At 34.6% G+C, this 72,089-nt stretch overlaps 1 protein-coding gene across 1 annotated transcript; it reads left to right on the forward strand.

Annotated features, from left to right (window-relative positions):
- Positions 1–22,626: 22,626 nt before the first annotated feature.
- Positions 22,627–32,274, forward strand: CHX20 (cation/H+ exchanger 20). Its single transcript, XM_016352127.3, has 4 exons — positions 22,627–22,971; positions 23,070–24,098; positions 30,340–31,290; positions 31,645–32,274. Exons 1-4 carry the CDS (start codon positions 22,789–22,791, stop codon positions 32,053–32,055), a joined length of 2,574 nt encoding a protein of 857 aa, XP_016207613.1. The 5' UTR covers positions 22,627–22,788; the 3' UTR covers positions 32,056–32,274.
- Positions 32,275–72,089: the final 39,815 nt, after the last annotated feature.

Consider the following 72,089-nt stretch of genomic DNA (forward strand, 5'->3'; position numbering starts at 1 on the left):
GAAAGCAATCATAAACATGGAAACATAAATTGCATTAACATGGATCATAGAAAACATAAGAGTTCATAAACTAAATTGGCCACATAAAAGAATCAATGATAGAAGTAGATAAATCAAGGTACTAGAACAAATGAAAGTAGAAGAAAACTAAATAAAAGCAAGGTAGAAATCTGAATTTGAGAATAGCTAAACCTAAAAACCCTAAAACCTAGAGAGAGGAGAGAGCCTTTCTCTCTCTCTAGAAACCTACATCTAAACCTAAGATTGTATAAATAAAAGTGTGAATTAATTCCCTCCATCCAGCTCTACTCTGAAACTGGGTCTAAATCAGCCTAGAAATCGCCCCCAGCGTTTTCTGTTTAATGTAGCATGTGACGCTCTGTCACGTGTACGCGTCGCCCACGCATACGCGTCGCTCGGAGTATGGTGCGATCACGCGCACACGTCGTCCATGCGTGCGCATTGGCATCAGCTTCTCAAATCTTCATTTTCTTGTGTTTCTTCCACTTTTGCATGCTTCCTTTCCATCCTCTAAGCCATTCCTGCCCTATGATCTCTAAAATCACTTAACAAACACATCACGGCATCGAATGGTAATAAGAGAGGATTAAAAATTAGTGATTTTAAGGCTTTGGAAGCATATTTTCATTTATAACACAAAATTAGGAAGGAATCTTAAAACCATGCAAATTGCATGAATAAGTGTGAGAATAGTTGATAAAATCCACTAAATTTAGCACAAGATAAACCACAAAATTGGGGTTTATCACAGTAGTAAGTTCAATGAAATGTACTTGATCATTTTGATCGGCAATGAGACAGGTTTGGGATTTAGTTTCAGATTCATCCTCATCTTCAAAGTCATTCTCCAAGTCTTCCCAAGATTCCATGAGTCCCTTCTTCTTTTTCCTTTTCGGCTTGTCCTCTTTCTTCAGTTTTGGACTGTCAAACTTGTAGTGTCCAACTTCTCTGCAGTTGTGGCAAATGACCTTGCTTAAATCCCTTTTTGGTTTCCTTGAATTACCTCCTTTGTTTCGTTCCTTTTGCTTCATCATTATCCTGAATTTCTTAGCAAACAAAACAAAATCATCGTCAGATAAATTATCGCTGGATTCATCATCCAGAGATTCAGTGACAGATTTGAGAGCAACTCCTTTCTTTTTTGTATCTTTTTTTCGAATAAGTATTTTCAAAAGCAAGTAAGTTTCCTCTCAGATAATCATAGGTCATTTCATCAATGCCACTACTCTCAGCTATTACTATAGCATTGGTTTTCCACTCTTTAGTGAGACATCTCAATATTTTTCTCACAAGCACAGATTCTGATTGTTTGGTTCCCATAGCATCCAAGCCAGTGATGATAATGCTAAATCTTTCAAACATTTCATCAATTGTTTCTCCTTCCTTCAATGAGAATATTTCGTACTCTCTGTTTAACATGTCTATTCTGGTTCTTTTGACTTGGGTTATGGCTTCATGAGTAACTTGAAGCTTGTCCCAAATTTCCTTTGCTATTGTTCATCTTGATACCCATTGGTATTCCTCGAAGCTGACAGCACAATTAAGAAGGTTGACAGCTTTGGTATTGAGCTCAATTTTCTTCCTGTCATCATCATTCCAATCACTCTCAGCTTTGGGAACAACAACATCACCAGCTCCTGTTGTAATTGGGAATTGTGAGCCTTCCAGAATTATCTTCCAAAATCTGTAATCTACAAACTGAACAAAAATATTCATTCTTTCCTTCCTAAAGCTGTAGTTCTTCCAGTCTCCATCACAACAATGATGGAATTTCACTATCTTTTTCAAGATTACAAACACCAATATTTTCCTAGGATCTACCCAATCCTATCTGGGACAAATCCAGATTCTAAACCCAATCTGAATTTGACTAGGATTCAAAACCTATACTTCATTGAATGAGAAGAACTCATACAGCTTTAGGGTAGCTATGAGAACTCTGTGCTTTTTCACTTACTCTCCTTGATCTCAAACCTTGGCTATTCACCCTTAATATAGAAGGATGAAGCTTCTAAGGTTGAAACTGGTTCAACCAACCCAGCAACTTCTTCTCCAACCTTAGAGTAACAGCGGCTTGAATAGAGAAGAGAGAGAGGGAAAACAAATATATTTGCATGCACCTCTCTCATCCTTTTTTATCCATCTTCTTCAATCTTGGCCATTGAACTTGACTTTGGCCCCAAGAATTGATTCTGGACATTGATATGGTTCTGACCTTTGAAGTCTTTACGTTCTCCATGGTTACCTCTTCCATGCATGAGAGCTTGAAACTTTCTTCTTTGATCCTTGGTGAAGCACAAATGAAGAAACAAACTTTTTTTTTTGTGTTTTAACCGAGAGAGTAGCTAGGGTTTGTAGCCTTCTTTTTTTTATTTTGATTTGGCAAAAACCTTTTTATCTTTCTTTAAAATCTAGCCTCTGATCTTTCTATTTTTTTTCTTTTTTCTTCTTGGATAATTTCATGATTTGACCGAAGCATGAGAGGGGAGAGAGAAGAGAGAAAAATCTTTTGGTGGAAGCTATCAGGGAAATTAAACTCAATTGAATTCCAAGTCCCAATAACCAAGAAATGAAGACTTTTCAATGTGAGTTGGAACTTGAAAAATGTGCCACTTTAACCAAGGGGTAGATAACCAAATGAAACTTTGGTTCTATACTAATTGGACTTGGTTTCTTTCTTTGGTTCCTCATACTTGACTTTTGGGCTTGTGATTTGGGCTTAACTTTTCTTCCTTTACTTCAAGATTCAGCCACTATTAATTTTGCACAAGACTTAATTAATTTAATGATCAAATTGGGCTTGTTTAGCTTTTAACCCATTATGAAAAATGAGTTATTTTCCTACACACTCACCAAATTTATCAAACAATCAATTGGATATAATTAAATAAATATTCAATAATATTTTTAATAATGTTTATTCATCATATTAATTTTAACTTAAATTTTTCAAACTCAACAAATCTCTTTTTTATTCATCAATTTCTCTCAATCAGATACTCTCTAATATTCAAAAGTTGTTACAAACGAGCAAATAAAACTTTAAACAAACTGAATTTTACAAGAAAAATGGAAAAAATAGAAAACACAAAGAAAACATGATGAAAAAAAGAAGAAAAAAGAAAAAAAATATAACTAACCACTAGAAAAACAAAATTATCACAATTTTACTCTTTATCATTGTCTTCTTCATCCTTATTTTTGCCTGGCTTTCTTCTTGTTATGTTCTTCTATCATTCCAAAATCCTTGTTTTTCCTTTAACTACTAACACAAAACTTAGAGATTTGTTAAAATTCTAAGTGTAAATGTTTTAAATAATATGAGAATGCATGTGTATGTAGAGAGGTTGCATGATGATTCCTGGAAAAACAAACAATTATGGTGGTAGTTATAAAGGAAAAACAAAGATAATTAAGTATGCAAAACAAATATTATGAGCAAGAATTAAAGGCACTAGGAGGAAGTAAATCTTCATAAGCAAGGAAGTAATTCTCAAAAGCATCAAACTTAGACCACTGGGCATCAAACTTGAGCCCCTGGCGCCTAACGTGACCCTTGGGTACCTAGTTGGTCCCCTGGGTGCCAATTAATACATGAGCACTGGGCACTAGCTTCCTTGCCTCCTTCAAAGGCGCCAAACTTTAACTATTGAAATTAGGCACCAGCTCCCTTTTTTTCTCAAAAAACTAATTAGAAAGAAGAAAAATACTTTAATGGAAAAGAGAAGATAAAAAGGGATGCTAACTATGGTTGGGTTGCCTCCCAACAAGCGCTCTTTTAACGTCGTTAGCTTGACTCATAGTATTACTAAAGTGGAAGTCGGATCGCTTCACAACACCTTCTTCTAGTACTTTCCTTCATTGAATGCGCTTCTTCTAGTTGTTTTTCTTTTTAGAGCTTGGGTGCTGTAGAGAGTCCTCAAGAGCTCTTTTATGAACAATTTCTTAGACTAACAAATCAATTAGATCAACTTCTATACGACTTTCTGATTCACTAGGGTGTTGCATGGCTTTAAAGACATTAAAAACTATTTGTTTATCATGCACTCTTAGTGTTAGCTCACTATTTTGGAGGTCTAGGAGAGCTCGTTTGGTGGCTAAGAAAGGTCTTCCTAAGATATTGAAAGATGAACAGGGAAGATCACAAAATCAACAGGGAAGATGAACTTTTTAACTTTAACCAATGCAATTTTCACTATCCCATGTAAAAATTTTGTTGATCTATCAGTCAGTTGCAATGATATTCTTGTTGGCTTTACTTCTTCAATTTGTAGCTTCCTCGTCATAGAAAAAGGCATCAAATTAAATGCTTGCTCCTAAATCAAAGAGCATTCCCAATGGTGACATCCCCAATGGTATAAGAAATTTGGAAACTTCCTGAATTTTTTAGCTTCTGTGGTAGTTTTCTTTGAATAAGAGCACTGTATTTCTTGGTGAGTATTATTGTTTCATCCTCCTTGAGGGTTCCTTTCTTGGATAGCAGTTTCTTTATGAACTTGGCGTAGAACAACATTTGTTCTATGTCTTCCGTGAAAGGAATATTGATTTATAGTTTCTTAAACACCTTTAAAAATGTGGAGAATTTCTTCTTCTAATTTTGCTCGCTTCTATAGCCTTTGAGGGTATGCGATCCTTGATGCATAAGCTTTCACATTCTCTTTTTTTATTTCTGTAGGAGCATTCTCCTTCTTTGATTTCTCGTCCTTTTTCTCCTATAAAGGCTCCTCAGCTTGTCCTTCATTCTCCTTGGGAATCTCTTCGTTAACTACTATTCTACTCCTCAAGTTGATAGCCTTACTCGAAAAGAAATTTGCTAGCTTCTTTGTCAATAGCTTGGCAATCTGTCCTATTTGCACTTCAAGATTTTTGATAGAAGCTTCTTGATTTTTTAAAGCTTGTTCTTATTTTTTTCATGAAACCTTGTGTTTGTTGTACAAATACAACAATGGATTGGGACAATTTCTCTATAACAATCTCAAGAGGTGATAGTTTCTGAGGGTTTGCTTGTTGTTGGTATAGAACATTAAAGTTTCTTTGTCCTTGATTTTTCCAACTAAAATTAAGGTTATTCCTCCAGCTAGGGTTGTAAGTTTTTAAGAACGGGTCATTCTCTGGCTTTAAGAAATATCACATGAAATTTAATTTCTCATTAGATGAATGGACTTCTTTGTTTATACCTTACCTTCCACACAAGTCATATGTAGCTTGTGTTTCATTGGCTGAAACTTGGCTCTATCTAGTTGTTTTATGAGTGAAGAGATTTGTTGAGACATAATTCTATTTTGTGCTAAGATTGTATCCATCACTTTCTTTTTGTGGTTCTTTCGGATGAGTGCATGAAATTGATGGCTACCACTATTTTGATCAACTCCAATGCTTCTTTAGGTGTCTTTTTGTGTAATAAATCTCCTGTTGATTATTCAATCATGATTTTTGAGGCTTGAGAGACTCCATCATAAAAAATTTAGATTTGGAGCCACTTAAAAAAGACATGGTGTAGGTACTTTCTCAACATCTCTTTGTATCTTTTTCAAACTTTATAAAGTAACTCACCTTCTTTCTTGGAGAAGGAATTTATGTCATCCCTCAACCGAGTCAATTTCTGAGGTGAAAAATATTTAATTAAAAATTTGTTAACTAAATCATCCAATGTTACTATTCTCTCTAGAGGTTGAGCTTGGAGTCACTTCTTGGCTCTATTTCTCACAGAAAAAGAAATAGCCATAACCAGATGACTTCAGGGCTAACTCCATTATTCTTTACTGTGTCATATAGCTGTAGAAAACTAGCTATGTGGACATTAGGATCTTCTTGAGGGCTACCAGTAAATTGGTCTTGCTGTACTAATTGGATTAGTGAGGATTTTAACTCAAAATTGTTTGCTTGAACAGTGGGTCTCACGATTTTGCTTCCATAGCTATCAGTGAAAGGTGTGGTATAAAGAAGAGTATCCAATCTTCTCTCCCTTGCATGCACAACAACAAACAATTAAATAAAACGCACTGTGTGGAATAAAAAGAGAAAAAGAAGAATTAAAAAAAATTAAAAACAAAGATTTAATTTAGTGATTCAATTAAATGTATGTTGCCAATCTCAGTTAATCCCCGACAACAAGACCAAAAACTTGATAGGCCGAATCTTGAATGGCACTAATCTTGGCAAGTGCACCAAGTCGCTTCAAGTAATACCACGGCGAGTGAATATCGTTTCCACGATGATTAAAGAATTGAGCAAGCAACTTCTAATCGGATCTTCTAATTAGATCAACCGAACCTTTCACTACAAGAAAAAATAGTATTTGTAACAAAAAAATTATTACAAAAAATCTTAATTTTGAAACGAAATAAAAAGAATTTGTAACAAAAAAATTTGTTACAGGGTTGTTGCAATATGTCTCATTATAAAAAATTTTTGTAACAATTTTTTTAATACAAAAATAAAAATTTGTTACAAAAATGGTAACAATTTTTTATCTTTAAAATATTTTTGGTAACAATATAATTTTTGCTGTCATACAATTTTGATACAAAATATAACTTGATTTTGTAACATTTTTTATTCTATTAGTTACAAAAGCACAACATTTATTTTGTAATAAGTTTTTTGACACAAATTAGACACATAATTTACTAAATTATATTATTTTTTTAATTGATTAATATATTAACTAATTTGCTGAGAAAGTCAATATTTATATAATATATAACAACATAGATAATTTAAACATCTTTCATTTAACTAAGATTATTTTTAAACAAAATAGCATTAGTGTCTACATAAATTAGCTCTACAAGTTCAACCAAAAATTAAAAGTTCTACATAAATTAGTGTCTCCATGAATCAAAATATTTTTGAGTCCTTTAGCTAGCATGTTATCATCATTTCAGCACTCCTATAAATGTGAAAAACCAAAACAAAATTTAGAAATTAAGATTAACAAAAATTAACCAAATTTAACTAAGATTAACAAAGTTTTCAAACATAATTTTAATAAGATCAGCACAATGATTAACATATTTAAACAAAAATTAACAAAGTTTTCAATTCAATTTTAACAAGCTTCGGCACAATAATTAACAATAGAAAAAAACATTGAATGAGCAGTGAATCAATAACATAGACAATGCAAAATAAAAAAAAATTAACAGAATTTAACTAATGAAAAAAAAAAAAGAAAGAATGAGTAGTGAATCAGAGTGATAAAAAAATAAAAGGACAACAAAAAGATAAGGATTCAAACTAAATAAAAAAGATACATTGAAATTGAATAGAAATAACAAGGATAGATTGAAATTGAGTACAACGAGAATCACTCTACTTTCTACCCAATTTCTTGACGCAACAAGAAAGAGACTCCTCAACCTAACTTGTCAACGCCATAGTTTGGAAATTGAATCGAAGGGACTCCTCAACTTTCTACCCAATTCCCCGATGCAACAAGAGAGGGACTCCTCAACCTCAATTGTCCACACCATACCATGGTTTCATCACGAAACCAAAAAAGGGGTTTTCAAACTTCTAAATCATTCTGTACTATGACTACAACAGCTAAGAAAGTATTTATAACCTCTTATTAGGTTAAAACAAGGAAAATTCTAAAGCCCATAAACATGAGGCCTAATATAGTAATTAAATCAACAAAATCAAAATATATCAAATTAAATTAAAACATTCTTAAAATGTAAACTAATATCTTCTAAATAACACTTAAACTCTTCATATCACGAATATTTGAAGCACGTATCATTCTCCTCCTCTTCAAAACAGATTCGTCCTCTTATCTTGTAAGTAAAAAAATAGTATATGAAAAGGACAATAATTACAAAGATAATTTCTTTTTTTTTTGTTTTTTTCTTTTCTTTCTTGTATATATTTTTTTCTCCTTTTTTTTCATTGTATGCTTTTTTCTTTTAAACAATAAAATCAGCAATAATAAGATGTAAACAGAAAATAAGAATATAAGAACTTAAAGAAAGACGCGACAAACACTGGACTCTTTTTTTATGATAAAAGAAGAACAAATATAGATTAGTAAGAATTAATCTAATATCTGAGCTCTGATACCAAATAATAAAGAAATAAAAGGACAACAAGAAGATAAGGATTCAAACTGAATAAAAAAAAACATTGAAATTGAATAGAAATAAAAAGGATATATTGAAATTGAGTACAACGAGAATCACTCTACTTTCTACCCAATTTATTGACGTAACAAGAAAGGGACTCCTCAACCTAACTTGTCAACGCCATAGTTTAGAAATTGAATCGAAGGGACTCATCAATCTTCTACCCAATTTTCCAATACAACAAGAGATGGACTCCTCAACCTCAATTGTCCACACCATACCATGGTTTCATCACGAAATCAAAAAAGGGGTTTTCAAACCTCTAAATCATTCTTTACTACGACTACAATAGCTAAGGAGGTATTTATAACCTCTTATTAGGTTAAAACAAGGAAAACCCTAAAGCCCATAAACATAAGGCCCAATCTAGTAATTAAATAAACAAAATAAAAATATATCAAATTAAATTAAAATATTCTAAAAATGTAAACTAATATCTTCTAAACAACACTTGAACTCTTCATATCACGAACATTTGAAGCACGTATCACAGAGTTATCAATTTTTTATCAAGCAGTAAGCTGGTAACAGAGTTATCAATTTAAAATTTATCATCAAGAACAAACAATAAGCAAAGTCAATCAACTAAGAAGAAAGTACTGACATGATACTTATATGCTCAAAGAATTAAAGGCTAAGCTTCTATATACATAGTGATAGCTACTATCACTGGGAAAGTGAAGAACGCCCAAACAAGGAAACCTTCAATCACAACTTAAACTAAAATTCACAATCCACTCAAATTGAAGCAGCAAGCAACTTGAAAAGGAAAACACCAAAAAATAATTTTCAAATAAAAGATTCAAATCACCAATTCTAACCTTAAATAAAACTAAATTCCAAGAAAAAAATCCAAAACAGTGATGATTGAAGAGAAAAGCCCAAAAATCACCTTCCACTAAGGCTGGAACTCAAACATAGATGATAGAAAAGGGAGCACAAATGAAGAACTCAAACTAGAAGACACAGATGACGGAACTAGAAGATACGACCGTTGGAGCCGGTGGAACAGAGGCGGCGCGATAGAAGTGGAACAGAGGTGATACAGTTGAGACGATTTGATGAGTTGCGACGATAATGGAGCAGCAGAGACGACGACTGAAGCAGATTCGAAGGCAGCGTTGAAACAGCAACTAACACTAGGACAGCGGCATCAACATAGCTTGAAGAAGAGAGAAGAGATAGAGGCTTAGGACTTTCTGGGTCTGGGAATGAATATCTCACGAGGAGGAGCTAAGGAAGACGAAGACAACAGTAGCCAAACTTGAGGAAGAATCTACGCGCCTGCAACTAGTGAGATTGTGAGAGCGAACATGGATCTTTCTTTGGAGAATGCCGGCGGATGGACAGCGACAATGACTCACTCCTTGCTACTTGCGGTGGTAGTAGAATCTAAGTTTTTATTTTTCTTTAAAAGAGAGAAGCTTCAAGCTTGTTCTTCTTTCTGTGGGGATAAAAAAGGAGATGAGAGACAGGAATCTAAAGTTGGGAGAAGCGGAAACACGTGCTTTTTTTATTTTTTATTTTTTTTGATAATTAAAACGGTGTCGTTTTATTTTAAGAACATAATATTTATTTGTCAACTTATTAATTAGTTTTAAGTAATTACTCTAAATCAAAATTAGAAATATTCGTCTTAATTTTTTCATAAAAATTAAATTTTATAAATTTTTTTATTATTTTTCAAATAATAAAAAAATGTTAATTGGTACATTAATAAGATTATTTAAATTATATTTAAATTTATTGTTAATCATTAAATATTTTTTTAGATAACACGCGGAGCTAATGGATTATAGATAACAAAATTTGAAGACTCTTTGCCCTTTGTCCTTGGATCGGTTTTTAAATATAAAAAATTGATAGATAGATTTTTTTTTAATTTTTTAGGAATTATCTTCTAGTTGAAAATTTTTATTTTTATTTTTAACATTTTTCCTACTTACCAACCCTACTAAAATTAATTATATAAATAGTATTACTAATTAATATTTAATAATAATAATAGGAAGAGAATATGGAAACGAAAATAAATAGAATTAGAACTAGAATTTATAGTCTAAAATTGTGATTCACATGATGATGATGATGATGATGATGATGATGATGATGATGATGATGATGATGATGATGATGATGATGATGATGATGATGATGATGATGATGATGATGATGAAAAGTAAATATCTTTGTTAGTAATTTAATTTAGTTAACTACTTTTTTTTGTTAGGTTAATTTAGAGTAAAATTAGAATTTTTTTTATTAGGATTTCCTGGTTCATAGGTAATTAGCATACTATTGTTATTCTTGGGTTTGTAATTTGAATTGTTTGAATTTATTGACGGCTGAAGACTGCAACATAACACAATTTTGTGTAATTGATCTTGAATTTTATGATTTAATATTAAAAGAATGCTTGTTAGTTAAACTACTTTTTGCTGTTAGGTTGATTTAGAGTAAAATTAGAATTTTTTTTATTAGGATTATTTCTCTTGGTTCATAGGAAATTAAGCATGCTATTGTGATTCTTGAATTTATAATTTGAGTTTGTTTGAATTTATTGACTAATATTCTGCTGAACACTGTAATGTAATACTAAATTTTGAGCAATTGATGCTAAATTTTGTGACTCGATGTTGAAAGAATGCTTGTTAGTTAAAGGGATAAGTACTGTTTTGGTCCTTAAGGTTTATGGTCAAAATCAAATTCTTCTCCAACGTTATTTTGGATTTAAAATCATCCCCTAATGTTTTATTTGGTATTAAAATCATCCTTTTTAATAAAATTTTTTATTTTATTACTAAATTACCCCTAATTAAAAAATTATAAAATTAAAAAAAAAGGAAAAAGTGCGGGGGGTGGGGGAAGGAAGAGGGGGAAGTGGGGAAGGGAAGATGAGGGAAAAGAAGAAGAGGCGGACGGTAATGGCGAAGCTTGGAGCCGCCGTCTTCGTCGAAAATCAGAACTAGAGGGAGAGAGCTCATGAGGAAAAGAGGAGATGCGAGCCAGGGAGAGAGAAAACGCGAGCTCCGCCACTTCGAGTCCTCGCTGTCGCGCTCTGCCACTGCTACTGACTTCACCGCTCCACCCCGCCAATTCTGCTTCTGCTTCTGCTTCCGATTCCACTTCTACTTCTGCTTCTGCTTCTACGTCTACTTCTACTTCTGATTCTGATTTTGATTTGTTATTTTTCTGATTTCATTGTTGTTGTGCTTCTGATTCTAATTGTGCTTTCGTGTTGATTTTTTTATTGAATTTGATGTTGTTATTTTTGAATTTGAATAATGTGTTATTATTGGTGTTGAATATTGTGTTCTTGAATCTGATTATTGGTATTTAGTGGGAGTAAGGGAGGTGGTAGTGGTGGTAAAAGTGGTGGTGGTGGAGGGTGTTTTTATCTGTAAAAAATCAAAAGGACGAATTTAATACCAAATAAAACATTGAGGATGATTTTAAATCCAAAATAACGTTGGGGACAAATTTTATTTTGAACCTAAACCTTATAGACCAAAACAGTACTTATGCCTTAGTTAAACTACTTTTTGTTGTTAGGTTGATTTAGAGTAAAATTAGAATTTTCTTATTAGGATTTTTCTTGGTAATTAAGCATGCTATTGTGATCCTTGGGTTTGTAATTTGAATTTGTTTGAATTTGTTGACTGATATTCTTCTGAACACTACAATATAATGCTGAATTTTGTGACTTGATGTTGAAAGAATGCATGTTAGCGCTATTTTGTGTTATTTATGCTTTTGCATGCCAAGTGTTCGATGATATGAATTTCTGTATTGGTATTATTATAATTTATTTTTTATTTATTTTTCTGAATTTCCGTTAATTGGTATGCTATTTGCAGACATGACGACGGTAGAGGTCTGGAGAATCAGACTGCTGGTTATGGTCGTAGTCGTGGTCAGGTTAAAGGGAAGGTTTCTTCCGGTACCCCCAAAAATTTTGGATCATCTCCTTCTACTCCAACTACCCTGGTGACGTCACAGGTTGCAGGTTTAGCGGACCAGATGTTCATCATGGTCCTTAACCCCAACTACATGCCTCTGTCCACGGCGACGACAATGCTTCCTACCGATCAACAGCCCGCTACCATGGCGATGCCACCTTTAGCGATGAAAGCTGCAGCCCCGGAGTCGTCTCACAGAAGTGAGGTAGCTGATGCCCCTCCATTGCTTTCCATCGTACGGTTGACCATTTAGTCTAATGGCGGCACGGGGTAATTATCACTTTGAGTCTTATATATTTTCTAATTATTATTATTACTGAAAGTACCTGAAAATTAATTCTAGTTTAGTGGATTTAGGTTTGACTGCCTGAATGTGTTTCCTATTTCTTGATCATTGTTATTGCTGAAAGTGTCTTATTATTAATTCTTATTTAGTGGATTTAGGTTTGATTGTCTGAAAGTGTTTCTTGTTTTCTAATTATGGAATTGCTAAAAGTGTCTGGTTATTGATTCTTGCTTAGTGGATGATGAATCCATATTTGAGAATAAATTTTGGATTGATATGAGTGGATTTCATCATATAAACCCACATTTATTCATCCAAATAGCATACTTTTATGTTTCTCTCCCTAAATTGAGCTTAATTATAAAAATATGCTATTTTGTGCTTAATATAACTAATTTTATTCCACTTTCATTCCATTCGATGCCTTGATATTTTTTATAAGTGATTTCAGATATAATAGGTTGGAATGGCTTGATGAGAGTGGAGGAGAAGCATGCAATAGGGAGAAAACATGAAGAAATCAAAGGAGGAACACACAGTCATATGTGCGTACGCACAACATCCTGTGCATACGCACAAGAGAAAAATTAAGCACATGTGCGTACGCACGAATTAGCGCACGTGACTCATTTAAAGAAAAATGCTAAGGGCGATTTTTGGGCCTCCAGAGCCCAGTTTTGGACTTTCTGAAGCTGATTGAGTGCTATATCAAAGGGGCATCATTCCATATTAAGGGGGAGAGCAATTAGGGTAGATTAGAAACATGCTTTAGGTCATATTCTAGAGAGAGAAGCTCTCCCTTCTCTCTAGAATTAGGATAGATTTCTCTTAGATTTGGTTTTATTTCTTGTTTTAATGTAGTTCCTTTTACTTTTCCTTGTTCTATTGCTTTGATTCTCCTATTTCTCCTTGTTATTTCTTGTATTTGGTTATGTTATTGTTGATTCACAATTGTTAATTTCAATTTCCTTTAATACTATTTATGTTTTTATGTTCTTATTATTTAATTGAGTTGTTATTATTATTTTCTTGCAATTGGTAGTTGTAGATCTTATTATCTCTTGTTATTTTACCATGCTTCTCTTTTATGCCTTCCAAGTGTTTGATAAAATGTTTGGTTGGATTTTTGCCTAGTTTTTGACACTCTTGGTTGAAAAATTGGATAATTAGGTGAACTTGAGTGGTGGATGTCTATTCTACATTGTGTGAGGATTGTTAGTTGATTTGGTTTCCAATAACTCTAAGCCTTCCATTAATAGAGTTGGCTAGGACTTGTGAATTGAGATCAATTATACCCTTTTGACTAGTTCTCGATGTTAGGATTGACTAATTAGGATTAATTCTACATAATTACCATGTTTGTGGTCCATAACTAGGATAGGAATCCTTAATTTCCCAATTCTTGCCAAGAGCCCTTCTTGCCATTTAATTTACATTTTCATTGCTTTCACTTGCTTTCCATTTAATTACTTGCCATTTTAATTTTTTGCCTCTTGTAATCAAAACCCTCAAATCCCCCATAGCCAATAAAAGAGCATTTCATTGTAACTCCTACGGAAGACGACCCGAGGTTTAATTACTCTCGGTTATTTTAATTTGAAAATTAAACTTTGATGTTTGGGATTGAATTGCCAGTTTGGACTATGCTATCAACGAACACTTAATTTCAATTGAGAAATTCTAAACCAGCATAAATCTACTTCATCAGTGGACTTAGGGGTTGATTTCTTAAAAGTGTTTCCTATTTCTTAATTATTGTTATTACTGAAAGTGTCTGGTTATTGATTCTTGTTTAGTAGATTTAGTTTTGATTGCCTGAAAGTGTTTCGTGTTTTCTGATTATTGTTATTGCTAAAAGTGTCGTGTTATTGATTCTTATTTAGTGGATTTAGGTTTGATTGCCTGGAAGTATTTTTTGTTTCCTAATTATGTAATTGCTAAAAGTGTTTGGTTATTGATTCTTGTTTAGTAGATTTAGGGTTGATTACTGAAAGTGTTTTGTGTTTTTTGATCATAGAATTGCTAAAAAGTGCTTGATTATTGATACTCATTTAGGAAATTTAGGTTTGATTGCCTGAAAGTGTTTTCTGATTATTATTATTATTATTATTGTTGTTGTTGTTGTTGTTGTTGTTGTTGTTGTTGTTGTTGTTGTTGTTGTTGTTGTTGTTGTTGTTGTTGAAAGTGCCTGGTTATTAATTCTATTTTAATGATTTAGGTTTGATTGCCTGAAAGTATTTTCTATTTCCTGATTATTGTTATTACTGAAAATGACTGATTATTGATTCTTATTTAGTGTTTGATTGCCAAAAAGTATTTCATGTTTTCTTATTATTGTTAATGCTGAAAGTGCCTGGTTATTGATTATTGTTTATGAAATTGCCATATTGTTTTATTTGTGGATTGTTGATAAGTTTGTACCGAACAACAATGCATGTACTTAGGAGATGACTAATATCATTAAGGTGATGTACGACTATCCTTGGCCCAACTACAAGAAGATTCCCATTGAAACAAAAGAGCGATGGCTTCAGAAATGGGCGGTAATTACTTTTTTTTTTAGTTTCAAATTTTTTTAACTATTTTATATCTTCTATTTTGATTAACTAATTTTAAATCTTCTTTGTGCAGTTGCACTTTATATGGGACACTGAGCACAATCTTATCATCAGAAAGATATTCGACCATAGAATGGGTGGGATCACCTGACGACCTGGCTCTGACCGAAAATAAAGAAGGCTCTGTTAGTTCATTGGAAGACCAATAAGGGGTTTAGACATTGGCGACTCACTAACAGAGCAACAAGGTATCGCCCAAGTCGTCCAAGTATACTGGTGGCTCAGCGACCTTCATGAAGACTAAGAACAGGTTGGTATGTAGTGACTTTAATTTTTTTAATAACTTAGTTATATTCTTTTACATACCATTACTAAGCATCCTAATCATATTATTTCAATACAACATGTGTATTCGAAGTCATTGGATCGCAAAGCAACATTAGCAGAGACGTTCAAGTATACCTACACGCTGAAGGAGAACAAAGCGAGATTCGCTGATCAGCGGTCTGAGGATCATTATGTGACTAAACATACATTTGATCTTCTGGTAATGAATTAGTAGAGATTAACTGTATAACTATCGTACTAATCACAATAACATGTGTTACATAGGAGTCTTACATGTAGAGACTAGAGGCCGCGATTCAGAAATCTCAACAAAGTGGGGAGGACGGCGTCGATGGCTCTGCTACTTCAGTCATCGATCCCGATAAGGTTTAGCACGAGATTGCCTCACCGCCATACAAGAACCGCATATACGAGGTGGGATCGTTCTTCACCAACAGCCTCCGCACCTCCACGTTGAGGCTGTCGTCATGCTCTACCACCAGTCGAGCCGTCGAGCCGATGAAGGCATGGATTTGAGGCTACATGTGCAGGAGCTCCAATGCAACCTTCACCAGTAAGCTCATGAGCTGAATGATTTCGGAAGAGGTATTAGGAGATCCTCACACGCATGACGGATATAGATGACTTTAGGTTGGAGTAGAGGTGTACCAGGCTTAGATGCCCGCTGACATCATCCCTGCTCGCACAGACATCACCGTTCTGCGCCACATCCTCAAAGCCACGGAACCGACGACGACGACGAGGACTACATGGATCATTAGTTATTAGGGTATCGTTTTATTATTTCATTGTATTTATTTGATATACTTAATTTTTAATTTATTTGAACATGGTTTTATTTATTTTAAAGAATAGGTTCTCATTATTTATCAATTAATATTTATTTCAATTCTTTTAAAAATCTTGATATTACCGTTGAATTTATCAAGGGAATAATCTGACAGTAATAGTATGAAAAACAACATATTTTAACGCCAACAATACTGCTAAAAAAATTCGTCAATAACCAATTAATTTTTTAAACAATTAATCTGTTGTAGAATTCGACGGTAATTACCGTCGAACGAAAAAATTCCAACGATAAATATTTAACGGCAAAATTTATACTACTTGATTTTTTTTTAATAATAAATTTAACGGTAATTTAATTATCGTCAGATTTTTTTACTCAATATTTTTTTGTAATGAGTATAGATTAGGCCAGATAAATAACTATCAATAAAAGAGTCAAATATAATATCAAAACTAATATTTTAAAACATTAGTTAATATAAGAGTCTTAAATATGATTTCAATCAAATGTGAAGATATGCGTTTTTACGAGTAATATTATACATGTTAGTTATGCGCTGCAGAATTTTTTTAACAGTACATTATTATCATTATTTTAGTAACATTTTTATAATAGTAATGTTACATTATTTGACAGTACACTATTATCATTAAATTTTTACATTATTATCATTATTTTATTAAGATTTTAATAGCATTTGATCAAAAATAATTTATATCTACGTTTATAAGAATTTATATATAAAAAGATATATAACTTATACATATATATTAAAATTTATCCACATAAATTAATATTTTTTGTATTTGTATTTATCAAAATTTATATAAATCAGTAAAATTTATTTATTAAAAATAATTTAATATTTATACCAATTAAATACTAATAATCAAAATTATTAAAAATAAGTGGTCTCAATATTCTGTTTTTATAAAATTAAACTAGTATATAATAACCTATTATGATAACAAAGACTACTCCTTGGCACCGCTTATTATATGGTTTGGTAATAAGTTTTTAAATATTATAGTAGTAAATACGGGTATTAATTATATTGTAGAGTGATAATATATACATTACTTTCTTTTGTTAATTATTCTTTTCAATAGTATCATTAATGATTAATAATATATAGTAAAATTGGAAGTGGCAGCAGAAGCACAATAAAATGGGTTACCAAGTTTTGACATATACATCTATATCCAGTAGAAGGCATAAGGCATTTGACCTATTTATCGGTGGCGTTAATGTAATTGGGCCAGACTGGAAGGCATACAATTTTTTATATTTGTTTTAATTAAAAATTATCAATAAAAAATAAAAATATAAAAAAGTTAGTACAGTTATCATTTTATTTCAAATTTAATTTAATTCAATTTATCACGATGTATGGTTGTGATTTTACTTACTTTTAATTAATGTGCAGTCTGTCACTTTAATGAAGATACCCATCTTTGTCCCACTCCAGATTGTAAGAAGCATGATTGTTTTTAGTTGAGAAAAATAGTGGTTATAAGAAATGGACTGAATCGATCGGTTGATCTGGTTGTTTAAAAATTGGCTAATTAGTATTAGATCAGCTTGGATCAAGGTAAAAACTGCTTAGCAATGAATATATCAAAAATTAATCAAAAAATTATTAATCGATAAAACATATATTATTTTAAAAGTTAGTTATCTAAAATAATAAATCACAAAAAATTAATTATTTTAAAAAATTATATATTTTATACATAAATATATTATTTTATTATATCCAATACGATTTTAGTTGAATTTTAATTAAACTTTAAATTTTTAAATTTTTAATTTTATCGATTTAAATTTTAGAATCTTGATTAATCCTTTAGATATTTTAAAGTTTTTGTCCTGAAGCTTTTTATTTAAATTGATAAGCCATTTAATTTTTTTAGCAAATTTTGATACAATATATTTAACAATTATTCTATGTGTACTTTAAGAATCAATTATCTATATAAATACATATTAAAATATAAAATATATATTTAAAATAAATTAAATAATACATATATTATATAAGAATATATAATGACGATTTGATAATTGATTTTTTATACTTACATAGAATTTTTGTATATATGTTAAAACGATTATGTTATGTGTATATTAAAATAAGTCACTAAAATTAGCTATTAATAATATAAAATATATATTAAAATATAAATATATATTAAAAATAAATTAAATTATATATATATTTATACACAAATATATTAGTGACTAATTTTATTAATAACTAATTTTAGTATATAAATAATATTTTTGATGTTAAAATATAAGCACATCTAAATATATTCATTTGTAAATACAGTGTAAAGATAACTGATTTATTAGATATATGAAATTGAGGGAGTAATTAATAATATAAGAATAAGGTCTAACACATAAAAAAAAAGCCCTTATTAAAGGATTGTTTAATAGTATGAGTAAGTTTATATTTACTTTATTAAAAACATATTTTATATATTTATATAAAATTTATAAAATAATTAGAACCTAAAGATGATTTTCAGATTTTTAGAAAAAAAAAAGAGAAATTAATTAATGTATGATGGAAATCGAACTTTTGAATTTTCTTTCAAAATATAATAAAATATGAAGCCGTAAAATTAATTTGTATAAGTCACCAAAAAAAAATTGTATATATATATGTAAGAAAAGAAACGCAGCCTAGAACCGACCATCCATTGGGATATACAACACCCTGATAATTGAATAATGCATTAAAAGAGGTTACCCAATAATTCAGAATATACAACTCTAAATTTCATGGGATGAAGGTGATGTCAACCATCCACCATGTGAATTACTAATAAATATATCAAACTTAAACAAGACGTTTCCTTTTTGTAACGTCTCCAAGAAGTCAAAACTAGGCTTCTCTTCGTTGGGATTAAGGGCATAGTTATGTTCCAATAAGTATCAATGGAAAAAAACATATTTGTTTACCAAAGATAAGGATAAGGAGATAATAATATAAACACTAGAAATCATGCTATATATTACCAAATCAATTTTGAGCAATGATTTCATTTACTGCAATTTCGTTAATGGTTGTGAAACCGAACAATTTGTTTTCTGCTACTAGTTCACAGTCCCCAGGCGAAGTTGGAAAGAATAATATTTTTAAGAAGTTAATACTCAAATTTGCTTTTAAAAGATAATTTGTTCTATAATTTAGTTCGTAAATGATTTCTTGTCAGTTAGATATATTATTAGTCAAATTGACCTTTTTATTAACTAAATAATAATGTCACGTTACGTGGCATATGTCATAAAATAATTAATTAAAATATAATATAGTAATTAATTATTTTATAATATGTGATATTAATCTATTATATTATTAATTATGTCACGTAACATTTAATGTAATACGTTATTATTTAACTCATAAAAAATCAATTTAACTAACAACTATATTTTTAATAATTAATATAATTAATAGACTTTTTCGAAAACTAATTTAGTAAACATACTATCTTTTAAGAATAAATTTAAATATTAACCTTTATTAAGAATGTGAAAGATCAGATTAAGCAGCTTTAATAAATTGTCCTTTTTTTTTAAAGAATATAACTATATCAAAAAAATTAGATAATTAAATAATTTTTTAACCAAGTCGAACCAAGTGATAGCGCACTTCTTCTTCTTATTCTTAGTACGTGAATTGCTATTATTTTGTCTTTTTCGTTTTCTCCTTCTTTTTGGCCATCTTTCTTCTTTATTATTGTCATTATTGTGGTTACTACCACCTTCTCTTTTTTCTTTTCTCATTTGATTTCTTCTTGTCTTTCTTTTTGTTCCTCCTCCTCTTTTATCATTACCATCATTCTTCTTCTTAGTTAAATATCACACAATTAGTTTAACGATAACAAGTCCAAAATTTTAACTCACTTAACTAATAAAATGCATTCAAATATGTTCTAGAATTAAAAAAAATACATCAATTTATTACAAATGCATGACACAAGAATGTCTAGACCTTTTATATATAAGTTCAATATCACTCAACTATAGTTCAATAATAAAAAATACATTATTTAGTTGAAAATGACACCGTTAAGAAATTTCTATATGACAGTTAAAAAATTTTCATGTCAAAATTAAAAAATTTTGTGTCATGGTTCAAAAATTTTGGTATCATTTTCTTATAAATTTTGCACAATTTAAAACTCTTATTCCTTTTCCTCCTACTCCTCCTCTTATTCTTCATCGTTAACATCATTACCATTATCATCATCATCATTATTATTTCTTCTTGTTGTTGTATATTTTTATAATTTTTGTTTCACCTTTTTAATAAGAATCTGTATCACGATTAAAAAATTTTAATGTCAAATTAAGAAGCATTTTGTGTCAAAATTAAAAAGTTTGAGTGCTATTTTTTTATAAATTTTACATAATTTAAAATTCTACCTCTTTCTCTTTTTCATCATAATTTTTTTTATCTTCTTCATCTTTTCTTTGTTGTTTTATATTTTTATATTTTTTTTGGTTTATTCTTTTAATAAAAATAAATAAATAAATAAATAAAAACAAAAAATATTGCAATAACTACTAAAAAGATAAAGAAGAGATAAAAAATACAGTAACAATAAAAAATGATAATAAAAAAATGTAAAAAAAAAAAAAGAATGTGCAAAAAGAAATGTGTAATTTATACAAATATTATATAAATGGTTTTTGTTGAATTTAAACTAATTTTATTCGATTTAATTAGAAAGAATAAATGTGTAACGATATATCTCTGAATTTGATTAGCGAAATAAAACCTTTGTTAAATTGAATAGCATCTTAGCCTCTTATATATACAATAAGAATCACATGCGTGCCCATAAAGTTATTAAAAACTGCTACCACTTGTGTTCCAATAACAAGTAATAATGCGTTTGGTTTGGATGTTCGTTATTGAACCTAAATCAGAGCCTCACATTCACAATTTCGCTCAAACGGCAAAAAGGCTTATGCACTTTTTCTCTTTAACCTGAACTTCTTATTAGTCGTCGTTTTAATTCCAAGTCAACCATGCGTGTATTTATAATACATCAAAATTTAAAATAATAAAATAAATACTGTGGGGCAGAACCAGCAGGAGCAGATGGATATGCAACCTTGCACGGTGGTGAGAGGATGAACATGCAGTCACAAAGACTCACGAGATGCTTGCAAATAAAACTTAACCCAAATTGGTAGGCATATTATTTAGTTTCATGTGAACCACGATTTTACGGACTCTATACAAATTCCAATTCTTTTCACCTCTATTTTCATCTCCACTTCCTCCTATTATTATTATTATTATTATTATCAAAAAATAAAACTTAAAAATTTGAAGAGGTGTATGTGTGCTTTATTTTGCGGTGGAAATTCACCTGTCAGACCTCACATAAAGTTGTTTTTTAATGGATGACACGTGTTACGTTTAATTTAAAAAGACTGATTTATTTTATACAAATGATTTAATTAAAAAACCAATTGATATAGCTATAATGTTAAAATTTTTACCGTATTTTATTTGAAAAATAAATTAATTAATTTAAATTAAAAAATTATAATTAATTGTTTATTATATAATTTTTTTAACCAAAATTATAATTAAAAATTATAAAAAAATAAAATTATCTAATATATTGGATCAACTCAACGTTAATCAGATTTTTTATTTCTATTATAAAATAAAAAAAATTTAATTCTAAAAAAATCATGTTATTGTTTAGGATTTAATTTTTTTTACTGTGTTTTCATAAAGTTTGCACAAAATTCACATATCAAATTGACTAAACTTATTTATTTATGTAAAATTTGTTTATAGACTCAGCAAACTTGTTTACGTTTTAATACGATTTGAATTATATTAGTATATTTTTATTTTTTAATCAATTTAATTTTATTTAAATAATTAGAATTTTAAATTATAAAATTTATATTAGTTTGTAATTTAAAATTTAAATAGATATAATTTAAATTAATGATTTATAAAATTGTATGTATTCATATTATTGTACTCATATGATTAATTATATTTATTTGATTTAAAATAAAAACTGTTGTTAATTTTTAACTAACAAATAAATACATTTATATTATTTTTAAATTAAATTTTTTTAAATAAATATACTTTTATTATTTTAATTTTTTATTTAAATAAATATATTCGTATTATTTTAAATAAAATTTAAAATTAATATAAGTAGGTTTATTTAAAATTTAAAAATTTTAATATTTTAAATAAACATATTCTTATTATTTTAAAATTTTTTTAAATTTAAATAAATATAGTCATATTATTTTAAATAAGTATATTCTTTTAATTTAAAAATAATATGATCACCCCTTCTCATGGATAGTTACGTGTACAGTATGATCTAGGCTGGGTAAACATTGAAAGTTATGTACAAATAAATAGTTTAAAAAATATAATATTAATAATAAGTTATCTCAATTAATAAAATTTAATCTTTGTTTTCTAAAAATTCATCTGTATTTCAACCTACCTTCTACTATAGTAATTAGATTATTAGACAATGGAAAAATGCCAAGAATATATAGAAAGGCTAGAGGAAAGTTAACATTCTCAGGTTTAAAATTGGAAGTAGCGTCTCCATGCATCTATAAATATACCCCAATTCCTTCCTCCACAAACCATAAGCAGGAAGGGAGAAGCAAATAAATAATGGCCCCGGTGAACATAACCTCCATAAAAACCTCCTCAAGTGGGGCGTGGCAGGGCGACGATCCCTTAGACTACGCCTTCCCCCTCCTTATAGTCCAAACCACCTTGATCCTTGTAGTCACCCGCATCCTTGCCTTCCTCTTCAAACCCCTCCGCCAGCCCAAAGTCATTGCTGAAATTGTAGTAAGTAATATATTCTCTAATTTAACACGTCATCATTTCGTAGCTAGCAGACTAATAATAATAATAATAATTAATAAGTAAAAACATGCGTGGTGCAGGGGGGGATTCTGCTAGGGCCGTCGGCATTGGGGAGGAACAAAACCTACATGAACAAGTTGTTCCCAACGTGGAGCACTCCCATACTCGAATCAGTTGCCAGCATTGGCCTCTTGTTCTTCCTCTTCCTTGTTGGACTCGAACTCGACCTCAACTCAATCCGCCGCAGTGGCCGTCGCGCCTTCAGCATTGCCGCCGCCGGAATCTCTCTTCCCTTCGTCTGCGGTATTGGCGTTGCCTTCGTCCTCCGGAAGACCATCGACGGAGCCGACAAGGTCGGTTATGGCCAGTTCCTCGTCTTCATGGGCGTCGCCCTCTCCATAACCGCCTTTCCCGTCCTCGCTCGAATCCTCGCAGAGCTCAAGCTCCTCACCACGCCTGTAGGTGAGACCGCCATGGCCGCCGCCGCCTTCAATGACGTCGCGGCTTGGATCCTCCTCGCCCTCGCCGTAGCACTAGCCGGAAACGCCGACGGTAGCGGCGGCCACAAGAGCCCCGTGGTGTCCGTGTGGGTTCTCCTCTCCGGCTTGGCGTTCGTCATTTTCATGATGATGGTTATCCGACCGGCGATGAAGCTGGTGGCGCGGCGGTGCTCGCGGGAGCACGATACGGTGGACGAGGCATATATCTGCTTAACCCTCGCTGGAGTGATGGTATCGGGATTCATGACAGACCTGATCGGGATCCACTCGATTTTCGGCGCGTTCGTGTTCGGATTGACGATTCCGAAGGGAGGGGATTTCGCGGAGAGACTGATAGAGAGGATAGAAGATTTTGTGTCCGGGTTGTTGCTACCGCTGTACTTCGCTTCCAGTGGGTTGAAGACTGACGTGGCAAAGATACGGGGCGGGAAGGCGTGGGGGCTGTTGGTGCTGGTCATATCGACGGCGTGCGCCGGGAAGATTCTGGGGACGTTGGTGGCGGCGTTGATGTGCATGGTTCCGGCGAGGGAGGCGGTGACACTTGGCGTCCTCATGAACACCAAGGGACTCGTGGAGCTCATCGTACTCAACATTGGAAAGGAGAAAAAGGTCAGCTTCTTACTTATTTTATTTATTGCTATATTCTTTTTTGGTGTCTGCAACCTCGGTTTTTTTATATTATTATTCATTGTACTCAAATTTGACAAATCATGATTCTTCAATTTTTATACGCCCTTCAAATTTAATTATTTTAAAATATATCCGTAGGATAAATCAAAGATTAATCACACTTTACGTCTATAGGATTTTATCAAATTCTTTTTTTTTTCAACAGAATTTTTTTATCAAATTCTTAGTTATAAATTTATAGTTTAGAAATTAAAAAATATTAGCCACATCATAATTATTAATTTTGTCATCCAGTATCAATTCAAATTTTTTAATTTAGTTTAAGTAATTTAATAATATACTTTATTTTATATTTTTAAACATTGATAATTAATTAATAGTAAAAAATAATAAATTTTAATAATATTTTAGTATTAATATTAGTATTTTTCTAAGTTCCAAATTAATTTGAGATTAATATTCAGAATCTATATCAAACAATGAATATTCCAATATGATGTTTTTGTTTAGTAGAGAATTTATTTAAAAAATTCTTATTACAAATTTTTAAATTTAGTATCATTTAGACACTTTAATAATTAAGATTTTACAAACATATTCTAAAAACAAAGATTAAGTATATTATAAAAATTATTACAAAATTTAATTTTTTTTATGTTTTTAATATATTATATTAAATACATAAAAAATATTAAAAAAATTTATTATTATATTTTTAAAATATATCTTTAAGATACAAATTAATTAAATTCTAATTCCTAATAATTAAACCTAAAGTAAATGATAATTCACAACCACAAGTTATTACTTATTACGACACATTTTTGTTTACTCGTTAAATACGCTTAAAAACACATCTTTGGAACTGAAACCGAAAAAGATGGCCCTTCTCCAACACACATAAACGCATAACGCGTGTCTTTTTTTATTAATTATATAAAAAAGATTGAATTATTTAGGTAGAATTTTGTTACTTATCAGTCATTTTTTAAAATTGTTTCTTCAAAAATAATAACATGAGAAAATTATTAAAATTCTGACTTTAATTTTCAGTATATTTATATATAATTTTTATCGTTAATGTATACTGTATACGGGACTACATTTAATTGCAACTACTAGCGCATCAACATGTCACGGAAAATGTGAGCGAGAGATCAGAGCTGAACAAATTGTAGTAGTTTCTTCCTTTATCGGCTGCTTTTAGAATAGTATAGTTATTAACTTATTATTACTCGTGATTCCTGAGTATATCCTAGTAAGTCAACCCAGCTACGTAGCTAGAAAGCAACCTCCTGTTTGACTTATATTATCGGTGCATTTATTAACATATAAAATTATCCAATCCTAATACAAAAAACTCTTTTAGTAATTCTAATAATACTTAATAAAGAGTATTTAACTATTTACCATCTTTTTTCTGTTTACAAGGTACTATTAATCTTTTTATTTAAACTTTTTAAAAATTGAAATTTATGGGAATTATAATTTGGGCACTATTCAAATAAAAACACTTAAAACATCTTTTAATAATTAAAATTTAATATATATAATTGATTAAACTGTGTTATTTTTGTCAAAATTAGACTAAATAAATTGGTTTGACTAAAAAATCGATGAACTAAATCTTAGATTGATCTAAATTAATATTCATTTTTATAGAAAATGACTACAATATTATTATTATAAACAATGACTAAAATACTCATATATATATATATATATATATATGTTAAAAATCTTAAAATTTTACTAACCTTATGACGGCATAGAAAGAAGAGAAGAATTAAAATTTAAAAGTATTTTAATCATTTTTTATACTAGAGATATTGTAGTTATTTTTTATATAAAAAAATATTAATTTAGACCGATTTAAAGTTTGATTTATCGATTTTTTTAGTTAAATCAATTTGTCCGATCTAATTTAAAAAAAATACGATTTAATTAATTATATATATTAAATTTTAATTATTAAAAAAAATATTTTAGATATCTTTATGTAAGTGACTTTCTTATTACTTAAGAGGATGAATTATTCTTCTTAACATTTTATTGAAGAAATAAATATAAATCTATCTCTCCGCTTGAAGACAATACGTGAACATTTTATTATGCATCTTGTATATTCTTTTTCCATTTCTTTTTAATTTTCATTTTTAGCATAATGTACAAATATTTTAAAATTTAAAAATTTTAAAAATAATATTATTGAACAATCATTAATTAGTTAAACAGAGAAGTTTTCATAGCATGTATTTATAGTTCAGGTATAATGAATAATTTAATAATAAATTTTACATAGAAAATAAAATATTGTAAAAAGTCAAAATAACAAATATATTTTATATAAATAATGTGTTTTAATAATCTTGGAGTATAACATGGACCCTATTTTATATTTTTTGGAGTGGGTAGATAGATGAATGGTATGGAATCTTGGAGATAGACTCATTCTACTGGCACTATTGGTGGTGTATGTTTTATTCTTTTGTGTTTTCCTCGTTCTTTTCTTGGCTGGGTTTCGTAGCCCTTTTGATGCACGGCTCTAATTAGTAACAATTATTAGTTTGGTAATCTTGCCAGTTAAAGACAGAAGAATAAGTTAGATCAAAAGCTGCTAGCTGGTGAAACTATTTTAACTTCTGTGTTTTACGGGATTGATGATGACTTTTTCTTTAATCAATCTGGTTATATATTTTTTAATTATTAATTAAAACATTACTTGTATATTAAAATGAAGCACCACATCAAACCCTTTACAATAGCTTTCATAGAACAAATTATATCATAATAAATTTCGAGAGACTAAACATATAAAAAGTCTCATATTAAGAAATCAACAACTGATTTTTTTTTTTTATAAAACTTTAAACTTTTTAACTATAATAATTAACTTTTGTGACCATAATTATTTTTCCAAGATTTTGCAATTCATTATATTAGTAGTTTCATTGAGAGTGTACCTATTTTTTCTAAGTGGCAAATTCCTCCAAATAGCATATTCTTTTGGATGTTTATGATCTTCCAAAACGATGAAAGATACACTTATATGACATGTAAATCTAGTACTAATTTAGGACGCTTATAAGGGCGATAGTAATTTATAGCCAAACCCCGAAGGTTGCAAATTAAGGCACAAGAGTCTTGCTCACATTATCGATCCTTTGACCCTTATTAGTTATTGTCTACCAATCTATGAAGACTGTATTGCGGCTAATGTATCCACTACTAATCATGTGTATATTTAGGTCTAGTCCAAATCGCACACACATTTTATGGATCAAGATTTTTTGAGGTAAGAGTGTTGATAAAGTGAAAAAATGAAGAGTCAATATTTTTAAATTAAGATAGCGAAATTTTTATACGAGAAAAGTTACAAAATTAATAATAATTAATTTTTCACTTTATCACTTTATTAACTCTCTTATTAAATTATTTTAGAGTATCTAAATTCTAATGTTTTTTAATGCATTGACGACAAATAAAATTTAAATTATATTGACCACTTTAATTTGTAAATACCACTCAAACCTTTAGTTATTAGACATTCCTAATAATTTTAATATGATCACGTATGAGGTGAGTTACACAGTAAGAATGGTATAATTTTATTATGGGAAAGTACGAGGAGCCAATGGAATATTTATATAAATATGGTTGACCTAATTAAGAGTTTGCTGAGGATGAATTCTATCTTTCTAATTTGCTCTAATGATGATATTTTTAAAAAATTGTATTTATAAAAAATTCTCCTCTTTAAAAAAATGAAAATAAAAGAATTGTCCTCGACAAATTGTATTTTTGAAAAATAAAAATTGCAATTTAGAATTATTAATTTAGAAAATGTCTCCAACAATTTCTTTTTGTTTTTTTTTTCTTTTCATATGCTCGTAAGTCATCCATTATTTTCATTTTTTGGAATTTCACCTATCAACCAAACCATATTAAAATTCGTTTCCCATCTATCTATCTTGTGCCTCTACAGGATATTTATTTTAGAAGCTAAGTTTTACATTATTTGGAAATATAGCTATAATAAATAGTAGCCTTTCCCAAATAACACAGCAATAACAACAACTCTAGGCTTATATCATAATACCTAAAATACCTGAGTAAAACATAGGTTCATGGATTCTCTTATCTGTATCTCATTATTATTGTTAATTTCCTCCGATGAACCATATAATAAATCTTAGCAACTTCAATAATCTAGATTTAGAAAGTAGAATAAGTACTCGCATAGTAAATCTAGGCCTAGCTAGGACACACGTGTAGCCATTTCGACCACTTCAATCTCGTTTTCGTTTTAGTAAACTCCACTTTGTTGCGTGTAATTATTAAACTAAAACTTTACTACTCGTGCAGGGAATTTATAATTGATTATAGGATTATTTCCATGTTCACGATTACATTGACGACACTAAGGTAGCGTTTGGTGGAGAGACAGAGACGGAAAGATTGAGACTGAGAGACAGAGACTAAGAGACAGAGATTGAAATAAATCTCAGTATTTTGTTTGGTGTAAAATGGGAGACAGGAATTGAAACAGGAATGAAACTCTAATTTAATTTGCACAAAGGGTAAAATTGAAATTAATTAATTGAAATTAAAGTATTTTAGGTATAAAATGTTATTAAAGTTTCAGTCTCAATCTCTAAAAATTTCAGTCCCCTGTGTCCCTACTTTTTGGAGGTACTGAAATACTGAAATTTTAGAGACAGAGACAGAAATTTTAGTACCAGTCTCTGAACTAACAAACACGATACTGAATCTCAGTCTCTCAGTCTCTGTCTCAGTACCTCAAAACAAACGCTACCTAATAATCACCCAAAGCATTATTCATCAATTAGATTTTTCAGATGTTGATCGATATTTCATTTGACACTGCGTCTGGGCTTACCTCAATCATTAGTTAGCCGCTACTCAGCAACATCTAGATTTCTCAGTAATCATGGTTCCCGTGACTAAGTGATTCAAAAAAGTTTTGAAAGTTTTATTTTTTTTTTTATGTTATTTAAAAAATAATATATTAAATTTTTATTTATTTAAATATTTAAAAAATAATTAGGAGAATAAATTAATACTTTTAATGATTATTCTTAGATAAAATGTTGGTGTTGTGTTTGGTAAGAGACTAAAGAGATGTTAACTTTTGCGGAGATGAATTTTTAAAAATATGTTTTGTTTCTAAAATGTAAAATTAGTTAAATGGTAGATATTTTAATATTTTAATTAGATTCTAAATATGAATATCGGAAAAAATATTTGCTAGCTAATGAATTTTTTTAATAAGATTTCTATCTAAATTTAATCAATTTTTTTTATAAGAAGATTTGAATATATGTGATTCTTGAAGGTCATGCAATAAGAAAAAAGTATGCTTAATTTGTATTAAAGGAAACTTCCTAGTTTGATGAAGATTCTAGTATACAATGTGAAAGAAAACCTTTTTTTTAAGTATAGGTAAATAATGAAAATATTAAATAATGTGAACAATAGATATATTGGATGTTCATTTTATTAAATGTATAGATAGTTATTTTAATATTAAGATTTATATAATTAATTTAGAGGTATAATGTGTTTTTATTTAATTGATAGTTGTTCATATTATTTAAGATGGTCGTTGTTTACCTAACACTTCCTTTTCTTTTTACCTACTATTACAAGATCAAGCGCAAGTGAGGGATGTGTTTACGGCTATGACAAAATTTTTATATCCAAGAAACAATTTCCCTACTGAAAGGCAAAATGATCAGGGAATATAATATGTGCCTAACAATACTAATGTTATCGAAAAGTTAAATAAATTATAAATTCATGTAAAACTCATATAATCGTATTAAGTGTACAGCAAAATTAATTACTAATATTAAAAATAAATTAAATTATATATATTTATACATAAATATATAATAACTAATTTTGATATACAAATAATAATTTTAAAGGTGGCAATATATCTTGTCAATATTGTTAAATTATAGTAAGTATTGCAGTGGTCGTATTCTTCTTTTCTTCTTTTTTCTTTTTTTGGTGAGGTGAAAAATTTTAGAGAATGGAGATTTAATTTAATGATATACTAGACAATACTAATCAAATAGCGTCCTGTATATTTTCCTAAACAATTTGGGCAAATATTTATGAATAATTGTGTTGATTCCATGTTGATCACTTTACATCAATTCATCATGATATATATTGTTGTACATATTCACAGGTTCTAAACGACGAGATATTTGCAATCTTGGTGCTGATGGCATTGTTCACAACCTTCATAACAACCCCAATGGTGATGGCCATCTACAAACCAGCACGTGGCATCGCCATGAAGACCCACCGCAAACTCGGCGACTTAACCTCCAACTCCGCCAGCAACGAGAAGAAAGATGAGCTCCGAATCCTAGCTTGCGTCCATGGCCCCGGCAACGTCCCTTCCATCATAAGCCTCATTGAGTCAACTCGCAGCACCAAAAATTCCTTCGTCAAGCTCTTCATCATGCACCTTGTCGAGCTTACGGAGCGATCCTCCTCCATCATCTTGGTCCAACGGGTTAGAAAGAATGGTTTTCCGTTTTTTAAGCGGTCGCGCAATGGTGAGTGGCGCGACCGTTTAGCTGGAGCCTTTCAGGCCTACGGCCAATTGGGCCGGGTGTCGGTCCGGCCCACTACTGCAATCTCTTCTTTGCCTACAATGCACGAGGACATATGCCACGTGGCGGAGGAAAAGAGAGTGACCATGATCATCCTGCCGTTCCACAAGCACTGGAGCATGGAAGCTGATGACGAGGATAATGGTGGGGCCCACGAGGTGTTGGAAAACCTGGGCCATGGATGGAGAGGGGTGAACCAGAAGGTTCTCAAGCACGCGCCGTGTTCTGTGGGCGTGCTAGTGGACCGGGGTTTTGGAAGTGGGTCGCAAACTCCAGGCCCAGATAGCACGATGGGCCAACGGGTTTGCATCTTGTTCTTTGGTGGGCCGGATGATCGAGAGGCCTTGGAGTTGGGTGGGAGAATGGCTGAGCACCCTGTAGTTAGGGTCACTATTATCAGGTTTGTTGAGGAAGATGAATTGAATGGTAAAAATATTGTGTTACACCCCTCGCCAAATGCCAATTGCGACCAAAGTTATAGCTTCTCAACAGCTAAAATGAACCGTCAAATAGAGAAGGTAAATAATTACTATATTAACATGCGAATATATTTGTGCCAATTTATTCAGATATTTCAATATTATAACTTTTTGTTAATAAGTTATCGAAAATTTAATGTAATCTTTTAACACTATTTTGATTATCAAAAATAGTATTTATATGTAAAAAATCAGTTATTAAATCAGTCATTATGTATTTTGTGAATAAATACATGTATTGTTTAATTCAATATGTGTTTTGTATTTTATGTTAATAGTTGATTGGATAACTAATTTTTTTATTTATCTAGTATGTAAATCCATATTTTTATTTTATTTTTATCAATAACATTGCATGTACTAATAAATAGTTGAATTTAATGGTTCTTGTAGGAGTTGGATGAGAAGGCAATGGGAGAGTTTCGAGGGAGATGGGGAGAGATAGTTGGGTATGTTGAGAAGGCCAGTGAGAATGTTGTGGAGGAGGCACTAGGCATAGGTAGAAGCGGAGATTATGATCTTATAGTAGTTGGGAAGGGTAGGTTTCCGTCGAGTATGGTAGCAAATTTGGCGGAGAGGCCGGCAGAACACGCAGAGTTGGGTCCCATAGGGGATGTTCTTGCATCTGCAGGGCACGGCGTGGTGACGTCAGTGTTGGTAATTCAACAACATGATGTAGCTTTGACTGATGAGGCACCGGCATTGAGGGTGTTACATGGTGGCTATGACAATGCCAGAGGGGATAATGATTCATCATCTAGTGCTAAAGAAATTTCATCAGTTGACAACAATGATATAGTGTGATGGTTTTCTTTAAGCTCACTTTGGTTGATGAAAATAGAAAGCAAAATTACTTATTAGTAACGCCTGTCTAATAATGTACAGTATGATGTCCTAAGAGAAAATTAAAGCAAGCTGTTCGAATATGTGAAGTAATTAGTTGGGACAGGTGTTATACATATTATAGCCACTGATGGATCTAATGTTTGGAGCAAAAATAATACACATTATTATCAAAGGATATAGTGAAGTAATTAGTTGGGACAGATGTTATACATATTATAGCCACTGATGCATCTCATGTTGGTAGCAAAAATAATACATATTATTATCAAAAGATATATTAATTCAAAATAAATAAAGGTAAAAGTGCACATCAGTTATTCAAATAAAAAAAATTATATTAGTCACTAATTTTCCTTTTTTTTTTTTAAATTTTGAAAGTACTTCTCTTTTTGTTTTTATATTTTGAAAATGTTGAATAATTGTTTCATTAGTAATTTGATTAAATGTCTCTTTTTCTATATATGTAATTAAACAATCATTCAACCACTTGTCGATCTCCCATTCGATTATGAAGTCGACTTTTTATGATATTCATAATAGAAAATGTTTTTTCAACTTATGCTATTGCATCAGGTAAAATTAAAGCTAATTTCAATAGGAGAAACACCAATGGATAAATAATATACTTTTTTGTCTCAACTAACTTTTGAGATAGTCCACTAATTCCATTTATATTTGAGAATTGATCATCAAGATACATATCGAATATAAAATTCTCAAGTTGATTAACAAGTGTCAAAAGTTGAGTAGAAGAGAATTCACGTGGATAAAATTCAGCTAAACAGATCAACTTCTTCTTATCAAATGCAAAAAATGAGTCACTTGAATTCAAACAAGCTATACAAAGAAGTAACTTAGTATTTACTTCTGTAAAATGATTGTTAAGCTCTTGAAGTTGTCTATCAACCACTTGATAAAATAATTCAACTTGAAAATGATGCAAGTTTGAGACTTTTTGAATTTTGCGCCTTGATATTCCTGGTGCTACAAATATGTCATTCATATTTGGAGCATGAATTTTGTGACTATCATAAAACAGTTAAACTTCATTGAGCAAAGAATACCAACCATCGTCTCTCATATTTTGCAATATTGCTTGAATACTTTAACCAATGTCATAGCTTTACAATGTCTTAATCACTTTTTTGTAGAGCTTGAGATAACTTATTAGTAACCCCCAATATACTTTTCATCAAATGTAAATTGAATACAAATTCAAAAGATTGAATATAATTCTATAATTGGCATACTTAAGCTCTTTGTTCTATTTTCATCTTTCTCAATGACTTCAAGAACTTCTACCAAAGAAAAAAAAATAAAAATCAAACTAAGTATTGTACTATAATGTGAGCCCTATAGAGTATCACCTGTCCTTTTCAATGTTGTTTCTTAATTTAAGCCACTAGAAGCATCTTTATTTTGTAATGTAACAATTGTCTTTTGCATTTGACTTTCACGGAGCATGTCCTTACGTTTAGAAGAAGCTCCAACAATATTGTACAAACCAGCAAACAAATTAAAAAGTAGTGCAATTTCAACCTGTTTCTTTACAACAACCATAAGTGCTAATTAAAGTTGGTAAGCAAAGCAATGAACATAAAAAGCACAAGTATTTTCTTTCAGGATTGAACTTTTTAAGCACATACATATATTCATATCATAATTCAAGCTGCCATCCAATCAATTAATCACCACAACAATCTAACATACTAATTCGTGAGACTCACTTCATCACCCAAAAATATAATTCCTATCTTGATATCGATTTATAACAATTTTTTGTAATAAAATAATTTTAAGAAAAACTCCTACCTTGTTGACGGCGGTTTCTATCCTTTGAATTTTCTTCACAATTCAACCCGAGCCTCAACCAAAGCTCCACACGCCAAACCAAATGTCCAATTCTGCACCAAATTAATCCAAGCACTCAAGCAACACTAATTACATTAAATATCCAAATATTTACACTAGGGTTTTCACTCAAAATGGGAATAATCAAAGAAAAAGAGTTCCCTTACCTTGTACCTCATGTTCATGGGTCAAAACTCAGCTAGAACTCAAGTTTAAGCTTTTCCTAAATATCAAAATCATAAAATCTCAACACCAAACTAACCAAGATATGTTTTCAGTGAAGAAATAGAAAATTGGACAAGAATTTTGAAGTTTCTTACCACAATAGCTAGACAAAATCGAAGAGGGAGCTGAGACGAATGCGTAGCCGCAAACAGATTGTCAATCGGAGTTACGAATTGAAAGTTATGTGGATTTTATTGATGAAATGAATAATGCACTAAGGCTCAGTCTCTCTTCTCTTCCTCTCTTCTATCTGCCTCTTTCTCAAAAATGGGGGTAGAATGACTAAAATATGTGGAGTGACGGGCCTATAAGTCTTGGGCTTGGGCTCAACATGAACTCGTTTGTGATTTTGAGCCCGTTGGCCCTATTTTGGAGCAAAACCGTTAAAATAAGTGTTCGGACTTTTGTTCTAAATATTTTTCTTGTCTTTCATAAAACAAAGTTCAAAATATCAAAGAAATCATATTTTAATTTTCAAAAATTCGGAGTCTTACAGCTAGCATGTTAAAATGAGAGCCCTCTCTGGGAGATGAAGAACCTTATAGTCCTACTGCCCTTCCAATTGCTTGCTTATCTCGAATTTCTTTTCTTTGGGACTTACTATCTAACATCCAAAGGCCAAACGAATTTGACTGCTTACTCATCACCTCCCTGTTAGCCCCAAGAAGTTTGCTTGATTATCAATTATGAGTATATCATTTTTGAAACCTACATTTGGAATTTTTGGAGTCAGTTCTGGAGCATCAGCACGTTACAAATTTGAACCTGCTCCCTACAACCCCATCACTGCTATCGACGACTGTTGAGCACATTCCTTTGACCTTTCACCTTCTGATCTGTGGCCATAGCGGCCGCAACCAAAACAAATCAAGTGTAGGCCTTCATATTCAATTCTGAATTCTTTTTCCAATACTTCAATGACTGGAACAAGCTTCTACCTTAGGTCTATCTCCACACATAGACGCATGAACTTTCTTCTAGAATGGATTAAAGTAGTCTGACGATCTTGAGCATGGACCCAATCTTCCCTCTATCTCCACAAAAAAGGCTGTCCATAAAGTTCCACTAAAAGCTCTAGGATCCTTATCCATACAGCAATTCGTTGAAAATCATGCCCACCTGGATTGAAGAGTAGGCGTCATCTTTGTACCAGCAAACAGTGGTCAGAAACTTGCCAATGTCCTTTAAAAAGAGCATGCTAATATTCTTCTTCATCAAGAAAGCGGACCAAAAAGATGTAAATCAATGACCTTCACTTCACCTTTTTTAGCCCATACCTTTTGCACCCAAGAATACATAATACAAAAACCTAAGCTTTTACCAAGCAACTTGATAATCAACAAGAATTTTCATGGTCTACACCAAGAGTCATATTCATCTAATGACACCTCCACAATTGGTTTTTGATTGAAGGGAGCCACCTCCTTTTTTTTGCTTTCTCCCACCTCGTCTAGAGTATAGTCCTCTTCCATTAAGTTAACGATTTTCTTTGGGGATAGATCCATACTTGCTCCTCCTAACATCAAACTGTCCTTATAGGAATAGTTCTTCACATCTCCTGTTATCACGTCCTTGATTGCATTAGAGTTTTGTGCTTCTACCGTCATAGGATTAGGCTTACCTTTCAAATCTATCTTCCTTTTCAACATCTAGTATAATCTCATCACCATTATATTTTGTTTTTTTGATACTTCGGAGAACAAGATCTTCCTCCTGCGATGACTTTTCCTTTGAAGCTGTCGAACTCGTACTCATACTCATACTCACATTTGTGCTCTCTTCTAAAAATCTCTCGTTCTTACTAGAGTCCTTAGATTGATAACAATCTAGGTTCTCATTCACAAACTATCTTCTCATTATTAAAGTCAGTTATCTTTTTTCAGAAAAGTTTATTATTTAACTAGGCAAAACGTATTTTGAAAATGGAAATTGTTCTACAATTATTCTCATTATTTTATTAAGAGTAATATCCCAAATAGGTCCCAAAGATTTGGCCCCCGACAGATTTGTCCCTCGAAAAAATTAACTAGGTTTTCGGTCCCCTAAGATTGCTAGATATATGCCATATAGGTCCCCAAGTTGAGCTGGTTAACATGACGCTCTCTCTCCTACATGGAGGTTGTAGGTGTGACGTGTCAGGTAAAGTAACGTATGTCGCGCTCAGGACACAAAAGTCCCTGGACACGTGGCTAAAACGATGTCGTTTTGAAACAACACTAAACAATACAGTTTTGAGGGGACAGATTTGTCCCTCACCTTTGTTCCCTAATTCTCAAAACGACGGCGTTCTAAAGTCAAGTAGGAACTCTAAAATTTTTGTTATAGGTTAAAAAGGTCCCTAAATTTATAGTATATATGTCTGGTGCGCATGTACGCACACCCCCACACTGTTCGTACAGCAACAGTACCAGCAAGTGCACTAGGTCGTCCAAGTAATACCTGAGTGAGTCAGGGTCAATTCCGCGAGGATTATGGCTTGAAGCAAGCTATGGTTGTCTTGTAGGTCTTAGTCAGGCAGAATTAGAAGAAGTTAACTAATAGGAATTATATATTGGGAATAGAGTTGAGAGTTGGAGTTGCTTTGTCTTTCTAAAGTAACTCTGGTACTACTGTCTTCTTTGCTTGTGAATGATTTTCTTCTATGGCAGGCTGTAAGTGATCAAAGCCATTGCCCGTGGTCATTGATCTCCTCTGCTACAGAATGAACACGGCCGTGGTTACTCAATCTGACGAAGGGTGAAGCGCATAGCAGTCCATTCTCTTGGCAATTTTACTCAAAATGCCACAGACAAGGTCGAATCTTCCGGATCAGAGAATGCTGCTTTGTTGGATTCTAGCCTATACCACAGAGACCCTAATCTCCCCGGAGATCGGCTGAACTGGTGTCTCGAGAGGTCCCCAATGAAATCGTGGATTAACCGTCTGAGAGATGTATAAACATAGCTGTTGGCTCGTGCTTTTCTTCCAGGTACTCACACGAACCCAAGTAGACGCGGGTGTTTATCAGACACGTTCGTCTTAATGTGATGAACAGAGCTAATTTGTCAAATTATCCTGCTCACCACGATGAAGATTGGAGTATACATCTTAGAGATAGATCAAACACGGATCGAAGAAGAAACAATAGTACTTTTATTAATTCATGGGACTCAGCAGGGCTCCTCCCCTCAACCTAGGAGGTTTAGAAACTCATACTAAAAATAAAAACAAAGTAAAAACAAAAATAGGGCTGAATGATGTATGATTCTTTCGAGGATCTGCTGAATTACATAAATAAAAACCCTTAAATACTAAACAAATGACTAGTAAGGGTAAAATAGTCTATCTAGTACTAAAATTCAATTCTGGGGCCCACTTGGTGAGTGTTTAGGCTGGGCTTTTATGAGATCTATGTGCTATGAGGTCTCTTAAGCATGGAACGCCAGCTAGGGAGTCCTCTTTGGGCCTTTGGACGCTGGGTTCTGCTCTTTGGGCGCTGGGCACCTAGAAGGGGGTAGGAGGCTTGCGTTGGATGCTAGTTTTGGGCCTTCTAATCCAAAGAAAAGTATAGATTATTATATATTTATGGAAAGTTCTGGAAGTCAGCTTTCCATAGCCGTTGAGAATACTCCATTTGGATTTCTGTAACTTCAGAAAAGCTCTTTCGAATACAAGAAGGTCAGATTCAGACAGCATCTGCATTGCTTTCTCTGTCTCTGAATCAGACTTCTGCTCCAGCTCCTCAATTTCAGCCAAAAAATACCTGAAATTGTCCAAAAATACAAAAACTCATAGTAGAATCCAAAAATGTGAATTTAACACTAAAACCTATAAAAACTTAATAAAAACTAAATAAAAACTACTAAAAATTTATATGAAAATGATGTCAAAAAGCGTATAAAATATCCGCTCATCACAACACCAAATTTAAACTGTTGCTTGTCCCCAAGCAACTAAAAACACAATAGGATAAAAAGAAAATTAAGATACAATAAATTTCTAAGTTTCAAATAAAGCTTAGTTAAAAATCAGATGAGCGGGAGTTAGTAGCTTTTTGCTTCTGAATAGTTTTGGCATCTCACTATCCATTGAAACTCAGAGATGTTGGCATCCTTAGGAACTTAGAATCCAGATGATATTATTAACTCTCTTAGTTAAGCTTATTTTGATTCTTGAACACAGCTTTTTAGAGTCTTGGCCGGGACCCTAAGCACTCTGTTTTCCAGTATTACCACCGTATACATTCATGCCATAGACACTTTACATGGGTGAATCTTTTCAGATTGTGACTCAGCTTTGCTAGAGTCCCCAGATAGAGGTATCCAGAGTTCTTAAGCACACTCTTTTTGCTTTGGACCACGACTTTAACCGCTCAGTCTCAACTTTTCACTTGACACCTTTACGCCACAAGCACATGGTTAGGGACAGTGACGTCGGGATTTTTTCCAGTAAAGAATTTTATAAAAAAGACAGTCGCATTGTAGATATAGTTTCTAAACCAACAGAAATTCCTTCGTACAAACGTTTTGGTTGTCACAAATAACAAACCCCTAAATAAATTGATAACCGAAGTATTCAAACCTCGGGTCGTCTTCTCAAGGAACTGCAGGGAAGTATGTTCTTATTATTGGTTATGGAGATTGTAAATTGGGGTTTTGAGAATGAGGAGCGAATGGTTTAATTAGCAATTAAAGTAAATGAAGAAAAAGCAATTTAAATGGCAAGTAAAATAAATAAATGACTGTAAATAAACTTTTGGCAAGGTATGAGAAATTAGAGGTCCTATCCTAGCTATCCTTATCAATGATGATGAAAACTGAATCTTAATTCCACTTTGTTAACCTTTACTAAGATAAAGGAAGGTCAAGGGATTAATTGGTTTGATCTTCGAATCCTATTTATTTCCTAAGAAAAGATTGGGATTATTGAAGTTCAATTTAACTAACAAGATAACAATTATCAATCATGTTTGAGTTTGATAACTCCTGAGTTACTGATTTCTTAACCAAGACCAAAAGGAGAAAAATAAATCTACTGGAATAAAAATGTCTTCAGATTTGGGAATAACAATAATGTAAATAAAAGAAAGCAATAATAAACTGAAATACCTCAAATAACATTAATTCAAAAGAGTAATCTGTAACATGGAAGAATTCATAAATTAAATTGCAAAAGTAAATAAAAGGGAATATTGAACCTGATAAAGAGATAATCCTGAAAGCAAATAAAATCCTAATTCTAAATCCTAATCCTAAAGAGAGAGGAGAGAATCTCCCTCTCAAAACTAAATCTAAATCATGAAAACTAACTAAAGTGGAGACTCTCTTTGAATGGATGCATTCCCCCACTTCATAACCTCTGGTCTATGCCTTCTGGACTTGGATTTGGGCCAAAAAGGGCTTCAGAATTCGCTATGAGCATTTTCTGCAATTTTTGGTGCGTGGCCTCTGTCACGCGTCCGCGTGGATCACGCGGTTGCGTCATTCGGAGTTTTCCTTGTCACGCGGTCGCGTCAGTCATGCGACCGCATCATATGTGTTTCGCTCGAGGCGCGCGGTCGCGTCAGTCATGCGTTCGCGTCGCGCTCTCTTCGCACTAGCATGCGGCCGCGTCGTCCATGCGATCGCGTGGCTGCCAATTTCTTTACAAACTCCGTTTTATGCTTTCCTTCCATTTTTGTATGTTTCTTTTCCATCCTTTGAGTCATTCCTGTCTTAGAAGATCTGAAACTACTCAACACACTAATCACGGCATCGAATGGAAATAAAGGTAATTAAAATAATTAATTTTAAAGCATAGAAAATATGTTTTTCACATACATCACATAATAAGGAAGGAAAAGTAAAACCATGCAATTAATATGAATAAGTGGGTGAAGGATTGAATAAATCACTCAGATTAAGCACAAAATATATCATAAAATATGGGTTTATCAACCTCCCCACACTTAAACAATAGCATGTCCTCATGCTAAGTCCAAGAGTAATGTTAGGTTAAAGTGGTGGAATGCCATGCAATGCAATCTAATCTAAATGCAACTACCTAAATGAATGATGCATCATGCAATTCTAGTTTTTATTCACTTGTATATAAAGCTTGCATGTAGTTGAATTAATTCACATTCTCAAGGAGTCATATATATATATATATATAGCCAAACCTTAGATATTTGATAAAGTACTTTTACAGTTGAGATGGGAGAGAAAAACATTTTATAAACTTGCAAGACAATTAATAATTCAAGCAGAGATATATGTTAATGAGCTATTGAACCCTCACTGGATTTTGTGTTTACTCTCTAGTCACTCAGTGTTTATTAGGTTAATCACTCTATTCTTCTTTTTATTCTTACTTTCTATAACTTTGTTCTTCATCTAACCAATCAACAATTATAGAATATAGACATACCAAAAATCATGAGGTCTTTAGTTAAGGTTGTAATGGGACCAAGGTAAAGGTAAGGGTATATATAAGGCTAAGTGAGCTAATAAGTAAATCCTTAATTAGTCTAAGATCTCACCTAACATACATACTTTGTAAAGCAAAGCTTCTTTACCTATTTTCCCATATTTTCCCACTTTTGATGTTACATGCTCATGTTTCAATGTTTATTTTTATCCCATGTGCAATGCTTTATTTCACATTTAGGGAATTCTTTTGTGTCCCCTTTATTTAAATACTGAAAATTAAAATATTTTTTTAATGTACATGGTAATTCAATTATTTTGATTTTACATGAGCATGCTTCCCAAAACTTTTATTTTGAATTATTTTATTCTTTTCAACTTTTCTACCCTTTTGTTTTTATCATCCATGTTCCCAATAGGTTTTCCCACATTTAAACCATACATACTTCCTATCTTAAGCTAACCAATGATTCAACTTGGGATTTTTATTTTGTTTTTCTGCTTAAGGCTAGTAATGTGGTTTATAGAATAAAAGGGGATTTAAAGGCTCAAGGGGGCTAACAAGGGTGATGTAAAAGGTAAGCTATTTTGGGATAAGTGAGCTAAAATCAAATAATGGCCTCAATCACTCTCTTGGTATGTATTTCTATTCTATAATTGGACATATAGATTAAAACAAAGTAAAGAACATCAGAATAAATAAGAAGGGTGGAACACACAGGAATAAAAATTATGGTTTGAATGTAACCATACGATTAAGCTCAAAACTTACAGGCTGTGTATTTTCTAGCTCAAAAATCATTTATCAAGTATGTATGTCATGCAGGTTTAGTTAAAAATTCCCATTATTCTCAATGTAAAACTTAAGGTGGCTTTAAAGTTCTAGTGTTTCTCCTTGATGAAATGTTGTTAACTAACTAACATGTAATGCTATATATACAAGGTGTGTGGATTGTTTCTATTATGTTCAAGTCCCTAGTTTGCTTCCTTTTTATATTTTCAATTTAAACTAAGCTATCTTATGCTAAAAAGGGTAAACTATACTAATTAATCCACAATTTCTATAACTAATAAGTTAGAATTGTTACTAAACTAAATGGCTAAAATATGAACTAAAGTGCAACATAGAATAAATACATAAAAATAGCAATATATATAAGTACTGAGAAAATAAAAATAAAAATAAGAATAAAAATACAGAAAAGTAGCAAAATAAATAAAAAGAGTATGTAGTGGTTCACCAAAAAAAAGAACGCCAGAGATGGCGACCTCCCCACACTTAAAATGTAGCATTGTCCCTGATGCTCACTCAAGCAGGGTGTGAAGGGGTGTCATTACTGGAAGGACGGGTAGCTGGAGTCTCTGTGGTGGTGGTCTGAGGATCAGCCTGCTGCAGAGGAGGTGCTGACTGAATAGGGATCTCAGGGTCTACAGCCTGAATCTGAGGCGGAGCCTCCTGATGTGATGTGGCCTGCTCTGTGCCTGCCTATGCAGCCTCGCTCTGGGGATGGGTCTCTGCCTCGTGATCATCCGCCTCCTCCTCAGATGCCTCGGATGGTGTGTCAGACTCGGAGGGGATGTCGCCAGATCGTATCATCAGCTTCAGGTGCTCATAGCGTCGCTTGTTGCGACGCTCCATTTGGTTAAGTCGTCGAAACAGGCGGTGCACTAGATGATAGACGGGCTCTGGGGCAGGTGGAGGAGCAGTGGTGGTGGCAGGGGTAGCTGTGGAAGAAGAGGGGCCGGTAGATGGTGTGGCTATCTCAGCAGTAGTAGTGAGGAAAGGAGGTCTGTAGCCCAAAGCCAGAAAGTTCCTGCTGTGAGGGATAATCTTCTTGCATTCTGCAGCAGGTGGCTTCTCATCAGCATCCTCCCAAGGCACGTCAGCTCGATGGCCTAGCTGTGTAACCAGATAAGGAAAGAGAAGAGTGCCTCGGACGTGGACCCTGGCCATGTGGTACCGGATAAAGCGTGGCAGGTACAGGTCCTTACCCTCCATCACACACCATAGGAGGGTGATCATAGCAGCTGGTATCTCAGTCTCGTGAGTACTCGGCATGATAAAATTGCTAAGTATCTGATGCCATAGCCGAGCCTCATCATTCAGGTAAATCCGCTTGATTCCCTTTGGCATGGTGGTGTTCTGACCCATAATCCAAGGAACGGTCGGGTCAATGGCTATCCTGGCCTTGACTGTATCCCAATCAAATCGCATGAAGCGCATATCTTCCTCAGCTTTCTGATAACCATCCAGCTGATCAGTTTTAGGCAGAAGCTTCAGAACATCTTCAATGGCCTCTTCAGTGACCATAATCTGCTTTCCTCTAAGGTTCACTGCATCTAGGGAGGTTTTGAAGTAATTACAGCAAAGTTCCCTAACCCAAGATGCATTGACCTCAGTCAGGTTTCTCTCCAGGAAGAACCAGCCTCTTTGTTTGATCTGATCAGAGGTGTATTGCTGGAGTTCTTCTGGGATTTTCAAGTTCCTCTCCAGGTATAGGTTCCTGGAGGTTGCAAACACTGGATACTGCAGCTCACAGTATCGGTTTACAAACTTTATTGGATCAGTGGCAGGGATTAGCTGGTCGGCCTTCTCCTGCGGGGTAAAATTTTTCTCCCGCAAGGAGTATTCGTGCATAATATCCATAATGGACATGGAGGATTCTTCTCTTTTCCCTTTGCCAGTAGTAGCCTTTTTTTTTCCTTTTCTCTGGCTGGCAGACATCCTGAAAAACAGAAAACCAGGATATAGTGAAAACAGGAAAACAAATAGGCAAATAATCAAAAGAAACACAAAGTGGCAAAGGAGCAAAAGGATAAGGAAAATGAGTTAAGTAAATGTGCATTAAGGATTGTATAGGAGTTAAAAGTCCGAAAAGGAGAATTCACAATCCAAAATGCAATTGAATTCATGTTAAATAGAAAAATTAACATCATGCCATGGTTAGAATGTTAAGAGAAAGTGAAAGAAAATCAGAAGAGAAGTTTTGAAAGGTTAGGTTGGTTAGAATTGAAAAAGAGTTTAGGAAGTTAACATTAGTGAGTTAGTAAAAAGTGGGTTAAAGTAAGTGGCATAATGAAAATATTCCAAGTAACAAGTATTCACAGTTAGAAGCTATAAGTAACTCATATCCAAATAAGAAAAACAGGTTGATGATGATTCAAATAGATATAGAAATAGCAAAAATTGGAATCAAACATCAAAAATGCAAATTATGAACCAGGAAATCAAAAAGAATAAGAAAGCTTGCCCTGGCATTCATGAATTGTTTTGGTTAAATCTAAGGAAAGCACAGTTGAAAATGCCAAAATCAAGACATGAATGGAAACATTTTATAGAGATTTGGGCAGCATTCCGGCTAAAATTGGATTGTCCCGGAAAATAAACAACAACAGAATAGTTCATATGAATCAAAAATACAGCTGCAATTACATATAAGGAAGAAGAACATGAAAAATCAGAGTAAAGAGCAGCATGAAACAAGAAATTACAGCATATGAACAAAACTAACATCACAGCAACAGTAGAATTGCGAAAATAATGAAACAAGAAACACGAACAGCGCAATTAAACAGACCTAAATCCACTAACCACATCCTAGGCTACCTAACAACCTAAAATCCACTACAACATGCATATCTAACTAGCCTAATGACGAACAGAAATAGAAAAATATGAATTAACTACGAAGGATAGAAGGGTGGCGTTCGTCGGAACCTGGTAGGCGAATTAAGGAGAGTGGGGCAGAGAGGTGGCTGGGGGTGGTGGCGGTGGTATCTGGTGCAGCGGAGGAGGGTGGTGCGGCGGCGGTGGCTGCTGTTCGGGGGCAGGGAGGGAAAAGGGGGGTGTAATGGGGTAGGGGGAAATAGGGAAAGGAAGGGGGGGCGTGGGTGGCGCTGGGTGGTGTAGCGGTGACGGCGGCGGTGGGGTGGTGGGCGCAGAGGAGGGCAGTGGCGTTAGGGGGAAAGAAGAAGGAAGAAGAAGAAAGAAGGAGGAAGGAGGAAGGGGGGTGGGTGGCGGCGGTGTCTGGGTGGTCGGCGGCGTGATGGTGGTTCGGTGGTGGTGGCTGGGTGGTGGTGGTGTGATTGGAGAAGAAGAGAGGGAAGAGAGGGGTTTGGGGGGGGGGGGGGGAGGGGGCGCAAATGGTAGGGTTCGCATGACTGGGGGGTTATAAATTTGAATCCACGCGATCGCGTGGGGCACGCGGTCGCGTGGTTGGGCTGAAATGGTGGTTGACGCGATCGCTTGAGTGGCGTGATCGCGTGGAGGGCAAAAAGAGTGAATGACGCGATCGCCTGGGGCATGCGATCACGTCGCTGGAATTTGTGCGAAACGCACAGTTCCAGCATCATTTTAGCGTAACTCTCTATCTCCTTTGGGGTGTTTGTGCAATCCATGTGACGCGATCGCGTCGCTCACGCTGTCGCGTTGGATGTGTGTTGTGCAAGTGACACGATCGCGTCAGGGACGCGATCGCGTGGGTCATTTGTGCAAAGTGCATAATGGCCGCACGATTCCAGCCTAACTTTCTGGACGTTGGATCTTTATGCCGATCTCCAGGTCACGCGGCTGCGTGAATGACGCGGTCGCGTGGGAAGTGTTTTTTGCAACTTGACGCGATCGCATGAGTGATGCGGTCGCGTCGCACACCCTTTTTTTTATGCAGGTATGCAATTTTGTAGTATGCAGAATGCAATGATTAATATGAATGAGATGCAAAACTCCAGGTTCAATAAAATAAAACTTGAAAACAAATAAAACTAAATAAAAATTGAAAAAGGTACAATCATACCATGGTGGGTTGTCTCCCATCTAGCACTTTTAGTTAAAGTCCTTAAGTTGGACATTGGATGAGCTTCCTGTTATGGCGGCTTATGCTTAAATTCATCCAGAAATCTCCACCAATGCTTGGAATGCCAATAGCCTCCGGGGTCCCAAACTAGGCATGTGAAGCTTCTAAGCAGCTTCAAACAGATTGTTAGGCTCTCGGGGTGACGAATGTCAGCATAGATTCCAGGATCCCAAACCTTGCTTTTAAATCCGCCTTCGTCTTGATCTATACTTTTCCATCTGGGCGGTTTAGAAATTAGATTCTCACCAGGATAACCAAACGTTTTCCGAGATCCATCCGATTGATCATGGTGCCAATCCATGTACTTCGAGTTGAAGTGTGGAACCTTATTAAACCTTGTGCACCAACTCTGAGCACGAGCCATTTCCCGCTTACTCTTAAAGCTGCAGAGAGCTCTAAGCTGGCCATCTGTTTCAAGCAAACCATATTCAAGTGGAAAAATAAAGCTAAAGGTTAAGGATTGTACCCACTTGAAACTTGTATTGGGTGGTAATGGCCTTGGGATAGGTGGTTCCAGTGGTTCTGTGAGTTCTACTCCCTTGAGCTCTTCTGTGAAATTCTCCACTTCTTTGCAAGATTCTTCAAATGTATCCATGTCCTGATCAAAGCCCTCGATGTCTTCCTCATCACTTAAGTCATAGACTAGAGGTTGAGAGAAATCTACCTTCGTGTCATCTTCGTATTCACTTGGGGAAGATTCTTCGATCTCAGAGAATTTACTTGCGGATGCAAGTTCATTACTAGGAGAATTTGACTTGTGCCTATCATCATCAAGGAAATTTGCTTCTTGGGTTATTCTGTCTAGTTCTTCATGAGAGACTTGCTCTAGGGATTGCGCACAATCCTCCTTAGCATCAATTGTAACATCCTTAACAGAATGCTCCACAACTTTGGATTCCCATAGAGGTTCAGCGTCTCCTAAGTCTTCAACCAACTCTTCTTCTTCAATAATGACAGCTTCCTCTACTTGTTCCAGTACGAAACCATGCTCTGTCTTGTCTACTGGAGTTTCTAGTATTTTTTTCATGCTACGCTCTTCATTAGATTGTCCACATGGGGCTGTGGGATGTCCTTAAATGTTCGAACGTCTAGAAGATAATTGACTTACTACTTGCTCCAGTTGATGAAGGGTTGTTTGAAGTCGATTTACTGTTTCCTTGAGGCGAACCTCTGATTCTCGGGGTGATAGATTTGGATATGGCACAGGGGGAAGTGGTGGTGTTGGGGAGTAATTGGATTGGAATCGGGGTAAATGCGGATCATGTGGTGGCGAATGGTGAAAAGGAGCTTGTGAGTGTGGTGGTTCGAAGTTACATTGAGAGGATGGCCTATAAGCACAGGGTGGGGCTTGTTGGTGATTACAAGGTTGTCCACCATGTCTATTTGCTTGGTATGCATTGTAGAATGGTCTTTGTCCATGATATCTTGGAGGGTATTGTTGCCTAAAGGGTTGATCAGATCCTCTTGGCTCCATCCATCTTTGATTGCTCTGACCTTGATGCATGTTCCTATTATAACTTCCATTCCTTTCAATAACATTAGAACCAAACTCAAAGCGGAAAGGGTGAGAATTCATAGTAGCTAATAGAAATAAAAAGGGGAAAATAAAGATAAATAAACAAGTAAAAGAAAAATATTTACAATAACCAATAATAAGGCACACGATTGCAGTTCCCCGGCAACGACGCCATTTTGACGTCGGGATTTTTGCCAGTAAAGAATTTTATAAAAAAAACAGTCGCGTTGTAGATATAGTTTCTAAACCAACAGAAATTCCTTCGTACAAACGTTTTGGTTGTCACAAGTAACAAACCCCTAAATAAATTGATAACCGAAGTATTCAAACCTCGGGTCGTCTTCTCAAGGAACTGCAGGGAAGTATGTTCTTATTATTGGTTATGGAGATTGTAAATTGGGGTTTTGAGAATGAGGAGCGAATGGTTTAATTAGCAATTAAAGTAAATGAAGAACAAGCAATTTAAATGGCAAGTAAAATAAATAAATGACTGTAAATAAACTTTTGGCAAGGTATGAGAAATTAGAGGTCCTATCCTAGCTATCCTTATCAATGATGATGAAAACTGAATCTTAATTCCACTTTGTTAACCTTTACTAAGATAACGGAAGGTCAAGGGATTAATTGGTTTGATCTTCGAATCCTATTTATTTCCTAAGAAAAGATTGGGATTATTGAAGTTCAATTTAACTAACAAGATAACAATTATCAATCATATTTGAGTTTGATAACTTCTGAGTTACTGATTTCTTAACCAAGACCAAAAGGAGAAAAATAAATCTACTGGAATAAAAATGTCTTCAGATTTGTGAATAACAATAATGTAAATAAAAGAAAGTAATAATAAACTGAAATACCTCAAATAACATTAATTCAAAAGAGTAATCTGTAACATGGAAGAATTCATAAATTAAATTGCAAAAGTAAATAAAAGGAAATATTGAACCTGATAAAGAGATAATCCTGAAAGCGAATAAAATCCTAATTCTAAATCCTAATCCTAAAGAGAGAGGAGAGAATCTCCCTCTCAAAACTAAATCTAAATCATAAAAACTAACTAAAGTGGAGACTCTCTTTGAATGGATGCATTCCCCCACTTCATAACCTCTGGTCTATGCCTTCTGGACTTGGATTTGGGCCAAAAAGGGCTTCAGAATTCACTATGAGCGTTTTTTGCAATTTCTGGTGCGTGGCCTCTGTCACGCGTTCGCGTGGGTCACGCGGTCGCGTCATTCGGAGTTTTCCTTGTCACGCGGTTGCATCAGTCATGCGTTCGCGTCACGCTCTCTTTGCACTGGCATGCGGCTGCATCGTCCATGCGATCGCGTGGCTGCCAGTTTCTTTACATACTCCGTTTTATGCTTTCCTTCCATTTTTGTATGTTTCCTTTCCATCCTTTGAGTCATTCCTACCTTAGAAGATCTGAAACTACTCAACACACTAATCACGGCATCGAATGGAAATAAAGATAATTAAAATAATTAATTTTAAAGCATAGGAAACATGTTTTTCACATACATCACATAATAAGGAAGGGAAAGTAAAATCGTGCAATTAATATGAATAAGTGGGTGAAGGATTGAATAAATCACTCAGATTAAGCATAAAATATATCATAAAATATGGGTTTATCAGACAGCTTAGATTGAGCTGCTTAGGCCAGGATTTTATTCCTTTGGGCCCTCCTAACCACTGATGCTCAAAGCCTTGGGCCCTTTTACCCTTGTCTTTTGGTTTTAAGGGCTATTGGCTTTTTCTGCTTACTTTTTATTTTTTTCTTTCCTTTTATTATTTTTTTCGCATGCAAGCTTTTTCTTTTTCTTTTTGCTGCTTTTTCTTGCTTCAAGAATCAATTTTCATATTTTTCAGATTATCAATAATATTTTTCCTTTTTTCTTATTCTTTTAAGAGCCAACATTCTAAAATTTCAACTTCAAATATGCACTGATTATTTCATATATTCAGAAAACAAAAGCAAATGACACCACATCAAACTAATTAAACTAATCTTATTTTAAACTTGAAATTCATGCATCTCTCAGTTCTTTTCAGGTAAAAAATTTTTATTTAAGCAAGGTGAGGGATATATGGAATATTTTACAACTTAAAGACATCAAATGCAAATGATCATGCAACTAGAACAAGAGAGCAGATAAATAAACAGACAAAAAATAGAAAAATAACAGGAAAGGAGTAAAAGAGAACGAATCCACCTGAATGATGGTAGCAGTGCTCCTCCTTGAGGATACCATGTAGTGCTTGATCTCTTCTATGTCACTCCTTTGTCTTTATTGAGGCGGTTGCACAGGCTCATGTGCATGCTCTCTAGTTTGCTCCATCCTCTTCTTCTATACTTACGAGTGGTAGAAGTCGCAAAGCAGAGCTTTTGCAATGTAACACCCTAACTATCAAAATGTCACGCTTCCGGCTGCGCCACTCTGATAGCTCGAGTATTACGACGACTCTTATAATATTTAATACTAAAATATGAGCCTATTTAAAACTTAAATCATATTATCGCGCAAGAGACTTTTTAATAGATAACATATATCCATACAAATATCAATCCTTACAGAGGATACCTATATATATACATATTAATAATTTTACAAGCATTACCTGATACAATTCATATCCCTCTTATAGAATGTATAAAGATAAAGGCGAGGAAAAACATAATATCTAAAAGAATACAATACATCATATAAACGGAAAATAGAATAAACTCTTCTTGACTTCCTCGTCCATATCCTGAAAAGAAAACACCTGTAGGGGAGTGAGAACATCGTCCTCGAAAGGGTTCTCACTATAGGGTTGCAGAATTGCTATAATAGGATACGTGAAAATAAAACCGTTATAGTGATTAATAACCGCCTTATGCATCTTTTCAAAACCAAAGATTTAATATCAAAATTCCAAAATTATTTCTGGAAGAGAAAACTGTTAACTCTTCAAAAATCCGAAAGCCTTTCTAAAAGTTTAGTTTTTCATGCATTTCTTAACCAAAAACACAAACCAAACACGACCTTCGGCCCATCTCATAATCAGTCACGGCCCTAGGCCCAAACAATTCAATCCACAACCAATCCATCACAATCCAACAGAGTTTCAGTTGCAACCACAAGTAGGAAAGCTCAAGCACAAACAGGCAGTTACATCAATTAGAACAAGTAACAGTTAAACACAATTAATCACTTAGGTAAACCAAGTAAAATATGCACACCCAAACAATGTCACATAGATGCATATGATGAATGCCTGTCCTAGTGGCTGATGAGTCTCATCTATCGGTTATAAAGTCAACCCGACAAGTCCTGGTAGCTAACCATTGGACTGTCCCTCTGTCGTGCATCCCTAACTCGAGTTATGCGTAATCATAATCATAATCACACAACACCACACTGGTGTTTATCCACGGGGGCGAGCTCATCTGGAACTTTCACAGTGTCCAGCCACACTTACGACATAGGGTCAGCAGAGTATCGAGTCTCAACCTGGAGCACGTGGTGGCTAGCCACTGCTTTTACCCAGGGAAACTCGTATTTCAGATAATTGGAAGTGCAACAATCACTTTATCAACTTAATAATCATCCATATTCATACTCAGCCATCCGGCTCATAACATATTCCACAATCAGCCATAAATCATTATTATATACAGCCATTCCGGCTCATAACATAATAGCACTTCTACCATCCAACATCATAAAACTCGTAAAATCATCATTCAAGCCATAAATCACTTTTCTCAAATCACTTTTCTTTGAAATCAAATTCAATTCATCCCAGTCTTAACTTCAAAAATCCACATTTCTCAAATCACTTCTAGCTTATAAGCCATCTTTCTCAAAAGAAATTTCTTCTTTCAAGACAAGCCACATTTTCACAACATCCTTCTAAAACTTCCAAACGATTCAGCAACTAGGCCAAATTAAAAATCTCTTTTGAAAGATCCAAAAATCAGTCATCCTAAAACAGAATTTGGTAATAAAAATTTCTCAACAGAGTCTCAAGACTTTAGGGAAGTACAACCTATCTCAATTTCTTAAAGATTTATTGAAACTCTTAAAATCATATATTCTTGGTTTAAGTAAATAGAAATAGAATTTATTATAAAACCGAATCATATAAAGTCATAAGTCCTAACCCAATCCAAAACCAATTCACTTGAAATAGATCCAATCCATGTAAATCAAAACCACTTTCAGGTTCCTTCTTAAAACCAATTCTCTGACTTCTCCCAAAATGTCACAAACGCAATTATTCAATCAAAAGTCCAATTTCCTTTAAAGTCACTAAAATCTCCTCTGAACGAAATTCTTAAGTCTAACTAAAAGCAAAAGCCTTTTTTATATAAAAAAAATCAATACTAGAACATAATACTTTTCTTCAGTTATTCAAAATGGTAAAATAATTCCTTTCTAAGTAAATCAAACTCAAGACATATAGTTTACTTAAATAAATTAAACTTGAAAACATAACTATTTTCTTCATAAATCAAATAATACAATTTCTCAAATCCAAACGTTTCTAAATAACTTTTCAAACAAAGTCTAAGATTTTTATAGAAATTTCGGCAGCACCTCCCCTAAAACTTGGACTTTGCCACCCTTTTCGGGACCCAACCAAACCATTCCTCAATCCTTTTCAATGGTCCAAAACCTAAAATCAGTTCAAAAGCAAGCTAAATCCAATAGTCACCTCATTTTCATATCTCAAGGAAACCATTTCAAGATCAAATCATTATCAACCGATTAAACTCATTTCCAAAATTTTAAAGAAATAGTTCAGCAACAATCCATTTTTCAAAATCAAACAATAATCCAATCAAACATATAATCATATTCATCCAAGTCAGTCAGGCAATACATAAGACTTATTCAATCACTAAAAAGTATATAATTCTCACATCAGTATCCATTTATACTAATTCCAAAATATAAAAATGGCTTTTTAGAAAAACTCCTACGTCAAAGTCAAACCTTTTAAAATTAACGCGTCAAGAGTCCTCTTTCTATTCCTAACTCACGGTAGAAACCTCAGTGATTCCCAGGCAATACCAACAGCAACAATCAAGGTTCACAGCAACGATGACTTATCTGACGTAAATTGGGATTAATGCGAAATGGATATTAAATGAAATTAGAACATAATTGTTAATAGAGTATCGCGGTAACAAGGAACGAAACCAATTATTCTCACCACGAGAAATGAAGCGAGACGACATCGTAGTAGCTTTCATTTTAATCATACAATTTCCGAATCTTAACCCTGAGATATTATCATCGCAAAATTCTCAATAATTGATAATAGAATACTAACACCGAGAGTTCGAAATAAAATATACTTACGATAATAGCAGAATGGACGAGCCGCCATCCCAAACTGACTCGGCAGCAGCTCCGATAGTGGCCAGAAGCTCCGGTGGATCAACTATAATAACCACACAGCATCAAAACCTTCTTGAAATCTAAAAGGACAGAAACCATAATTAAAATCCTTACCGGCAGAGCGATCTCCGGTGGCAGAGGCAGCTTCGTCCCATCTCATCCATAATCAACCCCGACGGAGATGAAAGCTGGCAGTAACAGCAGCAGTTCTGACAGAGGCGACGCCAACGACGCGAGCAGCGGCTGGGCACGGTGGTTGGACCCCAGCTCAGCCTCAGATCTCTCTCTCACTCTCTCTCTCTCTCTCTCTCCTCTGCTCCCAAGCTCTCTCTGGCTCGACCATAAGTGACGTCGATGACGGCGCGGGTACAGCCGCGGCAACGATGGGCTTCACGGTGACTCCCTCTCGCGCGTCCTCTGTGCGCGACTCCAACGGCGGAAGATCGGCGAGGACGAGCTCCTCTAGCTCGCGTGTGGAAGCTGCTCCTTCGAACCCTCTTCTGGACTCGGCTCGACAGCGATGGCTCCACGGCGAAGGTGAGCTCGTGGCAGGCGCGACGCTCTTCTCCCTCTTCGATCAGATGATGACGCGATGGCGGCGGTGATGCCCAGCATGCCAGCGCGATCTTCTTCCTCTCCTTCTCTCCTTCTCCGCGGCCCTTTCCCCTTTACCAATTCTTCTTTCTTTTTCTTTCTTTCTTCTTTCTTTCAGTGTGAAGGAAAATTGTGTGTGTGGGTTGTTTGGTGAGAGCGGTGCGGCGCTGAGGAGAGTGGATGAGGGTTAAGGTTTAGGTAAAATTAGGTTTAGGGGTAGTTTTGTAATTTCAAATAAAAATGCTATTTGTTCATCAATTTTACAAATTATTTTCAATAAAATGTTCAAATCCGTGAATTAGAGATAATATAATTAATTTCTTTTTTTTCTAAAACATCAGTATTAATATTTTAAAATATTAATTATTTAGTCCAAATCATATAAAATTCTTATTATTTCATAACTACTAACATTATACTTTAAATATAGAAAATAACTTAATAATTATGAAATTAAGTAAAATCTTCATTTTAATTATCAAAACTTGATTTAATTATTCTCAATGAAATAATTTCTAAAAATAAAATCTCTAATAATATATAAATTTGAAATCAGCTCATAATAAAGACTTTTCAAAAGTTCTGGGTCTTACATGCAACACGAAACTTAAGAGTTTTGCTCATCCTCGAGCAAATATGATCAATGGGGTAGGTGGAGCTTCTGTGGGACCTCTTGGTCCTAAGAGGCTAGGGTATTCCAGATTCCTTGCCCCTCTGCACTAGCGTTTGAACGCCCAGGGGCTGCTCCCTGGCTGGTGTTCAACGCCAGCAATGCTCCCCTCTTGGGGCGTTGAACGCCCAGGAGGGCTTCATCACTGGTGTTCAACTTTAACACTCCACTTGGAGTGTTCTGTTTCACTGCTGTGAAATCTGTCTCTTGACTGATGCACATGATCATGACTCTAACAACTGAAAGGAAAAACAAAAAGAAAATAAATGGTTGAGTAAAGTTGGGTTGCCTTCCAACAAGCACTCTTTTAAAGTCACTAGCTTGACCTTTAGCTCCTTACGGAGGTGAGTATGGGCTCAGATTTTTGCCTCTGACAGTGAATTTTCTTCATGTCCTCTCATGAATATGCTCTATATGCTCTAGAGATAGGACACGGTTCACTGTATATGGTAGGACTGGATTCTTAGTGAAGACAACTCTCATGCCAGGTGAGAGGCCTTCAGTTGAGACTTTCTTGTCCCTCCATCCTTTAGGTATTTTCTTTTTAGTACCTTTGTGCTTAGAGCTTGTTGAGGGCTGCCTAGCACCAAACATAGAATTGATGTCTGGGGGCTCTGCAGAGCTTTGAACAGAAAGAAAGGGTTTGCACACTAGGTGTTGCACTGTTATTTCTCTTTTAGAAGGAGAATTGGGATGAGGAATCTTGAATAAGATGTGATCCTCCGCTAACTTTAGGGTTAGTTCTCCCTTAGCCACATCAATCACAGCATTAGCTATGGCTAGGAAAGGTCTTCCAAGGATGACACAGTCATCCTCATCCTCTCCTATGTCCAAGACAATGAAGTTTGATGGGATGTAGTGGTTTTCAACTTTAACCAAGACATCCTCCACTAAGCCATATGGCTTCTTCATGGTCTTGTCTGCCATCTCTAAAGAGACGTGTGCAGCTTGTACCTCAAGGATTCCCAATTTCTCTATTAGAGAGATTGGCATGAGGTTGATGCTTGACCCTAGGTCACATAGAGCCTTTTCAAAGGTCATAGTGCCTATGGTGCAAGGAATCAGAAAGCGTCCAGGGTCTGGAAGCTTCTGAGGTAGCTCTTACTGAACTGAAGCATGGAGTTCTTTGGTAAGCAGTGGAGATTCTTCCTCTAGAGGCTTCGTACCAAATAGTTTGGTATTCAGCTTCATTAGAGCTCCTAGGAGACGAGCAACTTGCTCTTCCCTAGTGTCTTCATCCTCACTTGAAGATGAGTAGTCATAAGAACTTATGCACTGCAGAAGTGCATTCAAAGGAACCTCAATGGTTTTTATGGTTTCCTTTGGTTCTGGGCTAGAGGGTTCTTGAGTGGGCTTTAAGCACTCAGAGGGTGTGTGATGAACGGATTTTGACGGTTTAGAATTTCACAAATGAAACCTCGTTGCAAGTATAATTTCTAAACCAACAAAGAATCCTTTCATGCAAAAAAATTGTTTGTCACAAGTAACAAACCCCAATAAAAATAATAACCGAAGTATTTGAACCTCGGGTCGTCTCTCAAGGAATTACAGGGAATTATGTTACTATTGGTTATGGAAAAGTATCTTTTGGAGTTTTGAATAAGGAACAAGAAAAGTAAATTGGAAGAATTAAACTAATAGTTAAGAAAGGCTCTTGGCAAGGTATGAGAACTAGAAGTCCTATCCTAGTTATCCTTATCAATTGTGATGAGAATTGTCCATTGCTCCCACTTAGTTATCCTCTAACTATGGAGGAAAGTCAAGTGGATGAATCAATTTGATTCCTCAAGTCCTAGTCAACTCCTAAGGAAAGACTAGCTTTAGAGGGATCCAAATCAACTAGCAACTTCTTAATTATCAATCAAAAAAGGAGTTTGATAACTCAAGAGTCTCCAATTACTCTACCAAAGCCAAGAGGAGAAAAACCTACTCTAAAATCCAACCAAGCATTTTATCAAACACTTGGTAGGCACAACATAAAAACATAGAAAACTAGCAAGGAATATTAAATCCAAACAACCAATTGCAAACATCAATGACTCAAAAATAATAGAAGAAGCAATAAATATGAAATACCTTAAATTGCATTAAATAGAAAATCAAATCTAACATGAGAATTCATAAACTAAAGTGGATAAATAAACAAATCATCAAGAGAAGATAGATAAACTAAAGGACTAGAATAAATAAGAGTAGAAGAGAAACTAAATTGAAATATAGTATATATCTAAAATTGAAAATAGCTAAAACCTAGAGAGAGGAGAGAGCCTCTCTCTCTAGAAAACTACATCTAAAACCTAAAAGTATGTGAATGAATGTTGTTTGAATGAATGAATGATTGATTCCCCCACTCTGCAGCCTCTATTTTGTGTTTTCGGGCTTGGAACTAGGCCAAAAGGACCCCAAAAATTGCCTTCAGCGCTTTCTACAATTTCTGCACATGGTGCATGTCACGCGTACGCGTCGCTCACGCGTACGCGTCACTGAACTTTTTGCAAGGTCACGCGTACGCGTGATGCACGCGTGCACGTCGTTTAACTACATGGAAACTATGTCAAATTGCATATCATTTTGAAGCCCCAGATGTTAGCTTTCCAACGCAACTGAAACCGCCTCATTCGGACCTCTGTAGCTCAAGTTATGGTCGATTTAGTACGAAGAGGTCAGGCTTGACAGCTTAGCAATTCCTTCAATTTCTTGTATTCCTTCCACTTTTGCATGCTTCCTTTCCATTCTCTAAGCCATTCCTGCCCTATAAACCCTGAAATCACTTAACACACATATCAAGGCATCGAATGGTAATAAGAGAGGATTAATAATTAGCAATTTTAAGGCCAAAGAAGCATGTTTTCAATCAAAGCACAGAATTAGGAAGGGAAATGTAAAACATGCAATTTGTATGCATAAGTGTGAGAACAATGGATAAAATCCACTCAATTTAGCATAAAATATACCACGAAATAGTGGTGCATTAGTGTGCTTTGACTGGCATTCAACTGCAGCTCTGTTAGCTTATCGGGCATTGAATGCCCTTGCTGTCCACCCTGATTGGCGTTAAACGCCAGTCCCTCTAGCATTCTGGGCATTGAACGCCCAACAGGGATGTCCTTGCTGGCGTTCAACGCCAGCTTCCATGGGGTGGTGGGCGTTGAACGCCCAGTGAGGGGTTCCTCACTGGCGTTCAACGCCAGAAAGCCTTCCTGTTTGGGCGTTGAACGCTCAACTAGTGCTCCCTGGCTAGCGTTCAACGCCAGCTTCTCTGCCAGGATGGGCGTTAAACGCCCAGTGAGGGCTTCCTCATTGGCGTTTAATGCCAGGCTTGTTGCCATTGTGGGCGTTGAATGCCCAGTGAAGGCTTCTTCACTGGTGTTCAACGCCTTCCCATTCTCCTCCAATTCGGCCATGTCTTCCATGGTTATGGCTTTGCATTCTTCTCTAGGATTAACCTCAATATTACTGGGAAGAGTGTCAGGAGGTATCTAAGGGATCCTCTTGCTCAGTTAACCAACTTGTACCTCCAAATTTCTAATGGAGGACCTTGTTTCATTAATAAAACTATGAGTGGTCTTAGTGAGGCTGGAGACTAGAATGGCTAAGTCAGAAAGGCTCTACTTAGAAGTCTCTATATTCCCTTGAGAAGATGGTAATGGTGGTCTGTTGTTGAACCTATTATGGTTCCTACCACCTTGATTGAAACCTTGCTGAGGTTTCTGTTGATCCTTCTATGAGAGGTTAGGATGGTGCCTCCATGAAGGGTTGTAAGTGTTTCCATAGGGTTCTCCCATGTAATTCACCTCTTCCATGGTAGGTTGATCAGGATCATAGGCTTCTTCTTCAAGAGAAGCTTCTTGATTACTTCCAGGTGCAGTTTGCATCCCAGTGAGATGTTGAGAGATCATGTTGACCTGTTGAGTCAAGATCTTATTCTGAGCTAGGATGGCATTCAGAGTCTCAACTTCATGAACTCCTTTCCTCTGAGAGATTCTATGATTTACAGGATTTCTCTCAGAGGTATACATGAATTAGTTGTTTGCAACCATCTCAATGAGCTCTCTTACTTCTGTAGGTGTTTTCTTCAAGTGAAGAGATCCTCCTGCAGAGCTGTCCAATGAAATTTTGGACATCTCAGATAAGCCATCATAGAACACGCCTATGAGGGACCATTCTGAGAGCATGTCAGGAGGACATCTCCTGATTAGTTGCTTGTATCTTTCCCAAGCTTCATAGAGGGATTCACATTCTCTTTGTCTGAAGGTTTGAACTTCCACTCTAATCTTGCTTATCTTTTGAGGAGGAAAGAACTTAGCTAGAAAAAGCATTAACAAGCTTTTCCCAAGAGTCAAGACTCTCTCTTGGTTGGGCATCCAACTAGAACTTAGCTCTGTCTCTTAAAGCAAAGGAAAAGAGCATAAGGTTATAGACTTCAGGATTAACTCCATTAGTCTTTACAGTATCACAGATATGTAAAAATTCTGCTAAGAACTGATGTGGATTTCCAGTGGAAGTCCATGGAATTTGCAGTTTTGCTGCAGAAGGGAGACTAACTAAGGCTTAAGCTCAAAATGTTTAGCTCTAATGGTAGGTACAGCAATGCTTCTGCCAAAAAAGTTAGAGGTAGGCATGGTGAAGTCACCAAGGACCTTTCTTGGCTCCTCTTGTGGTTCGGCCATGTCCTCCAATTCTTGTTCAAAACTTTCTAAAAGGCCTCTTCCTGAGTGTTGTGCTTTAGCTTATTGTAAACGCCTCCTCAAAGTCTTCTCAGGTTCAGGATCAGGAGTCAAGAGGGGTTCTTTATCCCTGTTCCTGGTCATAAACAAGAAGAAAAGAAAAGAAAGAAGAAGAGACCACGCCAATAGGCAAGAAGCTCCTCCTTAAAGTCAGAAGTAGAGAAAGAAGAATAAGATAAAAATAAAAATAAAAATAAATAAAAGAAGTAGAAGAAGATTACCTTGAAAAGAGAAGATAGAAGTAAATAAAAGAAGATAGAAGAAGATGGAAAAGAAATCACGAGAAAGCTTTCTGTGCCAATTGGCAAGAAGCTCCAAGTGAGATATGAATAAGAAAGGGAAGAAGATAAAGAATTGTAGGTAAAGAGTCGAAAGAAGTAGAGTTGAATGAACATAGATAAGAAGAGAAGAAGTATAAATAGAAAAAGTAAATAAGATTTTAAAATATTTTTATTTTTATTTAATTAATTAATTAGTTTTCAAAAATTAGTTAATTAATTTAAAATAATTTAAATTTTAATTGTTAAATTTTCAAAAATAGAGGAGGGAAGAGAAGAAGAAATTTTCGAAAATTAAGAGAGATGAGAGTTAGTTAGGTGGTTTTGAAAAAGAAGAGAGAGAGAAGAAGAGATATTTTCAAAAATTAAGGATAGAAGGAATTAGTTAGGAGGTTTTGAAAAAGAAGAGAGAGAAGATGAGAGTTTGTTTTCGAAAATTAAGAAGAGAGAGTTAGTTAGGTGGTTTTGAAAAGGATGAGAGAGAAGATAGGATATTAATTAAGAAAAAGATAAAAATAAAAATAAAATAAAAGATAAGATAAGAAAAGATTTAAATTTAAAATAAGATAAAAAGTAACATAAAAAATGATTTCGAAATTAGAATTTGAAATTAGAAAAAGATAAGATATGAAATTAAAAAGATTTGAAATTGATTTTAGAAAATATAAGATTTTGAAATTTGATTTTGAAAAAGATATGATTTTAAAATTTGAAATTTGAAAAGGATAAGATGAGATTTTTGAATTTTGAAAAAGATATGATATGATTTTGAAAAAGATAAGATATTTTGAAAAAGATAAAATTTTTAATTTTGAAAATTTTGATTTTTGAAACTTGACAACTAAGATATGATAAGATAAAAATTTTAAAATTGAAATCTGAATTTTATTTTGAATTTTTGAAAATTATGTTAGAAATTAGTTAGAAAAGATATTTTTCTGATTTTTTTTAATTTTATGATGAAAGAGAAAAACACAAAAAAAAGACACAAGACTTAAAATTTTTAGATCTAGCACCCTTGTTTTTCGAAAATTTTTGGAGGAAAACACCAAGGGACACCAAACTTAAAAATTTTAAGATCAAGACACATACAAGACTCAAGAACACTTTGAAGAAACACAAGAACACAAAGAACAAAATTTAAAGACTCAAAGAACTCAAGAACATAAAAAAACACCAAACTTAAAATTTTTAGAAAATCAAAATTAAATTTTCGAAAAACACAAAGAAAAATAACAAGAAAATACTAAACTTAAAGACTTGACACAAGATTAAACTAAAGAAAAATTATTTTTTGAAAATTTTTAGAAGGAAAGACTCAAAAGAACAACTATTCACAAGAAAATAGACACAAGGACTCAAAAACACGAAATTACCAAGAACATAGATACATTCAAAGAACAAAGATTAAACAAAGAAAATAAAAATATTTTTGAAAAAATTTTTGAGATTTTCAAAAATTATGAAGAAGAAGAAAATAAAAATAAAAGACCCAAAGACTTAAACCAAGAACACAAACAAAGACTCAACAGAGAAAAGACAAATAGCTTAAAAAAGAGTAGGAAGAAGTTTAAAAATTTTTGGAATTGAAAAATAGGAAACAAGAATATTGAAGACTCAACACCAAGAACAAAAATTGAACAAAGAAAAGAAAAATATTTTTAAAAAGGTTTTAAAAATTTTTCAAAAAAATGAGAAGAAGTTAAAAGTAGAAAAGCTAACAAAATTAAAAATTACCTGATCTAGGGAGCAAGACAATCCGGTAGTTTGTCCAAACTCAACAATCCCCGGCAACGGTGCCAAAAACTTGGTGCACATGTACGCAAACCCCCACACTATTCGTACAACAGCAGTACCAGCAAGTGCACTGGGTTGTTCAAGTAATACCTGAGTGAGTCAGGGTCGATCCTACGAGGAAGCAAGCTATGGTTTTCTTGCAGGTCTTAGTCAAGCAGAATCAGAAGAAGTTAACTAATAGGAATTATATAATAGGAATAGAGTTGAGAGTTGGAGTTGCTTTGTCTTTTTGAAGTAACTCTGGTACTACTGTCTTCTTCGCTTGTGAATGATCTTCTTCTATGGCAGGCTGTAAGTGATCAAAGCCATTGCCCATGGTCATTGATCTCCTCTGCTATAGAATGAACACGGCCGTTGTTACTCAATTTGACGAAGGGTGAAGCGCATAGCAGTCCATTCTCTTGGCGATCCTACTCAAAACGCCACAGACAAGGTCGAATCTTCCGGATCAGAGAACGCTGCTTCGTTGGATTCTAGCCTATACCACGGAGACCTTAATCTCCCCGGAGATCGGTTGAACTGATGTCTCGAGAAGTCCCCAACAAAATCGTGGATTAACCGTCTGAGTGATGTATAAACATAGCTGTTGGCTCGTGTTTTTCTTCCAGGTACTCACACGAATCCAAGTAGATGCGGGTGTTTGTCAGGCACGTTCGTCTTAATGTGATGAACAGAGCTAATTTGTCAGATCATCCTGCTCACCACGATGAAGATCGGAATATACATCTTAGAGATAGATCAAACAGGGATCGAAGAAGAAACAATAGTACTTTTATTAATTCATGGGACTCAGCAGGGCTCCTCCCCTCAGCCTAGGAGGTTTAGAAACTCATACTGAAAATAAAAAAAAAGTAAAAATGAAAATAGGGCTGAGTGATGTATGATCCTTTCGAGGATCTGCTGAATTACATAAATAAAATTCCTTAAATACTAAACAAATGACTAGTAAGGGTAAAATAGTCTATCTAGTGCTAAAATTTACTTCTGGGACCCACTTGGGGAGTATTTGGGCTGAGATTTGATGAGATCCATGTGCTATGAGGTCTCTTGGGTGTGGAACGCCAGCTAGGGGGTCCTCTTTGGGCCTTTGGACACTGGGCTCTACTCCTTGGACGCTGGACACCTGGAAGGGGGCAGGAGGCTAGCATTGGATACCAGTTTTGGGCCTTCTAATCCAAAGGAAAGTATGGACTATTATATATTGCTAGAAAGCTCTAGAAGTCAGATTTCCATAGCTTTTGAGACCGCTCCATGTGGACTCCTGTAGCTCTAGAAAAGCTCTTCCGAATGCAAACAGGTCAGATCCAGACAGCATCTGTAGTGCTTTCTCTGTCTCTGAATCAGACTTATGCTCCAGCTCCTCAATTTCAGCCAGAAAATACCTGAAATTGTCCAAAAACACAAAAACTTATAGTAGAATCCAAAAATGTGAATTTAACACTAAAACCTATAAAAACTTAATAAAAACTAAATAAAACTACTAAAAACTATATGAAAATGATGTCAAAAAGCGTATAAAATATCCGCTCATCAATGTCAAACTTGTCCCCTCAAATTAAGCAACTAGAATCAAAATTAGAGTGAAATCATGATAAAATCACCCAAATTATGTCAAATTATGCAGTTCTAACAACATGAATTGACAGATCTCAAGTACAATGACAATCAAAGAATTAGAATTTATTTGTATCCTCATTTAGCATCTTGTTCTTTTGCAGATCTCTAATCTCTTTATCTCTCATATCAATATATTGCCTTGTAGTCATGATAATCCAATCCAAAAAATATTTCTTGAGGTCAAAGAAATAGATCAAGTCAATGACCATTAGGGGGAATATTTTTACTTCTCCATTGATGTACACAAGTACCCCTTTGTTGTCTTTAAAAAAACTTTCACCATGGTGAAATATAGGTACTACGTCTTCATTCATCTAAATGCCGAAAAAAAAAACTCTGTCACAAGTTACCCAAGCAAGCAACACAATATAACATCACAACAGAATAAAAATTTCAAACTCCTACATTGTTTTTATTATTATCAAATACCTATCCGTAACCACAACTCTCACTTAAGCTACACTTACACACACTGTTTATAATCTACCCTAAACATCACATGCACGTTCATCATACTTCACTCTTCACTGCTAATTTAATCCAGCAAAAACTAACTTAACTTACCTCGAACAATGGCGATATGCACAACAGACCACCATCAAGTAGTCCCTGCACACATCATCAAAGCACCATTACTTTCTTGGATAAATGTTAATGGGAGTGAAGATAATGAAGGGTAAGCTCGTAAAATCTAGGTGAAGGTTTAGTGTATTTGTAATTTTACAGAGAGAAAGGGAGAGGATGAGTTTTTTATACAAGGTATCCACTTAAATTCAGAGACCTTTTTGACTTATAACAAAAAGTTTAGGGGACCTATTTGACTTTAAAACATCAACGTTTTGAGAATCAGTGAACAAAGGCGGGGACAAATCTATCCCCTCAAAACAGCTTCGTTTGGTGTTGTCCCGTCGTTTTAGCCATTTGTACAAGGCCTAATGTGTCCTGAGCGCGATGCATGTTGCTTTACCTGACACGTCATACCTACAACCTCCACGTAGGAGAGAGAGTGTCGTGTTAAATGGGTCCCTACACTGCTTTTAATTTTATAATTAGATCCTTAATAATACAAAAAAGTTAGAGTTAATGGAATATTTTTTCACAAATTGAAGATACGTACAATTAAAAACATAATTAAATATTTAACCAAATATATTTTAATAAGAATATTCCATTAATTTTAATATTTTTGACACAGAAATTGCCTAATTACAAAATTAAAAGTCGTGTAGGAGCCCAATTGAAAAGACAAAAAGTATAGACATATAATTAAAAATTTGGTAAAACTATAGGGACCAACAAAATAATTAAACCTAAAAAAACTATATTTTAGTTTTCTGATTAAATACATAAAAATATTTATATAAAAGAAAGAGTAAAAAAATAGCCATTTATGACCATAAAAGATTCGAACGCTGACAAAACTGACCATGAAAGAACAAAATTAAAGTTGTACCCATGAAAGATCAGCTTCCTATGACAAAATTATCCAAATCCTAAAAAACTCCCTAAAAATTTCAAATTACCTTTCCCCCATCCATCATCATCATCACATTACTCTCTCTCTCTCTCTTTCTCTCTCTCTCTCTCTCTCTCCCTCCCTCCCTTCTCTCTAGGTACAGGCTTGCCACTCCAATCCCCCTTAATCCCCTTCTGTTCACCACCACTATCTTTGAGTCCCTCTCCGCATGTACCCACCTTCACCACCACTATCTTCAGAACCGATGAGCAACGGATTCCATTTTCCCTGATTCAAGCTCTTCCCATAACCTTCAGCAGCAACCTAGGTTTGCTTTGTGACCTTATAAAGCTCAAAGAACTTGCCGTTGAAGCTCAATGTGGAAACCTTGGGGGAAGAGAGGAAATTTTTATTTTTCAGTTGAAATTCGGTCAAGTCGGTTGGTATTTGAGTTTTTCAAGTAGGACTGGGAATGCGTCGCTGAGGAAGGTGAAGGTGGTGGCTTTTTCGGTGCTACAGATGGTGGCGGCTCTGAATGCGAGTGGTTTGAGCAGTATCACTCCAACCGGTCCTCTATAATCAGTGTCAATCACCTCTGCACCAACATCAATCGAATGCTTCAATGCAAGCTCCGATCGGGGAGCTATAGAAAAACAAAAACCCCTAAAATCAGCACCAAAAATAAATTTAAAATCATAACCCAAACCAAAATAAAGACAAAGACGAGTTTTCACTACCACACTAATCATAATCTTTGAGAATCAGGGTCTCTCCTTCAATGAGGACGACTTCACTTTCTATCGTGCTGCTTACTGTCGTCGGTCTAATTGTATCTATCGTGCTGCTTACTGTTGACGACGATAGCCACCGAAGGAAACCTCAGCCAGAGCTCTAATTGGTTCTCGCTCTGGTTGAAGCTTTGCAATGAGAAGGATGCATCTGCTGCTTGATTATGTTGGGGATGAAGCTTCTCTGATGAGAGGTTACGTTTTGAATGCTCGATGGGACCAAGGATTAAATCTGCTACTATAGCCAGTGTTGGTAACTGTGCCTTCTCTTTCCTACAAAATGTGCAGTGTATGCGGCTAGGGCACAGCCGTAGCTCTGAAAGTGACACTACAACAAACAAGGATTTTCACAACGGTCAAAAACTGTTGCCATAGATTGAAAAACCATTCCCTAAACTTTAGGCAACGCTTTGGCAACGGTTTTTGACCTGTGGTATATGCGGCCGTTGCCAATGCTCAAAGGCAACTGTTTTTTACCTAAGGCAACGGTAACCAAAAAACCGTTGCCAAAGTTATTGGTATAGGCAACGGTTTTGAAACAAAATTTTAAACAACGGTTTCAAACCGTTACTCGAAATGCAACGGTTTTAAGGCGTTGCAAAATTTGGCGTTGCTAAACGCCATATTTGTTGTAGTGTGATGATCATGATGATGGGAGAGGAAAGGGTAATTTGAGGTTTTTGGATAGCTTTTTAGGGTTTGGAGTTTTGTCGTTCAGAGCTGATCTTTCATGAGTACAATTTTAATTTTGTTGTTTCATGGTCAATTTTATCAGTGTTCGAATCTTTCATAGTCAGAAATGACTATTTACTCCTAAAAGAAAACTACTATAGTCTGAGTATTATTTTGAATATTTCGTAAAAAGAAAATCAATAAATATTATGCCAATTTTTAAATAAAAGACAAATTATTATATTAAAGTATTAATATATTTTGATAAGTTATGTCCAATATATATATAAGTATTTTCAAATGCATAATAACATCTAAGTTAACAACCATTTGAAAATAAAAAAAAATAAATACTATTTGATAGTATGTTTAAATTAAATACCATTTTAAATTTTTAAGTTTATTTTAAATGTAATTAGTTGAATGTAGTTTGAATTAATAAATTTTAAATTTTAACATTTATATTTAGAACTATACGTATTAATTTAAATAAAATAGTGTTTAGTTTTAAATTATAAATTAATCTATCTAAATTTTATTAGATAATTTATTATTAATTTTAAGAGTAGCTAAACAAAATTAAACTCTAAAAAATTTATTTCTACTAACCATAAAGATTTTACTACTAACTTTCTATGTTTGCATCATGAAATTTTACAAATTTCTTTTCAATGATTTATTCATAGTTGTCATAATTGAATCGATAATCGACCCAATTAAAATGTTGAGTTAATAGGTCACTCACTCAATCAAACTGATTGAATTAGTTGACCTAGTCATATAAATAATTATATATAATTTTATTTTTTCTTCTCATAAAATAAATAAATTTTTTTATTTTTATATAAAATAACTATTATTTTCATATTGAATTTGTGTTTATTATATTAATCAAATATGTATTAAAAAATTAATATTAATAGATATGATATTGTTCATATATACCTAGCCCAAAACATAAGTTAGGCCCAAAAACAGAGAAAGTCCAAAAGACAGCTATTGTATTACCGACCTCCTGAGCTGTCGGATATAAGGCTGTATAGTAATAACTCCCTCCTGAAGGAGTTATAACTAACCTTTAATATCTCTTACCTACTTTCAAAAGAGAAATCTCAACAACCCATAAATAAAGAGACGGTTATCCACCATAAATAGTGGAACTACTCCAACGGTGATTATTGGCTCATCACCTATAAATACATTGACAAACTCAGGTATACTTAAGGTCCAATACACTATAAACCTGCATATACTCTTGCTAACTTAGGCATCAGAGTTTTTTGCAGGTACCGCTCTGCATCTCCTTACAAACAACTCGGACGACGGCCACTTGACACGGGCTATGTCGGAAACCACCTCATTAAGAACTTGGACCTCATGTTCAAGCCCAAATATGATCGCGTTTCAAGTAACCCTCAGAACATTGGTGTCATTGCCGGGGACCTGGAAATCAACACCTCATGGCGGACGATCATTTTGAAGACGGACGTACAGCGTCCGAATCAAAACTAGAGTACCAAGATGTAGTCAACAATGACCAAGCCTTCGTGGTACCTCCTCAGAGAATTGAGAAACCATATGGTGAAAGCACGTCGGGTAATCCTCCTCGTAGAAGAATCCCTTCCTAGGTTCATTACCCGGAGGGTGAAGGTCAACCCCATTCCACTGAGCTTATGGGGCTACTACACAAACATCTTAGCCAACTTGAACAACTGGAACAAGAGATAGAGCGATAACGGGAGGCAGAGAGAAACCTGAGGAGGGAAATTAAACGATGAAGAGAGCTGGAAGGAAAGCTCTCAAAGTTAGAGTCCGACCTTCAAAGTAAGAATCCATGCACAACTTGGGAAGATATCCCACTAGGAAGGGAAGACCCTTTCATCGAAGACATCATGTGGGCCAGGGTTCCTAGAAACTTTAAAAGCCCTGACATGAGTCTTTATTACGGGACGACCGATCCAAAGCACCACTTAAGTAACTTCAAAAGTCGGATGTATTTGGCCGACGCCTCAAATGCAACTCGCTGCAAGGCCTTTCGGACAACCCTAACCAAGTCGGCCATGAAGTGGTTTGATAGCTTACCACCTAGGTCGGTCACCAACTTTGACGACATTGCGAGGAAATTCCTAACACAATTCTCAATTCAAAAGGACAAGGTCAAACATGCACCCAGCCTACTCGGAGTCAAACAAGAGGTCGGAGAATCCCTCAGAGACTATATGGAGAGATTCAACATGGCGTGCTTGGAAATTCAAAATTTTCCCATGGAGGCGGTAATAATGGGCTTGGTCAATGGTCTCCGGGAGGGGTCTTTTCCCTAGTCTATCTCAAAAAGACATATGACTTTTTTGAATGATGTATAAGAGCGAGCCGAAAAGTACATTAATGTGGAAGAAAATACCATGCTATAAGAACCTAATTTGCGATTAGGACATCCTTATCAAGCACGAGGAAAGGAAAAAGAGCCCAATACGAAAAAGGAATTTAGCTAGGAGAAACCGAGAAGATATCACAATTACACCCTGCTACGAGTTTCCCTCGTGGACGTCTACTGGAAAATTAGTCATACCGAAAAGCTTTCCCCCCTCGTCCGATTAAAAATAAGAAGGGTGGATGCCGTACTGAGTATTGCGAGTACCACAAGTTGTATGGACATTCTACAAATGACTGTTACGACCTAAAAAATGTGATAGAAAAACTGGCTAGGGAAGGTCGGTTGGATAAATATCTCATGAAAAGGTCGGACAGTCACAGAAAGAGAAAAAGGGATGAAGAAGACATCAGCCGAAGACATCGGCCCCCACAAACTTCAGACAACATGTCTACATAATAGCAAGTGGATTTTCTGGAGGAGGATTAACTAAGTCATCTCGAAAGAGACACTTAAAAAAAGTCTATCAGTTCGAAGAAGAAACCCCTGACTTTCCAACTATTTCTTTCACAAAAGAGGACGCGCAAGGAATTATCCCTGGGCATGATGACCCCGTTGTAATCACTATGATACTTGCTAATGAAAATCACCAGGACCTTGGTGGACCAAGAAAGCTCAATTGATATTCTGTTCAAGCTTGCGTTTGACAAGCTGGGGTTGAAAGAGGAGGAACTGAAGGCCTACCTGGATACCCTCTTTGGGTTAGGGAATACATCTATTAGGCCATTAGCCTTCATTTCCTTATATACTACCTTTGGAAATGGATTGAAGTCCAAAACTTTGAACATCGAATACATTGTTGTTAATGTAGCTTCTGCGTACAATGCATGAAAAAAAAAGGCTCGAATGGTACGATCCCGCCGTCACCCCAGAATGAAAGGGGCTACGGGTGGTGCATGAAACTGACTCCGCACGTTTCGCACAGATAGACCGGCAAGTATACCGGGTCGTCCAAGTAATACCTCAGGTGAGTGAGGGTCGATCCCACGGAGATTGTTGGTTTGAGCAAGCAGTGGTTACCTTGCAGATCTTAGTTAGGTGGATAGAAATTATAGTTTATCACGGAAAATGCATAAAACAGAATAAATAAATAAAACGTTACTAGATAAGTGGAAAATCAATGGTATGAGAATGGTTGAGGCTTCGGAGATGCTTTATCTTTCTGGATTAACTTTTCTTACTGTCCACTTCAATAACTTTCTAATTCCTTCAATGGCAGCCGTAAGTGATTAAATCATGTCCCCTCATCAAGTTAACCTCCTCCACTGCAGCAATCCACCATGTTACAAGTGACTCATGTCCTCTTATCAAGCCACCGCTAGGTTTCTCACTGTAGCAGAAGATGAAGCTCTAAGCAATCCACTCCTCTTCATGATCCTACTCAAGGTGCCACAGACAAGGCAGATCTTCCGGATCAGGGAGCGCTGTTTCTCAGACTCTAGCCTTAGCGCCATAGAGACCTCACTTACCCACGGTCCACGGGATTTCATGTCACGTATCTAAAGTTGCCCAGGTATACTATTGGAATCCATAATGCAATCTCTAGCTTTGGTTCAATGTTATCCGGGTCAGGACTTGCACAGAACCCATGTAGAACAAGGGTGATTGTCACGGGTCACCCTCAATTCATAAGATGAAGAACGAGAATGCATAAGAGAATAGAATCAGACATATTGAACTAGAACAGTAATATTATTGATCCATGAAACTCAGTAAGGGCTCCTAACCTTAACCTTAGGAGGTTAGTGACTCATAATGTTCGAAAATACAAAATGGGGGAGGGAGAAGAATGGTGGAACCCCTAAACAAGGGTGATCTTCTCCTATAAATACTAATCTGCTAACTAGGAATTATAAAAATAAGATAAACTAGTCTTGTAGTGCGAAAATCCACTTTCTAGGCCCACTTGGTGAGTGTTTGGGCTGAGCTAAGGGTGTCTCCATGTGCTAGTACTCCTTAGGGGCGTTGAACGCTGGCTTGGGACTCCCTTTTGGCTGTTGGACGCCAGCTGCTCCCCTGTGGGTGCTGAACGCTAGTTTTAGGCCTTCATTTCCAAAGCAAAGTATGAACTATTATATACTTCTGGAAAGCCCTGAATGTTAGCTTTTCATATCTGTTGAGAGTGTGCTATTTGAATCTCTGTAGCTCCAAAAAAGCTCCTTCGAGTGCACAAAGGTCAGATCTTGACAACATTTGCAGTTCTTTCTCTGTCTCTGAATCAGCCTTTTGCTCAAGCTCCTTAATTTCAGCTAGAAAATACCTGAAATCACCATAAAACACACAAACTTGAAGTAGAATCCAAAAATGTGAATTTTTTACTAAAACCTATGAAAATATAATAAAACTTAAACAAAAGATAATGAAAACTATATGAAAATGATGCCAAAAAGCGTATAATGTATCTGCTCATCAGAACACCAAACTTAAACTGTTGCTTGTCCCCAAGAAACCAAAAACAAAATAGGATAAAAAGAAGTAGAAGAATACAATAAATCTTAGACTTTTCAATGAAGCTCAGTTTCAATTAGATGAGCGGAACTAGTAGCTTTTTGCTTCTGAATAGTCTTGACATCTCATTTTCCATTGAAGCTTAGAATGATTAGCATCTTTAGGAACTCAGATTCCAGATGATACTATTGATTCTCCTAGTTTAGTTCTTTTTGACTCTTGAACACGGCTTCTTTAGAGTCTTGGCCGTGACCCTGAGCACTTTGTTTTCCAGTATTACCACCGGATTCATAAATGCCACAGACACTTAACTGGGTGAACCCTTTCGGATTGTGATTTAGCTTTGCTAGAATCCCTAGCCAGTGGTGTCCAGAGCTCTTAAGCACACTCTTTTTGCTTTGGATCATGACTTTAACAGCTCAGTCTCAAGTTTTTCAATTGACACCTTCACACCACAAGCATATAGTTAGGGAAGCAGCTCAATTGAACTGTTTTGGCTAAGATATTTCTTTTAGGCCTTCCTAACCACTGATGCTCAAAGCCTTGGATCCTTGCTCTTGCCTTTTGGTTTAAAGAGCTATTGGCTTTTTCTGCTTTTTATTTCTTTTTTTCCTTGCTTTTTTTTCGCAAAATTTTTTTCTTTTATTGCTTTTTGCTGCTTTTCCTTACTTCAAGAATCAATTTTTGGATTTTTTAGATCACCAATAATACTTCACTTTTGTCCTCATTCTTTCAAGAGCTAACATTCTTAACTCCAACATTAAATATTCACTATTTATTCATACATTCAGAAAACAAAAGTAATGCCACCACATCAAATAATTGAACTATTCTTAATGTATAACTCAAAATTCATGCATCTTACTTTTCTTTTTCAATAAAATAATTTTTCTTTTAAGCAAGGTGAGAGATGCATGAAATATTTCATAGCTTTAAGACATAAAGACAGATGATCATGCACTAGAAATAGACAATAAAAATAACATAGGCAACAGGGGAGTAAAGGGAACGAATCCACTTTAGTGATGGTGGCTACTACTCTTTTTAGAGGATCCAATGGAGTGCTTGATTTTCTCTATGTCACGCCCCTGCCTCTGTTGTTCTTCCCTCATGGTTCTTTGTTCGTCCCTCATGGCTCTTTGATATTCTCTTATGTCATGGAGGATGGTGGAATGCTCTTGATGTCTCATCCTTAGTTGATCCATGCTAGAACTTAATTCTCCTAGAGAAGTGTGCAATTGGTCCCAATAGCCTTGGGGAGGAACATGCATCCCTTGAGGCATCTCAGGGATTTCTTGTTGAGGTAGCTCCAGATGCTCTTGTTGTGGCCCATGTGCTGGCTCTCTAGTTTGCTCCATCCTTCTTTTAGTGATGGGCTTGTTGATAAACCCCATTTTCAGGGTTTATCTTGTGTTGAATTTAGAGCATTTTGATAACCTTTCCTCACATTTATTCAGTGAGATAGCATGATTTTATGATTGTCTCCTTATTTGTGCTTAGATGTGAAAATATGCTTTTTAGATCTTTAAATTGATAGTTTTAATCTTCCTTTGATTCTACTAGATGCCTTGATGTGGTTGCTAGTGATTTCAGGTTGAAAAGGGCTAGAAAATGATCAAAGGAGTGAAAGGAAAGCATACAAAGTGGAGAAATCATGAAAAGCCAAAAATTTGGAAAAAGCTCATGGACGCGCGCGCGCACTATGCGCCTACGCGCGGATTGCGAAATGCTCCAGGGACGCGTATGCGCGCTGTGCACGTACGCGCCGAAGGTTGCACGTGATTTTTAAAGAAGAACTCGTGCCTGACGATTTTAGAGGGTTTCTGGCCCCATTTAGAGCTGAATTTTTGGCGGGAAAAGGCTAAATAGACCAAGAAATGAAGGGGAAGGTATCACCACAAGACACAACACACATTAGGTCTAGTTTTAGTTAGTTTTAGAGAGAGAAACTCTCACTTCTCTCTAGGATTAGGATTAGGTTTAGGTCAATAATCTTAGATCTAGGTTTCAATTCATGCTTTCATCTTCTTCTACCTTTCAATTCCTTGTTACATTCATCATTCTTCTATTGTTTGTTATAATTTCTTCTATTTTGTTTCTAGGCTTTGATTGTAGATATACTTTTGTTCACTCTATTTTCTTTCAATTCAATTTGAGGTAATTCATGATAATTGTGTTTCTTTTGATTATTGTTATTAATTCCTTGAAATAATTGTTGTTAGATTCTATTCTTGTTGTCATTGTACTATGCTTCCATTTTGTGCCTTCCAAGTGTTTGATGAAATGCTTGGTT

Source organism: Arachis ipaensis, chromosome B6 (genome assembly GCF_059453495.1).
Source record: "Arachis ipaensis isolate K30076 ecotype BB chromosome B6, ASM5945349v1, whole genome shotgun sequence".
Lineage (NCBI taxonomy): Eukaryota > Viridiplantae > Streptophyta > Magnoliopsida > Fabales > Fabaceae > Arachis > Arachis ipaensis.

Excerpts from the sequence above, each read along its gene's own strand:
- CHX20 (XM_016352127.3), top strand. The coding sequence starts at position 22,789 with ATGGCCCCGGTGAACATAACCTCCATAAAAACCTCCTCAAGTGGGGCG. Across the intron at positions 24,099-30,339 it reads ACATTGGAAAGGAGAAAAAG|GTTCTAAACGACGAGATATT; the intron begins GTCAGCTTCTTA and ends ACATATTCACAG. Across the intron at positions 31,291-31,644 it reads TGAACCGTCAAATAGAGAAG|GAGTTGGATGAGAAGGCAAT; the intron begins GTAAATAATTAC and ends TGGTTCTTGTAG.